Source organism: Arachis ipaensis, chromosome B10, assembly GCF_059453495.1.
Source record: "Arachis ipaensis isolate K30076 ecotype BB chromosome B10, ASM5945349v1, whole genome shotgun sequence".
NCBI classification, from domain to species: Eukaryota; Viridiplantae; Streptophyta; class Magnoliopsida; order Fabales; family Fabaceae; genus Arachis; species Arachis ipaensis.
Window position 1 is genome coordinate 61,274,972 of NC_142435.1, and position 72,089 is coordinate 61,347,060.

At 37.3% G+C, this 72,089-nt stretch overlaps 2 protein-coding genes and 1 non-coding gene across 3 annotated transcripts; 1 reads left to right on the forward strand and 2 right to left on the reverse strand.

The window, feature by feature from the left end:
• Positions 1-26,312: 26,312 nt before the first annotated feature.
• On the reverse strand, positions 26,313-34,133 carry LOC148580248 (uncharacterized). Its single transcript, XM_088486558.1, has 5 exons — positions 33,870-34,133; positions 33,613-33,738; positions 31,667-31,730; positions 26,879-27,735; positions 26,313-26,445 (listed from the first exon to the last, which is right to left on the reverse strand). The coding sequence occupies exons 3-5, from the start codon at positions 31,672-31,674 to the stop codon at positions 26,423-26,425; spliced, it is 888 nt and encodes a 295-aa protein (XP_088342684.1). The 5' UTR covers positions 31,675-31,730; positions 33,613-33,738; positions 33,870-34,133; the 3' UTR covers positions 26,313-26,422.
• On the reverse strand, positions 27,898-31,311 carry LOC148580249 (uncharacterized). Its single transcript, XM_088501529.1, has 2 exons — positions 28,763-31,311; positions 27,898-28,678 (listed from the first exon to the last, which is right to left on the reverse strand). The coding sequence occupies exons 1-2, from the start codon at positions 31,303-31,305 to the stop codon at positions 27,898-27,900; spliced, it is 3,324 nt and encodes a 1,107-aa protein (XP_088357655.1). The 5' UTR covers positions 31,306-31,311.
• Positions 34,134-46,490: 12,357 nt separating the features above from the next.
• Positions 46,491-46,598, forward strand: LOC148580250 (small nucleolar RNA R71). The gene has a single exon (XR_015894717.1). It is a non-coding gene; the product is annotated as a small nucleolar RNA R71 (small nucleolar RNA).
• Positions 46,599-72,089: the final 25,491 nt, after the last annotated feature.

A 72,089-nucleotide genomic window follows, 5' to 3' on the forward strand; every position in this document is an offset into this window, starting at 1 on the left:
TGTCAAGCTATTGACATTAAAGAAGCACTTGTTGGGAGGCAACCCAATTTTATTTAATCATATCTATTTATTTCCCATTGTTATTTTATGTTTTCTGTAGGTTGATGATCATGTGAATCCACAAAAACAACTAAAAAAGGAAAAACAGAATGAAAAATAGTATTAAAAATAGCACACCTTGGAGGAGAAGCTTAATGGCGTTTAAACGCGAGTAAGGGTAGCAGAATGGGCGTTAAACACCCAGTCTGACACCATTATGGGCGTTTAATGCCAGAAAAGGGCACCAAACTGGTGTTTAACGCCAGAAATGGGCATAGAACTGGCGTTTAAACGCCAGAAAGGGGAGAAAAGCTGGCGTTAAACGCCAGAAATAGGCAGAAACCTGGCGTTTAACGCCAGGATTGGCAATCAAGGGGGCGTTTACACGCCAACATGGTATAGGGATGAGAAATTCTTGACACCTCAGGATCTGTGGACCCTACAGAATCCCCACCTACCTCATCTCTCTCTCTCTTCTTTACACCTTCCCATAACACCCTTCCCTAAATATCCTTCACCAATCACCTCAATACCTCTTCCCCAAAAATCCTCACCTATCTAATCCTACACTCTTCTCCATAGTGTCTTCACCAATCCACATCCATCCACCATAGATCCCACTTACCTCCCCATTCAAATTCAAACCACTTTCCCTCCCAAACCCACCCATACATGGCCGAACCTACCCCTCTCTCCACTCCTATATAAACCCATCTTCCCTCATTCATTTTCATACATCATACACACTACTTCTCCCCCTTGTCCGAACCACAAAACCGCCTCTATCTCCTCCATTTTCTTCTTCTACTCTTTTCTTTCTTCTTTTGCTCGAGGACGAGCAAACCTTCTAAGTTTGGTGTGGTAAGAGCTAAAGCTTTTTGTTTTTCCATAACCATTTATCGCACCTAAGGCCGGATAAACCTCTAGAAAGAGGAAAGGGAAGGCAAAAGCTTCCGCCTCCGAGTCATGGGAGATGGAGAGATTCATCTCAAAGATCCATCAAGACCACTTCTATGAAGTTGTGGCCAAGAAGAAGGTGATCCCCGAGGTCCCTTTCAAACTCAAAAAGGGTGAATATCCGGAGATCCGACATGAGATTCGAAGAAGAGGTTGGGAATTTCTCACCAATCCCATTCAACAAGTCGGGATCTTAATGGTTCAAGAGTTCTATGCTAATGCATGGATCACCAAGAACCATGATCAAAGTGTGAACCCAGACCCAAGGAATTGGCTTACAATGATCCAGGGGAAATACTTAGATTTCAGTCTGGAAAATGTAAGGTTGGCATTTAACTTGCCAATGATACAAGAAGATGCACGCCCCTACACTAGAAGGGTCAACTTTGATCAAAGGTTGGACCAAGTCCTCATAGACATTTGTGAAGAGGACGCTCAATGGAAGAGAGATTCAAGAGGGAAGCCGGTTCAACTAAGAAGACATGACCTCAAGCCCGTGGCTAGGGGATTGTTGGAGTTCATCCAACGCTCAATCATTCCCACTAGCAACCGGTCTGAAGTTACTATAGACCGGGCTATCATGATCCATAGCATCATGATTGGAGAGGAAGTAGAAGTTCATGAGGTTATATCCCGAGAACTCTACAAGGTGGCAGACAAGTCCTCTACTTTGGCAAGGATAGCTTTCCCTCATCTCATTTGTCACCTCTATAATTCAGCTGGAATTGACATAGAGGAAGACATCCTTATTGATGAGGACAAGCCCATCACTAAGAAAAGGATGGAGCAAACAAGAGAGCCCACTCATGAACCTCACCAAGAGCATAAGGAAATTCCTCATCATGAAATCCCTGAGATGCATCAAGGAATGCAATTTCCTCCACAAAACTATTGGGAGAAAATCAACACCTCCCTAGGAGAATTAAGTTCAAACATGGGACAACTAAGGGTGGAGCACCAAGAGCATTCCATCCTCCTCCATGAAATTAGAGAAGACCAAAGAGTCATGAGAGAGGAGCAACAAAGGCAAGGAAGAGACATTGAGGAGCTCAAACACTCCATAAAATCTTCAAGAGGAAGAACAAGCCGCCATCACTAAAGTGGACCCGTTCTTTAATCTCCTAGTTCTTATTTTTCTGTTCTTCGAAATTATACTTTATGTTTTATTTATGTTTGTGTCTTATTACATGATCACTAGTGTCTTAGTGTCTATGCCTTAAAGCTATGAATGTCCTATGAATCCATCACCTTTATTAAATGAAAACTATTTTTAATTGCAAAAAGAAAAAGAAGTACATGAATTTTGAATTTTAAAATAGTTTAATTATTTTGATGTGGTGGCAATACTTTCTGTTTTCTGAATGAATGCTTGAACAGTGCATATTTTTTATATTGTTGTTTATGAATGTTAAAATTATTGGCACTTGAAAGAATAATGAAAAAGGAAAAATGTTGTTGATGATCTGAAAAATCATAAAATTGATTCTTGAAGCAAGAAAAAGCAGTGAAAAGCTTGCGGAAAAAAATGGCAAAAAAAAAAGAAAAAAAATTAAAAGAAAACGAAAAAGCAAGCAGAAAAAGCCAATAGCCTTTTAAACCAAAAGGCAAGGGTAAAATAAAAAGGATCCAAGGCTTTGAGCATCAGTGGATAGGAGGGCCCGCAGGAATAAAATCCTGGCTTAAACGGCTAAACCAAGCTGTCCCTAACCATGTGCTTGTGGCGTGAAGGTGTCAAGTGAAAACTTGGGACTGAGCGATTAAAGTCGTGGTCCAAAGCAAAAAGAGTGTGCTTAAGCGCTCTAGACACCTCTAATTGGGGACTCTAGCAAAGCTGAGTCACAATCTCAAAAAGGTTCACCTAGTTATGTGTCTGTGGCATTTATGTATCCGGTGGTAATACTGGAAAATAAAATGCTTAGGGTCACGGCCAAGACTCATAAAGTAACTGTGTTCAAGAATCAACATACTGAACTAGGAGAATCAATAACACTATCTGAATTCTGAGTTCCTATAGATGCCAATCATTCTGATCTTCAAAGGATAAAGTGAAATGCCAAAACTGTTCAGAAGCAAAAAGCTAATAGCCACGCTCATCTAATTAAAACTGATATTCATAGATGTTTTTGGAATTCATTGTATATTCTCTTCTTTTTTTTAAATAAAAATCATATTTCTAGACTTTACTATGAGTTTATGTGTTTTTTTGTGATTTCATGTATTTTCTAGCTGAAATTGAGGGACCTAAGTAAAAATCTGTATCAGAGGATGAAAAAGAACTGCAGATGCGGTTGATTTTGACCTCCCTGCACTCGAAGTGGATTTGCTGGAGCTACAGAAACCCAATTGGCGAGCTTCTAATTGCGTTGGAAAGTAGACATCCTGGGCTTTCCAGCAATATATCATAATCCATACTTTGCCCGAGATTTGTTGGCATGAACCGTCGTTTCAAGTTAGCATCAAAATTCTGGCGTCAAAACGCTAGAACTGGCATAAAAGCTGGAGTTAAACACCCAAATTGGCACAAAAGCTGGCATTTAACTCCAAGAAAAGTCTCTACACATGAAAGCTTCAATGCTCAGCCCAAGCACACACCAAGTGGGCCCGAAAATGGATTTCTGCATTAATTACTTATTTCTGTAACCCTAGGCTACTAGTTCTCTATAAATAGGATCTTTTGCTATTGTATTTTCATCTTTCAATCAATCTTTTAATCATGCTTTGATGATTGAACCCTCTTTGGGAGGCTAGCCATTCGGCTATGCCTAGACCTTCTTTTATTTATGTATTTTCAATGGTGGAGTTTCTATACACCATAGATTATTGTGTGGAGCTCTGCTGTTCTTCATGAATTAATGCAAAGTACTATTGTTTTTCTATTCAACTCAAGCCTATTTATTCTCTAAGATATTCATTCACAATCAAGAACATGATGAATGTGATGATTATGTGACACTCATCATCATTCTCACCTATGAACGCGTGCCTGACAACCACTCCCGTTCTACATGCAAACAAGCTTGAATGTGTATCTCTTTGGTTTCTAATCTCAGATTAAAACCTTCGTGGTATAGGCCAGAATTATTGGCGGCCATTCCTGAGATCCGGAACGTCTAAACCTTGTCTGTGGTATTCCGAGTAGTGTAACAACCCTAATTTTTGAGTACGCGAGATCTTTTCTGAATACACGGATTTCTCCGAAAGATCAGTAAAGGGAATACCTCTTCTATATCATCAAGCATCTCAATCCTCATTGTCATTATATTATCTTTAACTCAGGACCTTAGTTGAGACAAGCTCGATAACGCGGTCACGAAGAACCTAGTTTTTGAACCGTATCGGTTAGGGGTTTTGATTCGATTTTTCGTAAATAGTCTCAATTTGATGAATCGGACTCGATTCATGAGAGAAGAGATATAATATGATAATATCATCATTATATGAGTATTAGAAGCTTCCTGAATGATATTATAAGGTTACCTGGTCAGTTTTAGTTAATAAGAGAAAATCGGTTTAACCGGGTTTACGGTTTACTGGTGCAGCTTAGCACCAGCACTCTCTGATGACTTTAGCAATGCTAAGGCCTCATTATACATGTTTTATTCTCATAATAAATATGTTACTAGTGTCATTTATGCTAGTAGCTCAGAAAATAATTTTTAGAGATGTTTTTACAAGTGTTCCGATACATCTAGTTTTAGTAGTTGTACACCTGAGATATTTTAATATTATTTTAACCCACCTCCAAGCCAACCAATCACAACTCACCTTACACCCCCAAGACCTCCAAGACTGTCTCATTTCATCATTTTGGCCGAAAATAACAAGAGATAAAAGAGAGAAAATTTCATGAACACTTAATCTTCAAAGCTTGATTTCTTCTGAACCAAAACTCAAATCAAAACTCCGATTTCACCAAAATGATCCTCTCTTCTTCCTCTACATAACCATGTAACTTATGAAGGATGGAAATAAGGTGAGATGGCTTTCTCCCTCCCATTTCAATTCGGTTTTTAAGGAAAACCATGCAAAACATGTGTTTTCTTGATGTTCTTCCTTAGGAATCATGCTTAACTTGACTTGAGGGCCAAGAAACATTAATTTTCAGCAAGTCTAAGGTGAGATATCTCTTCCTAACGTGCTGAGGGAGATTTGGTCAGTTGAGAGTTTGTGGATTTAAAGTTGTTCTTGATGTGTTTTAGGAGGAAAAAGTGCTTAAGGACCACCTGAAAGTCTAACCAAATTTGGAGCAGCAAATCAATGTAGGGTATAACGAAATTAATCTTGATTATTTGTGTTTGAGTTGTGTGAATTTTGTATGATTTTTCTGTGCTAAAAATTGGTTGCATATATGATTGATTCTTGGTGAAAATTTGGTGAAATTTTGATGAAATTTGATGAAATTCAAGCTATGAATGTGTGTTCTTGTGGCTGCTGGAAAAACGAAACCTAGAGCTTAAATTGAGGTTCAATTTGTGTTAAAATCATGTAGAACAGATGGGGTTTTAGTGGCTGCAATTTTATTTTGAATTATGGTAAAAATCGGTTGCTGAAAAGACTGAAAAACGGGTAAAAACAGAGAAAGAATATGAAGAATTTATGAATAACATGAAGAACACTTTGACTGTGGTGAAGAACATTGAAGAACACCTTTTAGATCTTAGAAAGGGCAAGGAAGTAAATATTTTGGTGTTTGAGGGGTTATTTTGTAATTTTTGAAAGTTAGGGTGGTTAAAGTAGAAATGTTAAAAGTTACGGGTAGTAAAAAGTAATTTTTTTAAGGGTTAAAAGTTAAAAAGGGGTAATTTTCGAAAAATTAATGATAGAATAATAAATAATAATAAAATATTAAATAATAATATTTAATTAAAAATAATATTTTAATAAAAATAATAAAATAATGCGGAAAAGGCAGTTTTCTGTAAAAGCTTTAGAAAGACAACTTTAAGCACAGAATCTCATAATTACCTTCATAAAACACTTAGGGAGTGGTAAGAACATATTAGTGAGGCAAAGATAAATGAAAGATAAAAAGTTAAAGAAAAGATAAAAAAAACCAAAGAAAAGTCTGTAAAGTTTTAATGACAGAAAAACAGACAGAGACTAGTGAACGAACTAGGGCAACATAGTTAGTCCTGGAATTGCGAATAGGGTTAGGTATTATATGAAAGGTTAAACTGTTTCAGTATAGACTTAATGAACCTATACTTGGGACAGACTAACTATTCATACCGAAATTTACATAAGCTTTAAATACATACGTTAAACAGAGAAATCAGGACAGAGTAAAGAAACACAGAGAACAGAGAAGCCAGAGAAGAATAAAGGGATACAGAGAAAAGAGTAACCAGAGCAAAGTAAAAAGACAAAGAGAAAAGAGTAATGTGATAAAGAGAAATGGTTTGAGTACGATGTTATAAAAGTAAAAGCTGTAAAGTTTGTATAGCATGATTGAACAGAGAAAGAAAGAGGTACTGCATAAGAATGTGAAAGTGATGATGATAATGAGAATGATTATGTGATGATCTGCTGCGTGAAGACAGTCAGATAGATGGTGGAACAACCACTGAGAGTGCTTTCCTGGGATACTTAGCTATAATGCTATTCTGTAAGTCAGAGGACTCTTACAGAGGTATCGAGAACACACGACTAGCATATACTCATGTAAGTCAAAGGATTCTTACAGTGAGAGTGTGTGTGTATGCTCCTGTAAGTCAAAGGACTCTTATAGTGAGAGTGTGTGTATGCTCTTGTAAGTCAAAGGACTCTTACAGAGAGTGTGTTGGGCAGATATAAGTTAACTAGCTCCGCCATGCAAGTCAAAGGACTCTTGCAGTGGTTTGCCTCGCAAGTCAAAGGACTCTTGCGAGGGACATTGCCAACAGAAAAGCCTTACCTGGTCAGAGGACTCCACGTAACGTCGGGAGCGGGTATGTAACCGACAAATGAGCTCATTACCTGCGCTAGGGCTAGACATGCATCATATTTGGTTGCGCATTTTCTCTGTTATGATTGTTGTTTGAATGTATGCCTTCTTTGTTTTCATTCTATTCTCTGTGTCTGTGTTTTGTTTTCTTGTATTCTTTTGTTTGTGTTTTGCTTTTTGTTTTCTTTATTTTCTCTATTTATCTGTTTCTTCTGTCTACTGCTTCTCGGTATTCTGCTATTTATCTGCTAAACAACACGGAATTAATGAACGTAACTAATAACCCCGACCCTACTAAGAACTCTCCAGTTTTTACCCCTTCTCTCTCCCTTCCACCTTCAGATGGAAGCCTGAGTACCCTTCCGTAGTTCGCTGACGATCGTTCACAAAAAGGATTCCACTCTAAATAGTCTTCTGAGTCTAGAGTGAACTCCGTTACCTGTTTATATGTATATACTATGAGGCCAGCCAACGTCTGCACCCCACTTTTCTACAAACTTTAGCCTAAGTCCTCCGTACGATGTTGCTGTTATGTGGCCACTCGATGAAGTACTTGAGAGACGCTCTTTGATGACATATGATCGTGCAGAGGAGTAGCAGATGATGTTCTACCTTTTAGTGACGTTCCACCTTACTTGAGTTTTGAAGACTTAGAGCGTACTTTCCCTCGCTTTAGTAGTATAGAGGGAATAGGTGAGTATAGAGTCTAGACTAGCCTGGGTGCCAGCTTAGGGACTTCTTGAACAGGTCAGGGCCTGGGATGTTGTATGTATATACATGTATATAGTTATTATCTAGCTATATCTAGGGGTGTTCTAACTAAAAGTCTATACTCTAATAAAGGCTGGATCACTAAATGTTGTTAGCTGCTTGTGATGTATTTATGTGTGGTTGCTTATAACTGTTTTATCTGTTATTATTTGTGAATTGATTATAAATGATTATGCTTTTTAATTCAAACGTTTTAAAAAAAAAGTACCTCGCTAACTAACTACGCTTTTAACAATGAATTAGGCTCATATAATAAATAATAGATAATAATTAGGATGACAAATTGGTAGCACTCAGTTTCTGGTATGTCCTAGGCGTACTGAAAATTGGGTCGTTACAAGTAGGATCTAGGAAGGGATGACTGTGACGAGCTTCAAAATCGTGAGTGTTGGGCGTAGTGACAGACGTAAAAGGATCACTGGATCCTATTCCAACATGATCAAGAACTGACAGATATTTAGCCGTGCGGTGACAGCGCATTTGGACCATTTTCACTGACAGGACGGAAGGTAGCCATTGACAACGGTAAAACCCAACATACAGCTTGCCATGGAAAGGTGTATGAATGATTGGATGAAGACAATAGGAAAGCAGAAGTTCAGGAGGAACAAAGCATCTTCATACGCTTATCTGAAATTCTCACCAATGAATTACATAAGTATCTCTATGCTATTTTATATTTTATTCATCTTTTAATTATCAATTCTCCATAACCATTTGAATCCGCCTGACTGAGGTTTACAAGATGACCATAGCTTACTTCAAGCCGACAATCTCCGTGGGATCGACCCTTACTCACGTAAGGTTTATTACTTGGACGACCCAGTGCACTTGCTGGTTAGTTGTGCGGAGTTGTGACAAAGAGTTGAGATTACAATTGTGCATACCAAGTTGTTGGCGCCATTGAAGATCATAATTTCGTGCACCATGGAACAAGGGGAATTGACCCTGAGAGTGCATGATGAAAGCATTACTCTAAATATCTTTCCAGAAACACAGCACTCTGATGAAAAGAAAGACTGCATGGAGATCAACAAAGAAGACTTGCAGTGGAAGGAAGAAACCAACAAGACAATCATTAATTCCCTTCCAAAGCAAGAAATAAGCAACGAAGCAGGACAGAAGGAGAATGAAACTGTGCAGAGTGATAAAGGAAAGCAAGAAGGAAATGAAATGCAGCCCACTGTCAAAGGAGAAGGATCACCAAAAAGGAGGAAGAAAAGCAAGAAAAAAACTCAAAAAGGGTGGAAAAACAAAAAGATCCCAACTGAGGGATTTTCAAAGGGAGATAAAGTACAATTAATCTACCAACAGTTGGGGACAAACCAACAAGCTGATGACTACTACACTGTCAGCAGGATACTCTCACTGAAGCATGCAGAAATTGAACATCAAGGCACTGTAATAAAGCTCACAGTGAGGGGAGACAAGCTAAGACACTACAGTTATCAACCACCCTAATGAAGGCCTAATGTCAAGCTAATGACAATAAACGAGCGTTCCATGGGAAGCAACCCATGATTTAAGATGTTTGCTTTGATTTTAATTCCAATAATCAATGGTCCTTCTAGCATGAATTAGAGTACTCATGAATATATTTGACACCTGCATACATGATCTTTAAGCATATGCTAGACTTCTAAGTTTGGTGTGCCTGCATGCACTCCAAGATAGCTTTTATAGCTTTCTTAGACTATATGCTCGTTCATTTTGATGGAGAATATAGCCAAACATTAAGTTTGGTGTCTGCATACACAATGAATTACAGAGAAATCAATTTTGTTTATAAAATTAAATTTATGAACAGAAGGATCATACATTGTTTCATTTTATGAGTTTATGATAGAAAATAAAATGTTCCGTATGATGAATGTACCAATTGTGATGAATTATTTGCATTTTACATTGATCCCTTAGCAAGAAACAAGTTTGGTGTCCACCGAATTTTGGTTCACTATCTAAGGAGCACAATTGGTTATTTATGAATAAGGAACATGTCGAATTGTGTAAATTTTATTCTCCACACCACCATGCCACTTTTAATTCTTAAGGCTCGCTATTGCTTTGATTTAATTGAATACGAAAAAGAAGGTTGAGAAGAGGACAAAAGGAGAAGGAAGACACGGCTATGACAAGCCAAGGGAGGAGGGTCACATGTGCTTAGAGAAGCGTGCTCCCTTGGAAAACAAAATCTGCATGTTTCACACCCTTGGAGGCCGAACCTCAAGCATCCAATAGGGAAAGAATCCTTGTCAACCTTCAACTATGCATGCAAGCCATTCATCTCATGAGCTTCCTGCAACATTTTGCTCAATCTTCACCCTCCATATGCTTAACCAAAATGCTCTCCTCAATTGTGTTTTTGTTCAAGGACTTAATGCCTTATCTATAAATAGCTTGTGACATTCCATATGCTACACATCCATACAAGCTTTCCGCACACCTGTAAGCCTTTGCTCCATCCTTTACATATCCAAAAACACGTTCCCGTCCTTACTCAACAGCAACATTGCCTTTTCCACTTCCCATTCCCTCCATAGTTAAACCGTGGCCTAAACACAACCCACCTTTCCTTACTTCTCTCTCCCAACTCATGGCCCCTTAAAGTTCTAGTAGAAGAAAGGGAAAAGAACCAATGGTGGCCAAACCCCCAACCTATGATACAAAGAAATTTAAATCTCAGTTTTATGAAGCAAGATATCATAGGCTCATGAAATCAAAGCATGTCATTCCTGAGATGGGCTTCAGACTGAGGGTGGGGGAGTATTCCATCATGAGGCAAATTACTAAGGAAAGGAGGTGGGAACTTCTATGCGATCCTTTCACTAACATCAGTGCAGTCATGATAAGAGAATTCTATGCAAATATTGTGAAAGAAAGCAAGGACAGCCTCCCTTATAAGAGTTATGTCAGAGGTGTTGAGGTGGATTTTAGTCCATCATCAGTTATGAGGGTCTTACAGTTGAGGAGAATAACCTATGGAGAGCTTAGCTTTGAGGATAGACTGCAGGGAGAGAATGACCCTTATGAGATATTACAGGGGATATGTTTGGAAGGCGCAGACTGGAAAAGAGACTCAAAGGGTGCCCCAAGCCACTTGAAAAGACTAGATTTCACTCCTGAGGCCAAGGGGTGGTATGAGATAGTAAGGAGATCTATACTCCCTACTGGAAATACCTCAGCGGTCACAGTCAAGCGAGCCCTCTTAACATACTGCATCTTACATGGAGAAGAAATCAACCTCTCATAACTCATAGCCGATAGTATTCAGGAGGTGGCTGAAAACACAAGCAAATTGGGTAGGCTTGGTCATCCAAGCACCATTCTAAGACTATGCAACAGGGCTGGGGTGCTCTTTGAAGACGAAGACACAGAGAAAGTAAAAGGAGGAAAGGGAATCACAAAGAGAAGCATGAAAGGCATTACTGAAGATAATGATCAAGAGGAAAGACCCCAAAGAAGAAGAAGACCACAAGTGGAGGAAGAGCAAGCTCCTGGTGCTATAGACATGAGCCAATTGCAAAGAGCTCTTGAGAAAATATCTCAACAAAACATGAGTGCACAGGAGGAGTATTAAAGGCAGCAAGAGCTATATTTGCAACAACAAGAGCAGTACATAAAGGACAGAGAGGGAAGAGAGAGTTGGCAGTGCCAAATGGAGGAGCGACAAGAGAAATGGCAGCAACAAATGATGGCTCAACAACAAGAATTCCAAACAAAGATTCTTGAGGGACAAAGGGAACAATCAGCAGATTTTTTAGAGTCATACAATAGATTGTCCCTTGATGTGCGGAAAACGATCCGACACAAAACTCACCGGCAAGTGCACCGGGTCGCATCAAGTAATAATAACTCACGGGAGTGAGGTCGATCCCACAGGGATTGAAGGATTGAGCAATTTTAGTTTAGTGGTTGATTTAGTCAAGCGAATCAAGATTTGGTTGAGAGATTTGTGATTTGCAGAATTTAAATCGCATGTAAAGTAAAGGGAATGGGGAATTGGCATGAAATTTAAGAGAACAGGAATTAAAGTGCTGAATCTTAAAGAACAAGAAATTAAATGGCAGAAACTTAGAACGCAAGAAATGTAAATTGCAGAATCTTAAAGTGAAAGAAATGTAAATGGCTTGAATTGTAAAGGGAATTGGGAATTGGATTTGCAGAAATTAAACAAGGAAAAGTAAAATTCAACAAACAGAGAAATAGAAAATGACTTGGATTGAACCGGATCTTAAAACAGAAATGTAAATCAGATTGAAAAATATTAAACAGAGGATGTAAAATTGGAATTCAGATCTCAGGACCCAAGAGACTAGATAACCAAGTCTAGATCTCAATGCCTTCCTAGATCCAACAAGAACAATTGCAAAGGAAATGTAAATTGCAAAAAAAGTAGATGAAGAAGCAATTAACTGAAACTGAAATTTAATTAAGCAGAGAATTAAACAAGATCCCAAGGTGAGATTGAAACAGAAGTTCTTCAATTCTCCACCCAAGATCCGAAGCAAGAAAATTAAAGAGTGCTGGGCAAGAACAAGGAAGAAGAGAGATCAATTCTCCTCCCCAATTCTCTTGAATTAAAACAACAATGCTAGAATGTAAAATGAGCTCTCTACTAAGTGCACTAATCAAACCGAAAAGAAAGCTCTTCGAAAACTCCCTACGAAAACTAAAGGAAAGCTCTCTGAAAAACAAAAAGGAAAAACTACCTGAAAAACTTAAATCCTATGCTATTTATACACTTTCTTCAAATGGTCTTCAAGCCTTCAATTGGGCCTTTGCTCTTGATGGAATTGGGTTGATAGAGGCCTTGGTTGATTGCTCTTGGAGTTTGGAGAAGAACCGAATTGAACCAGGTTTGGAATCATGAAAGCTTGAGTAAAAGTTTGAGTAAAAGTTTGAGGCAAACTTTTACTCAAACTTTTCACATCAGCCACCCTCTTTTGCTGATACCAACATTTGGGCAAAAGTTTGGGGTCAAACTTTTGCTCAAACGTTGGCCTCCCCTTGCACACTCATGGCGCCAATGTTTGCAAAAAGTTAGAGGCAAACGTTGGCGCAAACTTTTTCTCTCCAGGGTGTGTTGTTCATGCGCCAACGTTTGCCAAAAAGTTTGAGGCAAACGTTGGCGCAAACTTTTGCTCTCCAGGGTGTTGATTTGTGATGCCAAAAGTTTGCCAAAAAGTTTGAGGTAAACTTTTGCTCAAGCTTTTCGCCCAAAAGTTTGCACAAAAGTTTGAGGCAAACTTTTGCTCCAGCTTTTTGCCCAAAAGTTTGCACAAAAGTTTGAGGCAAACTTTTGGTCTAGCTTTTTGCTCCCTGGTTCATTTTCACTTATTCCAAAAGTTTGAGCTAAAGTTTGAGGCAAAATTTTGCTCAAACCTTTTGTCCTCTCTTCCTCCTAGCCATTCCTCCTTGCTTCAACCTTTCTCCAAGCTTCCTTCACCTATCATTAATCAACTAAACACATCAAAGCTATGCTCAAAATCATGAGATATTCATTCTTTCATAATATGTGACAATTATAGCATAAAACCTCATGAAATTGCATTAATTCATCTATGGTTGATTAAATCGAAGGAAGCATGAAAATCTACCCAATTGGCTTGCTTATGGCTCAAGAAAGTGCATAATTCAATTGAAAACAAAAGAAAAAGGCTAGTGAAACTAGGCTAAGATGACTTATCATCACAACACCAAACTTAAAGCTTGCTTGTCCCCAAGCAAGAAATGATTTATTGAGAAGAAAGAATGAAATGGAAGAGGATGTTCATGCTAGTAGAGTGTTATTGGTAGAGTATGGGGTTTTATGTGGATATGTAAACACTCACCTCTTATTGACTCTTAAGCCTAGAAAGTCTCCTTCAAGCTTCAAGTAACATACTGCTATGACCTCTCATTATTTCTTTATCCTTGGCTATTATTTTGTTCATAAGCTTTATTTGAGTGTCATGTGTAGCAAGTTCATTTCCTTTTCTTTATACTTGACACATTATTCACTATAGACACTTGGCTCACATTCCTTCTTAGAACATTGATGCCCAACACCTCTTTGGGCTACTAAATGCCTTGTAGTTAGGTTGCTCTTGATAGTGGACTTTCAGCTGATGATCCCGGGTTAGTTAACCCAAGTCATCAAGTGTTGATGCACTCCAAAGAGCTTAATAATCCAAGCAGATCCTAATACAAAGACATCACAGGCATATATTCTAAGGTTCAAGCTATTGGTGTCCAGCTTTGTTTCTTTTTGTTTTTCTTTTGTTCTGCCACTCTTTGGCTATTCCTTTTTCTCCCCTTTTTTTTTCTGTCTTTTTGTTTTTCTGTCTAACCAAGGACTTTTATTTGATTGAGATTCATAGACAGTAGGCCACTTTATACTTAGAAGGAGATATCCTAGTTCTTTTATTCACTAAAGTGAGCTATTATACAATCACACACACACACCACCACTTACTTTTATTGTACTTCTATCTAACAGAGAACTATCTCACTTCACATTCAAACATTTCTTTTATTGAATTGAAAATGCAGGGGACAAAGCATGCTTTTTGTTCAGTGAAAGCAAACACACAAGCACACACATAGACTATCTTACTTATTCGAAGAGTGATTCTACTTGTATTAGATGAACACTTTAACAAAACACAAGTCAAAACATTTTTCAACAGTAAGAGTTAAGTGTAAATACAACCTAGTGGTTTGCAGTTCCTTTGTCCTTCCTTCTGTTGTGCCCTTTTGAGTTATGATGCATAGTGTCTTCAAATGGTGGTGAATTCCCTGCATAATTCTCAAAAGTTGCTTGCTTCTCAAGCCCTTAGATGACCAGTTAGTATGCATGAATTGATTGTGGCTTGTGGATTCAATTTGGTGTGGGAACACCAAACTTAATTTCTTGCCACTTTTCTGGATACAGCAGGTTAACTCTAGGCAAAATTTTGTGTCTTTGCTAAAGGTTATAAAGTTTAAGACAAAAAAAAAAGTTAAGTGGTTGAATAATCTGTTTGATTGCTTGGAACTAGCAATGTGCAGGAAGTTAAAATGTGCTTTTGAATGAGGTTTTGGTGGAATACCAAACTTGGAATCCTCCATTCTCCCTTAAGTTGTTTTTGGTGTGCAACACCAAACTTAGCTCCTTGCAATACATATCAATTATTCAACATTTTTATTGAAAAAGCTATGAAAAGAAAACTACCTCAGGTTGGGTTGCCTCCCAACAAGCGCTCTTTTATTGTCACTAGCTTGACATTGGGGCTTTCTTTTATGGAGGTTGGTGCTTGTAGTGCCTCAACTTGTCTCCCTTGACTGTGATCCTCCTTTTTGTTCTCTGGTGTTCAATTTCAGCGTGCTCTAATGAGAGTATGTTGCTGACAGTGTAATAGTCATCAGTCTGTTGGCTTGTTCCCAGCGGTTGATATATCAGTTGCACTTTGTCACCTTTGGAAAGCCCCTCTATTGGAATCTTCCTGTTCTTCCAAGCCCTTTTTGTTTTGTTTCTGCGTTTCATCCTTTCTTTTGCTGATCTTTCTTCTTTGGCCGTAGGCTTACCTTGGGGATCTCTCTTCTCAGTGGCTAATACTCCAATATTCTCTTGAACTTCTTCATCAGTCTGCACAATCTTTTGCCTTGGGATGTTGCTGTGAATCACCTTGTCACTGTCTTCCTTTAACTGTGATTCTCCCTTGTCAATTTCCATATAGTCTTTCTTCTCATTACTAAACTGTGCTTCTGGTAATACCTTCAGAGTGACACTCTTATCATGCATTTTGAGAGTTAATTCTCCTTGCTCTATGTCTATGATAGCTCTAGCAGTGGCCAAGAATGGCCTTCCCAGTATAATAGAGTCACCATCATCCCCATCTGAATCTAGAACCACAAAATCTGCAGGGTATATAAAATTATCCACCTTGACCAGAAGGTTTTCAATCATACCCCTAGGGTATACCGTTGACTTATCTACTAGCTCTAGAGATATCTGTACTGGTTTAACTTCCTCTATATGCAACTTTTTTACCAATGAGGATGGTATTAAGTTGATACTTGCTCCTAGATCGCACATTGCTTTAGTGATGGTTAATTCCCCAATAGTGCAAGGTAGCAAGAAGCTCCCTGGGTCCTCAAGCTTCGGAAGAAGCCCTTTTTGAATCAAGGCCCTGCATTCCTCAGTAAGCAGTATGGTTTCTTTCTCATCCCAACTTCTTTTCTTATTGATAAGTTCCTTCAAAAACTTGGCATACAGAGGCATTTGCTCAAGTGCTTCAGCCAAAGGAATATTGATCTCCAGCTTCTTGAAAATCTCAAGGAACTTATGAAAATGTTGGTCCTTAGCCTCTTTGTTGAATCTCTGGGGATATGGCAATGGAGGTACAAAGGCCTTCTCTGCTTGTTGCTTTTGATTCTTTGTTGGCTCTTCAATTGCTTCATTCCCCTTTTTTGGAATTTTTGATTGTTCCTCCTTTTCTTGAATTTGCTTTGAAGCTTGCTTGCTTGCCATTGCATCATCATCATTGGCTTCTTCTGTGTGTGTAGACTGTTCCTCTTCTAGTGGTCTCTTGCTGCTCTTCAATGTTCTCCCACTCCTTAATTGTATTGCCTTGCATTCTTCCTTAGGATTTGGGATTGTGTCACTCGGCAGTGAGCTTGAAGGTCTCTCAACAGAAATCTGTTTGGAGATTCGCCCAATTTGCCTCTCTAGGCTCTTTATGGAGGCTTCATGGTTCTTGGTTGTCATTTCCTGGTGTTTCAACATTTTATCCATCAAGGTCTCCAAGTTAGTGAGTCTTTGAGATTCAGGTGATACTTGAGGTGGGTTATGAGATGTGGGTGGTGGATGGTATGCATTTTGGTTGGTGGGTTGGTTATTGGATTGGTACTGGTTGGGGTTGGGGTAGTTGTTTTGAGGTTTTCTGTAGGGATTCTGGTTAGTTTGCTGCTGGTTGTGGTTTTGGTTGCTTCTTGGGTTGTTTTGGTTTGAGTTCCTCTGCCATGGTTGTTGGTTTTGGGTGTGATTATCTCCCCATCTGAGGTTTGGGTGGTTCTTCCAGGATGGATTGTATGTATCACCATACACTTCATTTGGTCCTTGGTTGTGCATATACTGTACTTGCTCTTGTTGTTGTTCTTCTTGAGTTTCTTCATTTTGCCCCCATGTGGATGATGGTTGGCTTGTGTTAACTGCTGCAACTTGGAGGCTATCAATCCTCTTGGCCATTTGCTCAAATTGTTGTTGAATTTGCTGCTGCATTATCTTATTTTGAGCCAAGATTGAGTCCACTCCTTCTAGCTCCATTACTCCTCTCCTTTGTGATGGTTGGCAATTTCTTTGGTGAGCAAAGAAATATTGATTGTTGGCCACCATGTCAATAAGATTTTGAGCTTCTTCTACTGTTTTCATCAGTTGCAATGATCCTCCAGCTGAGTGGTCAAGTGATTCTTGAGCCTTTAGAGTGAGTCCTTCATAGAAGTTCTGTAGCTTGTCCCACTCAGTGAACATTTCTGGTGGACATTTCCTCAGCAGAGCCTTGTATCTCTCCCATGCTTCATACAGATTTTCAGCATCCAATTGTGTGAATGTTTGCACCTCAGTTTTCAGCCTGATGACTCTTTGAGGTGGATAGAATTTGGCTAGAAATTTAGTCACCAAATCATCCCAGCTAGTGATGCTTCCTTGAGGAAAAGTTTCAAGCCATTGTGCGGCCTTGTCCCTTAATGAGAACGGGAACAGCAGAAGCTTGTAGGTCTCAGGATTCACGCCATTGGACTTGACAGTGTCACAAATCCTTAAGAAGGTAGATAGATGTTGATTTGGATCCTCCAATGGTCCTCCCCCAAACGAGCAGTTGTTTTGGACCAATGTAATGAGTTGTGGCTTCAATTCAAAGTTATTTGCATTGACATTAGGGGTGAGAATGCTGCTTCCACAATGTCTAGCATTTGCAAAGGTATAGGAGGCCAAAACTCTCCTCTGGGGTGGGTTGTTATTGTTATTGTCTGCTCCACCAGGTGGATTGGTTGAATGTTCCTCCATATCTTGGAATTCTTCTTCTGATTCCTCTTCTCCAACAATATTTTTCCCTCTTTCAGCTCTTCTTAACCTCCTGAGAGTTCTTTCGTCTTGTTCATGAAAAGTGGGTGTGGTTCTTCTTGTACCTGACATACAAGCAGAACATAAGAAACACACAAACCAGTGACACTTCAATCTACTACTAGAATGAAGTTTTAGTTAGCTTAAGCAAAAATTCAAACAGTTAGTGGGTTAGTCAAAATTAGAGAAAAATAAAGAAAAAGTGCTTGATCTAGATCACCACCTCACTTAATCATTATCAATCTAATCAATCCCCGGCAACGGCGCCAAAAGCTTGATGTAGCGGAAAACGGTCCGACACAAAACTCACCGACAAGTGCACCGGGTCGCATCAAGTAATAATAACTCACGGGAGTGAGGTCGATCCCACAGGGATTGAAGGATTGAGCAATTTTAGTTTAGTGGTTGATTTAGTCAAGCGAATCAAGATTTGGTTGAGAGATTTGTGATTTGCAGAATTTAAATCGCATGGAAAGTAAAGGGAATGGGGAATTGACATGAAATTTAAGAGAACAGGAATTAAAGCTCTGAATCTTAAAGAACAAGAAATTAAATGGCAGAAACTTAGAACGCAAGAAATGTAAATTGTAGAATCTTAAAGTGCAAGAAATGTAAATGGCTTGAATTGTAAAGGGAATTGGGAATTGGATTTGCAGAAATTAAACAAGGAAAAGTAAAATTCAACAAACAGAGAAATAGAAAATGACTTGGATTGAACCGGATCTTAAAACAGAAATGTAAATGAGATTGAAAAACATTAAACAGAGGATGTAAAATTGGAATTCAGATCTCAGGACCCAAGAGACTAGATAACCAAGTCTAGATCTCAATGCCTTCCTAGATCCAACAAGAACAATTGCAAAGAAAATGTAAATTGCAAAGAAAGTAGATGAAGAAGCAATTAACCGAAACTGAAATTTAATTAAGCAGAGAATTAAACAAGATCCCAAGGTGAGATTGAAACAGAAGTTCTTCAATTCTCCACCCAAGATCCGAACCAAGAAAATTAAAGTGTACTGGGCAAGAACAAGGAAGAAGAGAGATCAATTCTCCTCCCCAATTCTCTTGAATTAAAACAACAATGCTAGAATGTAAAATGAGCTCTCTACTAAGTGCACTAATCAAACCGAAAAGAAAGCTCTTCGAAAACTCCCTACGAAAACTAAAGGAAAGCTCTCTGAAAAACTTAAAGGAAAAACTCCCTGAAAAACTTAAATCCTATGCTATTTATACACTTTCTTCAAATGGTCTTCAAGCCTTCAATTGGGCCTTTGCTCTTGATGGAATTGGATTGATAGAGGCCTTGGTTGATTGCTCTTGGAGTTTGGAGAAGAACCGAATTGAACCGGGTTTGGAATCATGAAAGCTTGAGTAAAAGTTTGAGTAAAAGTTTGAGGCAAACTTTTACTCAAACTTTTCACATCAGCCACCTTCTTTTGCTGATACCAACGTTTGGGCAAAAGTTTGGGGTCAAACTTTTGCTCAAACGTTGGCCTCCCCTTGCACACTCATGGCGCCAACGTTTGCCAAAAAGTTAGAGGCAAATGTTGGCGCAAACTTTTGCTCTCCAGGGTGTGTTGTTCATGCGCCAACGTTTGCCAAAGAGTTTGAGGCAAACGTTGGCGCGAACGTTTGCTCTCCAGGGTGTTGATTTGTGATGCCAAAAGTTTGCCAAAAAGTTTGAGGCAAACTTTTGCTCAAGCTTTCTGCCCAAAAGTTTGCACAAAAGTTTGAGGCAAACTTTTGCTCCAGCTTTTTGCCCAAAAGTTTGAGGCAAACTTTTGCTCCAGCTTTTTGCCCAAAAGTTTGCACAAAAGTTTGAGGCAAACTTTTGGTCCAGCTTTTTGCTCCCTGATTCATTTTCACTTATTCCAAAAGTTTGAGCTAAAGTTTGAGGCGAACTTTTGCTCAAACTTTTTATCCTCTCTTCCTCCTAGCCATTCTTCCTTGCTTCAACCTTTCTCCAAGCTTTCTTCACCTATCATTAATCAACCAAACACATCAAAGCTATGCTCAAAATCATGAGATATTCATTCTTTCATAATATGTGACAATTATAGCATAAAACCTCATGAAATTGCATTAATTCATCTATGGTTGATTAAATCGAAGGAAGCATGAAAATCTACCCAATTGGCTTGCTTATGGCTCAAGAAAGTGCATAATTCAATTGAAAACAAAAGAAAAAGGCTAGTGAAACTAGGCTAAGATGACTTGTCATCATCCCTGAGTCAAGCCTAGTATGGGAAGTACACTCACAATTTGTATCAGTGGAAGAACGTATATCATACCATTGGAAAGAATAGGCACGTAGATAGAATAGAGTATGATGAAGACACTCAAGCAAAGTTGGATTATCTGACCCATAGCATGCCAGCATTAGATCCACAGATCAAGCCATTTGAGTAATGCCAAGAGTTAGTGAACCATCAGAGAGCAAGAACCCAGAAGAACTCAGCACGTATGCGGCATAGATTAGAGGAGGCTAGACTCTCAGGTCTGACAGACTCTATCTGGGATAGGAGGTGCCCTGGCGAAGAACCTCAAGACTACACCAAGAAAAGTAAAAAGAAGGGGGAATCAAGGAAGAGCAAGGAACATGACAATTAGAAGGTGGTGGAGTTTCTTTCATGTTTTCTTTTCAAAATTTAATAAAGAAGATGCATATCTGATACATCAGATGTCTCCAAATGCCTTATATTTTGCAATTTTATATTCTGAGTAGTTTTTTTACAAGTGAATTGCATCATGTTTGTCATCCATCATTAATTTGAATTTTGTTTTGTTCCCTTCTGCAATAAATAAAAGAGAAATGTTTGATTTAGAAAAGCAAATGCCCAATGTTGTAGAAATTAGAATGAAATTCAGTGGTGGTAGTTGTTTGATTTAATGGTTAGCTCAAATAACAAAAGCTGAATAATAACATGTTCTTTGAAGTGTAAATTAGCTTGCTACTATAAGGTCTGTTATCAATGAAATTCCCTTGAGAAGGAAGTAAAACAAAAAGAAAAAGAAAAAGAAAAGCCAAGAATTGGCAAAGAAACAAACAATAAGGCTAGACACCAATAGCTTGGACCCTAGGACATATGCCTGTGGTGTTTTTGTACTAGGATATGCTTGGACAAGTAGGTTCTGAGGAGTATTTTGAAACTTGGCCACTTAGATCAAATGATTTGGGATTGCCAACCAAAAGTCCACTATCAAGAGCAACCTAAGAAGAAATTGTGAGCCATGTGTCTGTGGTGAAGAAATGTTGAGCGAAAATTAAGCCAAGAGGCTGCTGCAACATTTGCCACCAAGCCTTCATAAAGTAATAAGCTTTCTAAGCAAAATAAAGAAGGAAAAACTAGCAAGGGATCAAGCAAAAGTAAGACAGTATAGCAGCAACTCTAGTGAACCTTTAAGGAACCATTTCTTATCTGTCAACAAGTAATAAATGAGCTACAATTGTTTGCATAAAACCCCATGAACCAAGTTCAATTATCTACTAAATAAAGACATGCATACCTCTCTGTTTTATTTCATTTTCTCTTATGTTTAGCGCTTGCTTGGGGACAAGCAAGGTTTAAGTTTGGTGTTGTGATGACAAGTCATCTTATGCTAGCTTTTCAAGCATTTTTTTCACTTGTTTCATTAGGTTTTATGCACTTTCTTGCATTATAAGTAAGTGATTTGGAGTGGAATTGAATGGTTTTGTTGAATCAATCAACCATCCTTTACTTGACACTAAATCATAAGGTTTAAGCTAAAATTAGTTGGTTTTTGAATGATTTATAAACCTTTTGAATTTGGTGATACTTTGATTGGTTGTGTTGATTACTTGTAGGTGAAGAAAAGAAAGAAACAAGGAAAGCATGGCTTAAGGAAGAAGAAAAGCGTGGCGCATCAAGAAACCAAAGAGCAGCGCTCTCTTAGTGAGCACAGCGCTCTCTATTTGAACGCTACTCAAATCCAAGAAAGCAAAGGACAAGGAATGCTGCGCTCTCTCACTAAACCGAGCACCACAAGGATCCAAGGAAACCAGGAAAAAAGCATAGCGCTCGGTTAACTCAGTTATCCTTTTCGGGCTCCTCCTAAAAGAAAAACAAAGTGCAAAACCAAGGAGTGGAGGCCCCAAGTTTCGAACCCAGCACTTGAGGGCAATGGAAGCGCTACTACAAGGCCTGGGCAAAGAAAAATAAGCCAAAATGGCTCAGCAAGGATTTGAACAAGGGAGCTTCATGAAGAGCAAGGAGGAGGTGCTACAAGGAATTGGGCATGAAATGGGAAAGCCAAGGTTCGAACTTGGAGCCCCTTCCATGCGAGCAAAAGGGGCGCTCAGTTAACTTACTTCACTGAGCGCTACCTTGTGCAACAAAGTTGGCCAATTTTGCTTCCCTCAAGGCTCGAACTTGAGGCTTGTCTCAAAACAAAGGGCACTGCACTCTCTCACACAACCGAGCACTATGAGGGTTGCCCAAGGAACTTGTGATGTAATAATTGAGCCAAGGGAGTGCTGCGCTCTCTTTTTCAACCGAGCACTTTACTGGGAGAAGCACCCATGGTCCAAAATTCAATTAAAAATCAAATTAGATCCAATTCTTCACCAATTTGAAAGGCCCACTCTAAATTCTAAAATTCAAAAATAGGAAGTGTATAAATAGAAGTTAGTTTGATTTAAAGAGGACGAGGAGAACTTTTTGACACTTTTACTTTTCATTTTTTTCATTTTTGAGCTCATTTTAGATTTTAGCTTTGGGTTTGGGAATTGGGATTGAGAGTTGAATTCTCTTCCTCTTTGTTCTTACTTCTACATTGTTCACTCTTTGTTCTGAATCTTGGATTGAGAATTGAAGGAATTCGGTTTCGTTCTTGATCTGAGATCTCTCTTTGTTTACTTTCTGCATAATTTCAAGGAATTGTGATTTGGATCTAAGTTTTCTTTACTACTTTCATCTCTATTTCTTCTGCAATTATTCTCTGTTGGATCAAGGAAGGAATTGAGATCTAGACTTGTTTTCTAGTCTCATTCAGCCCCTGAGATCTTCAACTTCTCTTTTAGATTTTACAATTGAGTTGAATTCACTTTCTGTATTGCTTCTTCAAGTAATTTTTCTTTTCTATTTGAGATCTGCTGCATTTCAATTCATTTTTTACTTCTCTTGATTGCTATTTACATTCTCTTTTTAATTTCTGAGATCCTAGCTCCCAAAGCCCTTTACTATTCAAGCAATTTACATTTCTTGCACTCTAAGCTTCAGCTATTTACATTTCTTGCAATCTAAGCTTCTGTCATTTACATTACTTGTACTTTAAGATTCAGCTCCTTTACTTCTTCTACCCTTTAAATTACTGTCAATTCTCCCTCTCCCTTTAAATTTCATGCAATTTAGCTTCTGTTGAATACAAATCACTCAACTCAACACTTGTTTGCTTGACTAAATCAACCACCTAACTAAAATTGCTCAATCCTTGAATCCATGTAGGATCGACCTCGCTCATGTGAGTTATTATTACTTGATGCGACTCGGTACACTTGCCGGTGAGTTTTGTGTTGGATCATTTTCCATACATCAAACACTCCGGTGGGGAGTGAGGGAAATTGCTTTGTATTGGAACAATCACTACAAGAAAAATACCCATTCAGGTACACTTGAAAAGTGTAGTCAAAAATGAAAAAAAGTGATGCCTTAGGCAAAGGCTACGCTTTTTAGGCTTCAGAGACGCTTTTGTAGGGGATGCCTATACCAGTGTTGCCTATTCTCAAAGGCTACGCTTTTCTGTATCAAAGGCTACGCTTCTGGCCTTTGAGAATAGGGTACGCTTTTTAAGTGATGCTGTTTAGGACCAAAGGCTACGCTTTTCAACACTAGTGGTTACCAGAGTTCAAAAGAATAGGCTACACTTTTCAGGACTACTGCATCACTTTATAAACGTAACAAGTAGTATACCTATAGCTACTCTATATAAGTGTAGCCTTTTGTCCCTCATTTTTTTTTAAATTTCTGTTTATATATATATAAACAGTAATTTCTAATAATATTTTTATTTAAATCTAATATTTGAGAATATATATAATTATATATATAATGCTATATTTTTAATTAAATTAGTTAATTATTATAAAATAAAAATAAACAGATACATATATATAATAATACTGTGCATACAATAATCTTTAAATAATAAAAATTATCCTGAAACAAAATATATTTATATAATGAATATATAATATTGAGATGATCGTAATTTTAAGTATTCATACATCTCACACTAGAATAAGTATACTCATATAAATCAAAATATGCATGAAACCGCACACTTAGAGTTTACTACTAATAAACTAATAGAAAAAACCAAAATATTATATCATTCAAATGTATCTTCTAATAAAAGGCATCATCATCAATCATACATCTTTCAATTTCTAACACTAGCTCCATCTTTGCTAATAAACCATCATGATAGCATCTCAATCTTCACTCACATCTTCAGAATTAGCCTGCATAATTATATAGAAAAATAATTATGTTTTGAAAAAGTACAAGAAAAAAAATAATTAGCATATTAAAAACTAAAAATTTTCAAATTATTGGAACATAGAAACTAAAAACTAAAAACTGTATACCCTTTTGCTTAAAACAACAATCACATTCAAGGGGATACTATAAGTTATCATAAGAGACATAAAAAACCGAATCATAACATAACTTCATACTAAATGAGAAGTAAAATCAGAAACTCAAGTGCATTGTGCAAGTGACAGCAATAACATTTTTCTTCCTTTTTGGTTTTAACATTATAAGAAGCTCAAACTTTGTCCTGGAGGCACCAAAACAGGGTATCCAATAGTATATTAACACAACAATGATCTTGGAGCAACACAAAAGCACAACAGAAGCCACAAATATTGGTCCACTCTAATAACAATAATAATAAAATAACATAATGAAAAAACAAAACCAGAGAAACCAAATCACAGCTCCTTAAATTTCAAATCAAATTAAAAAGATTTGGCAGCCTCCTATGTTCTAACAAATACAAATTTTAAACTCAACGGCAGATATTCAGAATCCTAATTAACAATTAACAATATATAAACAAATATTATGGAATAAGAAAGAACTGCTCATACCATATCTATGTTTGGAATATGAGTTGATCCATGAGCGCTATTTGCATCAATTGGAGAGTGTTGGGCATTTTGTAACAAAGCCTCAATTTCTTCCGGCCTCATTCCAGGTTCAGATCGCTGAACTAGTAACTTAATCATGTTTCGCAATCCATGAAGCTCAGCCTCTTGGTGTTGTTGTTTGGCATCTTGGTGCTGCTGTTTGGCGTTCATGTCTCCAAGTTCAGCTTTCAAAGATGTGACTTGCTCTTAGTGCTGTTGCTTGAGTTCAGAAATTTCTGCATGCTTTTTTAAATCACTTCGTGTAACAGATCTTCCATAGCACCTAACCCGACCTGGTAGGTCTTTTCCAAATAAAGACTCAAAAGCTTCCTCATCTGTTTCACCAGCAGCTTGCCGGTTTTGGAAGTCTTCCTGATTAGAAGAAAGATTTAAAATAGAATTAGTTACTATATCCCGAATTTGATTTATAATCATTAATAATTAAATGAACTCTCATACAATTGCATCTTGTGTTTCCTGATCAACTTCCTTCCTTTTCCGACTTGTTCGAGTAGCAATAAACATTTCAAACCTTTTTGGTTCGTCACTTGTTTCCTTTGTCGCACGCTACAAAATAAAGCCTTAAATAAGTAAGACTATAATAACATAACTAAAATTAACTAAACAAATGCCAGCACGAATATTAAATAAGTATACCAGAGCCACTCGTACTCTTCCAAAATTAATTGGCCCCATGCGATGTGGAAACTTTTGGTGTTCTTTGTGTTTCTTATTCTTTTCACTCATTGACTATAATTGAATAAAAAGTTAGCACATAGAAACAGAGAACAATATAATTAAATTTTGCATCAATAAACAAAATTACACCATACAAAATAGCAGTAGATATAATTGCACAAAATAAAATTCCAGAAAATAAAATTGCACAAAACAGAACAGAAAATAGAATTGCAGCAAATCAGAATCACAGCAAAAATAGAATAGCAGTCTAATTACACCCAACTTAATTACCTGCTGCTTCCAAGTCCAAAAAAAAATTTAATTCAGCAAAAATAGAATAGCAGTCTAAAGCTTTATACATTATAGAATTTCTTACAGGACGCAGCATCAATTACAGTGATAAGAGTTACTTCTTTCAGGTCACACCAAAGGAAATATATCCAAAGAAAATTCAATTCAGTTTAGGAACCTAGCAGCAATTGAAACAGTAATAATATATTTGCAATTTAGGGTAGAATATGTGTTTGTACAGCATGAGAGAGGACAGATTCCCACATTATCAATCCAATTTTCATTATTTTTCTTATGTCTTAACAAATAGTAATATATTTGCAATTATAGTACCAACTATTTTACCTGGATTGTAGGATGACTCCAATAATAGATCAATTTTATGAAATGACCTTCTGGTACTTGTGTCGGTCGATTTTTCACCATATCTTCGATAGTATCAAAGGGAACAAAGTGCTTCTGCTTAATCCTTCCCTTGAACCGCTTCCAAGCATCCCGAATTGCTTGGATCACCCACTTTTCTCCACTATCTGGGAGGATAAACTTGGTCTGCATATTAACATTGTTATATGCACCTTCCTATATTTAAAAAAAATTGACATTCAATAATAATAGAAAAGTCTTACGTTAACGTAGTTCCACATAAATTTCTTAGCTTTATGAGTTACAGCATGCCAGCTAGTGTATAAAAGACTAACAAATATTTTATTTCTACCAATTGTGCCAATGAAACTAGTTAAATTAGACACACTTTGATCGGTGGGTCCTACTGGCTGTCCAATATCAAAAATAACTTCTTCCCGCTGTTCCATAGTTTTTGCATAAATCTCTTTGCAAGTTGTTTTTCGCGGGTTTTCTTCTTCTTTGGCTCTCCTAGTTTCATGCATTAGGGAAAAATTAGGGAGTAATTAGTGATGCCAATTGAAAAATTAAGCATTATGATTTGCAAAAGAATATAAAAAATTTGATAGAAATTTCTTACCTTCGTCATCATCAATGTCCTCCATCACATGTGAATAATAATTTTCATCAAGTGGCAAGCTATCTCCCACATCATCACTTAGTTCAGAGCTTAGTCCGTCAATTTCTACAACTATCCCATTTTCTTTTAAGAATTCATCAATAGTTGTAGCCCTTACCCTTGGCTTGCTCTTTTCCTTTCTTGATCCATCTTGCTTCGACATTAAATCTTCAGCTTGTGGGGTAGTGTTTGAGCTAGGCAAAGTAGTGTCATCTTGCCTTTTTTGAGTCCTATCATGTGTGAATTGAATGATCTGCTGCTGCCCTTGGTTGACTGTAGGCTGAGTAGAATTTGCCCAACTCTGCTGTTGGCTTACACTTGTTGGCACGCTATTATTCATACTACGAATTGCATGGAGCTTCCTTTTAAGTTCATCTGCACCCACCTTTATAAGCTTAGAATTATTCAAGCCTTGTGTTGACGGTTCACGTTGCACTTCATGCTTTTTTTTCTCAGCCATAGTCACAGTCAAGTGATGCTTTCTTTTTTTATTTTCTGGCTGTTGCGCAGGAAGGCTCGGCTGTACTTCCAAGGTTTTAGGCTTGAAATCAGTCCTTTTTCTTATTGTATCGAGTGTGCTTTGTAAATGAATAAAATCCAGCTTCTTTGATGTAGAAGTCTTCACTCCTTTGGTTGCACTCAACTCTTTTTGACTTTTGACTACATCCAACCTTGGCATAGTTTCCTCCTTGTCATTAGGTGCTGCACCTTGCATCTCATATTGCTTGCGTTCATTTACAATCTTTTGTCTCTTGGCTTCAAATTGACGAAGCAAATTCTTACTTGATGTTGCTTTAAGATCAATAAATTCTTTATTCCTACACAAACAAATTAGTTAACTCGAGTTAATATAAGCAACAAAGTGATATATCCTATAAGAAACACTAACAACTTCAGAATTTAAAACAAAAGGATGACTTACAAATAAAAAGGTGGAGAAAAATTAGTTATACATATGTACATATTAAGCAATAAATTGCTTAGGCTGACCCATCAGAATCAGAATCTCCAATGAAATCTGCCTCATAGTCTTGGGCAGAAGTCACCTGAGGAACCGTTTCAATAACTGTAGGTCGTAGATCAATCCTTTCCAGAATAAGTTCACCATCATCAGCTGGTATGGCAGGGCTCGTTATATGCTCGTTTTGTTCATTATAGAAGGTTTGACGGGCCTCAGACTCAGATTCGTCACTTGTTTTAAATAAGTCTCTTGGGACAGTTTCTATAACATAATGTTTGTTATGTTCATATGGATCTTGCACATAAAAACATTGATGTGCTTGAGATGCTAGTATGAAGGGTTCATTCTGGTAGCATTTCTTATTGAAGTGAACAAATGTAAGACCATATTTATCTCTCCCAGCATCATACCACTCACACCGAAATAATACTACCTTAAAATGCCCAAAATAGTCTAACTCTACTATCTCAAACAGTCTGCCATAATAAGCTACAGTGTCTTGAATGGGACTTTTATCTTTAGCACTTGCAAAGCTTGAAGTTAAAGCAGTTAATGTGACACCACTATTTTGTGTTTTTCTCCTTGCCTCACGCTCCACAGTGTGAAACCTGTATCCATTAATTATATATCCAAAAAATTTTCTTGCAACAGAGCTTGGACCTCGTGATAATTCTTTTAGCCAAACAGGCACATCTGGATCCCTTGCCCGAGTTTCAAACCACTGCGAGAAGGTTTTACTGTGAACTTTTGCTTTTCTCCATTTCATTCCTCGCTGATTGTTAACCTCATCCTCATGCTCTCTGTAGTTAAAAATAGTTATGTTTGATCGACAAAAATCTAAATGCACTTGATTTAGTGAATAAACATAAGTTGTATTAAGTTACCTAACATAATCTGTGACTTCTTCACAGTTGTGTAATACATACACATGGGCTTGAGCACTTGAAATGTCATCGAGATTAATTGGTTCTCCATTTCCCATGCCTAACGAACGGCCTTTGTTAGAAAACAACTTTGATGGCACAACTTCGTCGTCATTAAGATCATCATCATTCCGAGGTCGCTTATTAAGTCTTGTTCGCACACCTTCATGCAAGTATCTTGAGCAGAAAGTTAAGCACTCTTCAGCCAGATATGCCTCCGCAATAGAACCTTCGGGGCGACTTTTGTTGCGTACATACGACTTTAATGTACACATGTACCTTTCTGGAGGATACATCCAACGAAACTGCACTGGACCACCCAATCTCACCTCATTTGCTAAATGAATTGGAAGATGAACCATTATGTCAAAAAAACTAGGGGGAAAGATCCTCTCAAGGTGGCATAATGTTTCCACAATCTCTAACTCCAGTCGATCTATCTCTTCTAGTGTGATGAACTTTTTGCACAAGCGACGAAAAAAGGACCTTAGTCGAATCAACGGAATGGCCACATGATCCGGAAGGATGCTTTTAATCGGTATTGGTAGTAAATAGTGTAGCAAAAAATGAGCATTGTGGGTCTTATACCCAGAAACTTTTCTTTCTCCTAGATGTACACACCGTGATATATTAGAAGCACTACCATCAGGTAGCTTTGTTGTCTTCAAAACGCCACAAAAAATCGACTTCTCAGCAGCAGTCATAGAAAAGCATGCCTTTGCCAACTTTGTTCTCTTGCCATTATTCACCTCCTTTGGTTGAAGATTTTTCCAGATCCCCAAATCTTTTAAGTCATATCGAGCATTCAAATGGTCCTTTGTCTTGCCTGGGATATCCAAGAGACTTCCAATTACACTATCAAGTATGTTCTTCTCTATGTGCATGACATCTAAGTTGTGACGCAGTGGGTTCTTGTGCCAGTAAGGCAATTCAAAGAAAATTGATCTTTTTTTCCAATTCCATGGGAAACTATTTGATGTAGTTTGCTTCTTTCCAAAAACATTCTCAACATTTTGTAGCATCTCAAAAATTTCCGTTCCTTCAATAACAGGTGGAGGGGGTCTTAATTCCTGTTTCCCATTAAAAGACCTTGTATTGGTTCTCCATGGATGATCCATGGGTAAAAAGACACGATGGTCCATATAAACTGTCTTCCGACTATGTTTTAGTTGTAGATAAGAGGTATTTTTGTTGCAACAAGGGCAAGCCAATTTTCCTTTTGTACTCCACCCAGACAACATAGCATATGCAGGAAAATCATTGATTGTCCACAAAAGAGCTGCCCGCATTTGAAAGGTCTCATTCTTTGATGCATCATAAGTTTCGACCCTTATTTCCCACAACAACTTCAAGTCTTCTATCAACGGTTGTAGATACACATCAATATCTTTACCAGGTGATTGTGGCCCAGGAATAAGCAAAGAAAGCATACAATATTCAGGTTTCATGGACATCCACGGAGGCAAGTTGTATACCATTAACATCACAGGCCACGTGCTCCATGAAATGTTCATGCTACGAAATGGGTTGAACCCATCACTTGACAAGCCTAGTCTAATATTGCGTGATTCTTTTGCAAAGTCTTCATCCATTTCATCAAAGTTCTTCCATGCCAGGCCATCAGCAGGATGCTTTAACGTCCCATCTTTAACGCGCTCCTCATCATGCCACCTCAGACTAGCTGCCGTCCTTGAGCACATAAATAATCTTTGAAGTCTTGGAATTATAGGAAAGTATCTCAGAGTCTTTGCAGGAATAGGACGACCTTTCTTGTGAGGTTGGTTCTCGCTATTATCACTAGAATTTTCGGTATATCGAGAAGTTCCACACACACGACATTGTTTTTCATCCTTTAGTTCTTTCCTATACAGGAGGCAATCATTTGGACAAGCATCGATTTTTTTATAATCTAGACCTAAATCTCTTATCATAGCCTTTGTCTTATGGAAAGATGAAGGTATGTTAATGTCAGGCATTGCCTCTTTCAATAGCTCAAGAAGGGAAGTGAAGGATGCATTGCTCCAACCGTGCAAACACTTTAATAAGTACAGACGGATGGTAAAAGATAATGTAAAAAATTTCTTGCAACCCGGGTATAACTCTTGACTTGCCCCATCTATTAAATTGTAAAACTTTTTAGCCTCCTCATTTTGGCCTACAGTAACACCCTCAGCATGAGGCACATCTCTAAATGCATCATTAAGCAGTCCTTCGATGTCATCGCATGCACCTTCTTCATCATCCGTGTCATCATCAACCACCATTGGGATTGTCCATTCCCCGTGATTAATCCATGTTCTATATCCCTTAACAAATCCATCAGCGACTAAATGGTCAAATACCACATCTCTTCTATACCACTCAATGTTACAACACCTCTTACAAAGACATTGAATTTGTTGTCCTTCTGGTTCTCCCTCAGAGTATGCAAAGTCTAAGAAACTAATAACACCATTGATATACTCTTCACTATACCTCGGTAGATCCATCCAATCCTTCGGCATATCACAAAACCTAACCGATAATTTATAAATTTTTTAGGAGGAAAATTTATAAGGGGTCGCAAAGTGAAGATAACAAGAATAGAGGAGGAAGGGTGTTATGAAATATAAGGGGAATGGGCAATGAAAAGGACTTTCATAGCCTTGTAGTTAGGTTGGGAAATAGTTCCTAATCTTAGAAGTAATTCTCTAAACATTTTACTAGAAACTCATTGAAGTAAAACAAATAAAGGAAAACAAAGAATTTATTGTGCATAAATATTAAGTTAAATTGCAACTTCAAAACTAACAAAACAATCGAGGTGGAGCTACACATGAATTAATAGTATAATCATAAAGTGAAAAGAAAAAGTATATATTGTACCTTGCCATGGCATGATCAATGTTTTGACAAAATCCACTTGGAAGCTTTAACCAAAAACTTCAATCTGTTTGCTACCAAATAAAATTCTAAGATATTAGAGTATAATCATATTTAGTCTTGATTTATTTTTATAAATTCTAAACTGATATATTTAAAATGTAAGGAAAAAAATTAAATAGTAAAAAGTGGTAGAGCAATCTGTTGTTGTTACCATAAATAAAATAAAATAAAATAATATAACAAGCTAATATATATTGCAATTGGTTATTACAGTAGTTGACAAATTAAAATGAGTAAGTAATGAGTGTGTGCGCTCAATTTATTGAGAGAGACAAAGTGACTCAGCTGGGTTGCCACCATTCTATTTTATTTGTTTTTTTATTTTAAATTTTTTAGTATTTATCCGCTCCTCATAACCAAGTATGATTATGCTGCTAAACTTATAAAATAATTCTTTTTTGGGTTAAACATTCCTGACTTTGCCTAAACAAGCAAGGTTTAATTCCAACTCTCACAAAAGATAGTATACTAGTTAATTTTTAAGTATACTTGGCGTTAATTAGTAAATGCATGACTACAAAAATATTATTTATATATTAAAATTAATTATTATTTATTTGTATATATATATATTATTTAATTTTTTTAATATATATTTTTATATTAATAATTAATTTTAATAGTAGATTTTAATGTTTTTTAAATATGGTTGACATGACTAATACGGCAAAATGTTACTATATATATATATATATATATATATATATATATATATATATATATTATTTAATTTTTTTAATATATATTTTTATATTAATAATTAATTTTAATAGTGGATTTTAATGTTTTTTAAACATGGTTGACATGACTAATACGGAAAAATGTTACTAGCTAGTAGATACGGTTAACAACCAATGCGGTTTTGGACTGGTCAGCAAAAGGTGCAGTATTGATGGAACCGTGTAAGTGATATAGTTACAACATGCATATTGTGATGAATTGATTATTACAGTAGTTGACAAATTTCATATATATACAGTTCCAACAAATGAATTTGCTATCTATATATATACATATGTATGAATCTTGAAAGGATAGAATTGAAAGAAAAAGAAACTATAAATTAGTACCAAGTCCATGAGGGAGACAAGGGGCATTATTACAATTGCTATCTATGATAACGATAGAATTTGCTATCTATGATTTGTGAATTCATGAAATAATTATAATTTGCTATCTATGATTTGTGAATTCATGAAATAATTATAATTTAGGAAATAAAGTCAAGTCACAAGGGGCATTATTACAATTGCATCCAAAAATTTCACCACTGCACCTCTGCTATAATTAAACTAAAAACCCTTGATTTTAACTCCTATTTTGCACTGATATGAAATCCCCAAATTCTACACCCTTATTATTATTACCAAAAATCCATCTTCCATCCATTGACTAAAGCCAAAATAAGAGGACCAAAAGCCACCATTTTACACTCATCTCTAAAGTGGTTATTGTTGGTACCACAGAAAAAGAATTCATATTCACCATAATGTTTTAACAGCTTTCACTACCTAATTCCCATATCAATTTAGAGTAACCATTTGTGTATTGGTATCTGTGGAACTAGTTACATGATTCTTTTAATTAGATATTTATGGAGCAATTAGTGTAAACATAATATATCCACCCAGATCCAGGCATCCATATATTTTAAAATTATTCATTATAAGATAAGATATAAGTTGAACAAATATGCATTGTTTTAGCAATTATTAGTGGTATTGTTCTTTTGGATCATAAGAATTATTATAATGTAGATTCAGGTAGGAACTTAGGAACTAAAATTGTAATAACAATGTGAAGTTGTTCTTGTGTTATACTGAAAGATAATGTATATCAACAAGGAATTAAAATAAAAGTTGGCTTATGAACTATACATCACTCACCTGCGTAAATGGAATGAAACCCCAATACCAAATTCACGAGTTCTCCTGCGCCGCAACAATCCCAAATTCACGAGTTCTGCTGCACCGCAACAATAACGGAATGAAACCCTCAAATTATGAGTTCTCCTGCGCTGCAACATTAGCATGCATGTTCATCAATTCATAAATTCACAGTATATCAAAACCCCAAATTGCAACCCTAAAATCGGAACCCTACCCTCTCAGATTTTAGAAACCAAAAGAAGGTGAATACATACCTCCTTGACGATGGTGAGCGAATAAAGACAGGCTTTCAGTCGAGCAAAGAGTCTTCCTGATGTCAACGCCCAGCGAAGAGAACCGGCATTGAAGATGAGTGGCGGCGTGGTGAGTGGTGAGTGGTGAGTGATGAAGGTGAGTGGTGGAGATGGTGACTCCGTGAACGGTGACGCCGTGAGTGGTCTTCTCTGATTTGGGGGCAGGGTGATGATGAAGGGAATCGTCGTAGCTAGATAGGGATCGCGCACGAGTGTTATGTTTTCAGTGGCCAAGTAATTTTTTTTATTTGCCTAATAAGTGTCTATACGCGTGAATGTATCATTTGGTGAAAGGTGAAAAAAATTTACTAAGTGTTAGATATAGATAGTGGACATTTGACTTGAAATATATTAGGCAACACTTTTAAAATGCACCTGAAACATGACAAATAGGCTACATTTTAAAAGTGCTCTCTTTGGTGTAAAAAGTGAACCCATAACTCTTAAGTTAAGGCTACGCTTTATAAGTGATCTTTATAATATCTAAGGCATCACTTTTCAAGTGATGCCACAAATGTGATTCCTATTCTCCTACAAAAAGGAAACATGGAGAAAAGCGTAGCCTATTCCTAGAATAGGCTACGCTTTTCAAATGTAGCTTAAAAAAAGTGTGGCTGAATGGGTGTTTTTCTTGTAGTGAATTGGAGGAAGCTACAATTGTTGAAGAAAAGGAAGAAGTGGTTGAAGACATAGGAGATGCGGAGCCTCCATGGGAACATAGAATTGAAGAAAACCCCTCCAAGATGATTGAACTTTATGCTAAGGAGGAATGTGTACAACCTCCAAGGCATATTCCACAAGAAGAATTGGACGGGATAGAGCAAGAATTTAGCTCCCTTGGTGATGAAGATCAAGCATCAAGTCTTAGTGGTGAAGAATCCTTTGAGCTTGAAGAACCTTCTCCCGGTGAATTTGAAGGCAATGTGGAGGTAAAATTCTCTCACTTCCCCATTTATGATTTGAGTAAGGGAAAAGGCTTAGATAGAATTGATGAACAAAGGATTACATTTAAGAAAACTTGTGATGAGGTGGAAGTCCCTAGAAATAGGAGGATGGGAATTGAATATGCTTTGTCAAGATCCTTGGATGCTTCTTTGCCTAGGTTGCCATCTACACCTTTATTTGAGTGGGTGAAATTTATTTCTATTAGCTTTATTATTCCACTTGAATATGGTTTGCTTGAAATGGATTGCCAGCTTAGGAAACTTTGTGGGATGAAGCGTAAGAGGATGATGTTTCGTGGTTGGCGGTGCAAATCAAGGTTTGTTTTGGTTGATACTTCAAGACTTGAATACAAAGGTTGGAATAGTGCTCACCTAGATGGGTCTAGGAGGATTGTTGGGCATTTCATTGATAATTCACCTTGCTTGCCACCCAGATGGACTAACAATGAGAGTCAACTTTAAGACGGTGTGAAAATAAAATATGGGATCCCGGATTACAAAAAGAGGATCCACTTTGGGAGCCTCAAGCTTGTGAAGAACTCCATCAACACTTGGTGCAACAAATGAGGAATCTTAGGGCACAATGGAGGACCAAGCATTGGTGGATGTTCAAAGATAGCTTCAAGCACAAGCCATCTTAATGAGGAGCTCTCCATAAGTCCAACTTAAGGACAATAAACAAAAGTGCTAGGTGGGAGACACCCCACCATGGTAACTTCTTTCCTTTTTCTCTTTTTGTACATATTAGTAGAATTAGTTTAATTTCATGTTTTGTTTTGTTTGTTGAGTTTATTTGGTAGTTTAGTAGGTTAAATAAGGTTTTAAGGTGTTTTGGTAGCTGTTTGGAGGTTTGGAATGCTTTGATTGGTGCAAAAACATAGAAATTTTTTGAAAAACAGAGCACCATCCACGCGTACGCGCACTGCACGCGTACGCGTGCATTAAGCTTTTCGCGCCTCCACGCGCACATGCCATGTGCGCGTATGTGTGGATTGCAAGATTTCATTCCTCCATACATTGACCCGAGAGTTGTGCCAACGTTATGCGCGCATATTCCCTTCGCACAAAACCACTCACGCGTACGCATACATGACGCGTACGCGCCACTCTCGAAATAAACCATCGACGCGGATGCGCCATGCACGCGTACGCGTCGCGTCCATTGCACCACCATCCGCGCGCGCGCCTTGCACGCGTACGCGTGTATGTCCTTCCTTCACTACACTTCCTTTCTTCTTCTCTTTCCATTCCTTTCCTTTCCCTTTCTTTTTCCCTTCTCCTCTCCTCCTCCAACACTTCAAACACCATCCATACCACTTCTTTTAGTTAGTTAGGTTAGTTAGTTAGTTGCTCAATTTAATTTCATTTAATTTTCTATTTTTCATTATAAGTGTTGGATTATTACTTTTGTTGATATATATTGCTGCCTATTCCTAATTGCATGCTATCTTAGCATAATTGTTTTTGATATTCATTGTTGGACTCTATTGTTGAGGTTATCATTTGCTACTTGGTTTTAAGTTTTTAATGCTTACTGATAAACCCATATTTTATGATATATATTGTGCTCAATTTAAGTGATTTATTCAACCCTTCACCCACTTATTCATGTAAATTCCATGGTTTTACTTTCCCTTCCTTATTATGTGATATATGTGAAAACATGTTTCCTATGCTTTAAAAATAATTATTTTAATTACCCTTTATTACCATTCGATGCCATGATTTGTGTGTTGAGTAGTTTCAGATCTTTTAAGGTAGGAATTGCTTAAAGGATGGAAAGGAAACATACAAAAATGGAAAGAAAGCACAAAATAGAGTTTTTGAAGAAACTGGTAGCAACGCGAATGCATGGACGACGCAACCGCATGCCTAGCGCGAAAAGGCAGTGACGCGAACGCGTGACTGACGCGGATGCGCGCCTTAAGTAGAACACAGATGACGCAGACGCATGACCGAAGCGAACGCGTGATAAGGAAAACTCTAGATGACGCGACCGCGTGACCCACACGGACGCGTGACAGATGCCACGCACCAGAAATGACAAAAAACACTCTCAGCAATTTCTAAATTCCTTTTTGGCCCAGATCCAAGTCCAGAAGGCACAGATTAGAGGTTATAAAGTGGGGGAATGCATCCATTTATTAGGAGGTCTCCAATTATGCACTTTTGATGATTTAGATGTAGTTTTTAGAGAGAGGTTCTCTCCTCTCTCTCTTAGGATTAGAAATTAGGATTTTTCTCGCCTTCATGATTGTCTCTTTTTATCAGGTTCAATGTTCCTTTTTAATTATTTTCTCAAATTAATTTATTAACTTTTCCATGTTACATATAATTCTCTCAATTAATGCTATTTGAGGTATTTCAGTTTATGATTGCTTTCTTTTATTTATGTTACCGTTGCTTCCAATCTGAAGACATTTTTATTCGAGTAAGTTTACTTTTCCCCTTTTGGTCTTGGTTAAGTAATTGGTAACTCATGAGTTATCAAACTCAATGTGATTGATAATTGTTGTCTTTGCTAATTGAATTGAACTTCAATAACTCCAGTCCTTTCTTAGGAGTTGACTAGGACCTGAGGATCAAACTAATTGGTCCACTTGACCTACCTTTGCTTTAGTAAAGGTTAACTAAGTGGGATTAAAACTCAATTCTCATCACCATTGATAAGGATAACTAGGATAGGACTTCCAAATTCTCATACCTTGCCAAGAGTTTATTTTATAGTTATTTATTTATTTTATTTGTCATTTAAATTATTTGTTCCTTACTTTCAAAACCCCAATTTACAAAACTCACAACCAATAATAAGAACACACCTCCCTGCAGTTCCTTGAGAAGACGACCCGAGGTTTAAATACTTCGGTTATCAATTTTAAAGGGGTTTGTTACTTGTGACAACCAAAACATTTGCAAGAAAGGACTTTTGTTGGTTTAGAAGCTATACATGCAACGAGGATTTATCTGCGAATTTCTAGACCATGCAAAAGTTCTCTCTTCACTTACCTTTTGAGAATACCAAGTGATGAGAATTGCCTTCGAGCTTGTAACTCTTCATGAATTGCATGATTTGGCCACCATGTAATTGGAATCCTTTTTCCTCTATTAGGAAACTTCTCGTTGGATGTTATGCATTTACCTTAATGCATTGTATTTCATGATCATATGCATCCATATGCTTTTAGCTTGAATGCTCTCATGCTTCTTTAATGCTTGTTTTACCTTACAAGTTTACTTAAAGCATCTCAAGCATACTAGAATAAGTGAAGTGCATGCTTCTTTTGTGACATCGCTTTTCATGCTAATGTGTGTTCTAAAAGGCACAATTTAGAATTCACACACCTATTTGTCATTAATGTCACACTAATTCACTCACTCAATTCTAGTGATTTACCTCATCCCAACAATGTATGGTGTTATTTTCTATTTTTCATGCGTGATACACCATAAGCAAAAATGGAAGCGGAAGCAAAGAACACGCAGCACCGGTTGATCTACCAACTGAAGGTGGCAATTCAAAAAGTCGCCATACCCCCTTACTCATCTTTGAGTGCACCGAGGATGGTGCAAACTTTTAAGTGTGGGGAGGTCATCCGACCGATCGGTGATTAGGGTGACTAATTTCTAATCCCAATACTTTTGCATTTCATTTTAGGTTTTAGGATTTACTTGTATTTTCTTAATTTTGCATATATATACATAACAAGCTTAGTCAATAGAATAAAATTTTTCAAGATTTCTATCCATAGGGCGCCTCAATTAATTTGAGTGAAAACTTTTCATAGAACTTGCTTGAATTATATATATTATGGAACATGTTTTGAGCTAAGAAGACAAGCAAGTGAGATTTAAGCTTAATGGTGTGGTTACATCTTATAACCACTTATTTTCCTTCTTGTGTGTAATTGTTCTCTTTCTATGATTGTAATCTTTGATTTGTTTGATTCTTTATGTCCATTATTTCGTGTATTCATGCATTTATATGATTGAGGCCATCATTTCATTTAGCTCACTTACCCAAATAGCCTCACTTTCTATCTTCCATTGTTAGCCGAATTTGAGCTTACGATTAACCCACTTGTTCTTAATTTAGCACATTACAAGCCTTAAAGCAAAAAACAATAAATTTTCTTTATTTGGATCTTTGATTAGCTTAGGCTAGTGTGTGTGTATCATTCAAGTGTGGGAACCTTGGGACATTGGGTGAATAAAAGGGTAGTTTTATTTTTTTTATTGCAAATATCGAAAATTGGGTACATGCTCATGTGTAATAAATGTAAAACCATATGCATTGATGCTTTTGTATATATTTTATTGCAAAGCAAAAAGAAAAGAAAAAAATGAGAAAAACAAAAAAGAAAGAAAGAAAGAAAAATAATAATATATCAAAAAAGAAAAGAAAAAAATTAGAAAAAGAAAAGAAAAGTAATAAAAAAGGGACAAAATGCCCCAAGGCAAAATGAAGCTCAATAAAGTCAATGCATATGAGTTATGATCAAGGAAAGAATGCAAGAGTATGTGAAAAAAAGTGAAAAATGGGTAGTTAGGTTAGCTTTGAATTGTATAGGTTGTCATAGGTTAGGTGGGAAGTCTAGGCTTATCAAAGATTCAAATTTTAAGCTCACTCGACCAAATATGCATCCTACCTTAACCCTAGCCCCATTACAACCCATGAAAAAGACCTCATGATATGTGTATGCATACATGAAATATATGTTGATTGTTAGAAGAAAAACAAATCTTAGAAAGCATGAAATAGGGGAGAATTGAGTGAATCAACCCTAAACACTTGAGCAAATAGAGTGCAAACACATCCGGTGAGGGTTCGATTGCCTAATTACATGTTATCACCTTTGATCATCTCTTCTTGCAAATTTGTAAAAATATTTAATAACGCAATTCAATTGTGGATTAGACTTGCTAGTCCTTAGCCCTTGTGCATATGTGTTTCTTGGGAATTGATTTATTTTGGCCAAGCAATTGCATTAGTTAGTTTACATTGAATAAATGTTGATACCCTTTGCTCTCTCTTGGTTTAAGCATGAGGACATGCTTGGTTTAAGTGTGGGGAGGTGGTGCACGAAATTGTGATCATCAATGGCGCCAACAACTTGGTACACACAATTGTAATCTCAACTCTTTATCACAACATCGCACAACTAACCAGCAAGTTTACTGGGTCGTCCAAGTAATAAACCTTACGTGAGTAAGGGTCGATCCCACGGAGATTGTCGGCCTGAAGCAAGCTATGGTCACCTTGTAAATCTCAGTTAGGCAGATTCAATTGGTTATGGTAAATTGATAATTAAAATATAATTAAAATATAAACTAGGATAGAGATACTTATGTAATTCATTGATGAGAATTTCAGATAAGCGTATAGAGATGCTTTCATTCCTCTGAACCTCTGCTTTCCTGCTGTCTTCATCCAATCATTCCTACTCATTTCCATGGCAAGCTGTATGTAGGGCATCACCGTTGTCAATGGCTACATCCCATCTTCTCTGTGAAAATGGTCCAATGCGCTGTCACTGCATGGCTAATCATCTGTCGGTTCTCGATCATACTGGAATAGAATTTACTATCCTTTTGCGTCTGTCACTACGCCCAGCACTCGCAAGTTTGAAGCTCGTCACAGCCATCCCTTCCTAGATCCTACTCGGAATACCACAGACAAGGTTTAGACTTTCCAGATCTCAAGAATGGCCATCCATGGGTTCTAACTTATACCACGAAGATTCTAATATCTCGGACTCGGTCCTCTGTATTAGATATCTAAGAGATACTCATTCTAGCTTGTTTGCATGTAGAATGGAAGTGTTTGTCAGGCACGCGTTCATAGGTAAGAATGATGATGAGCGTCACATAATCATCATTCATCATGTTCTTGTGTGTGAATGGATATCTTAGAATAGGAATAAGCTTGAATTGAATAGAAAAACAATAGTACTTTGCATTAATCTGTGAGGAACAGTAGAGCTCTACACCTTAATTTATGGTGTGTAGAAACTCTACCATTGAAAATACATAAGTGATGAAGGTTCAGGCATGGCCGAATGGCCAGCCCCCAAACATGATCAAAGGATCAAAAGACAATCCAAAGATGTAAATACAATAGTAAAAAGTCCTATTTATACTAAACTAGTTACTAGGGTTTACAGAATGAGTAATTGATGCAGAAATTCACTTCTGGGGCCCACTTGGGGTGTGCTTAGGCTGAGCATTGAGCTTTACACGTGTAGAGGCTTCTCTTGGAATTGAACGCCAGTTTGTAACCTGCTTCTGGCGTTTAACTCCACTTTGCAACCTGTTTCTGGCGTTTAACTCCAGAATGCAGCATGGAACTGGCATTGAACGCCAGTTTGTGTCATCTAAACTCGGGCAAAGTATGGACTATTATATATTGCTGGAAAAACCTGGATGTCTATTTTCCAACGCAATTGAGACTGCGCCATTTGGAGTCTTGTAGCTCCAGAAAATCCACTTTGAGTGCAGGGAGGTCAGAATCCAACAGCATCTGTAGTCCTTCTTCAACCTCTGAATCTGATTTTTGCTCAAGTCCCTCAATTTCAGCCAGAAAATACCTGAAATCACAGAAAAATACACAAACTCATAGTAAAGTCCAGAAATGTGAATTTTAATTAAAAACTAATAAAAATATACTAAAAACTAACTAAATTATACTGAAAACTATGTAAATACAATGCCAAAAAGCATATAAATTATCCGCTCATCACAACCCCAACAACTGAAAATTAAATAGGATAAAAAGAAGAGAATATACGAATAAATTCCAAAATATCCATGAAACTTAGCTCCAATCAGATGAGCGGGACTTGTAGCTTTTTGCCTCTTGAATAGTTTTGGCATCTCACTTTATCCATTGAAGTTCAGAATGATTGGCATCTATAGGAACTCAGAGTTCAGATAGTGTTATTGATTCTCATAGTTCAGTATGTTGATTCTTGAACACAGCTACTTTATGAGTCTTGGCCGTGGCCCTAAGCACTTTGTTTTCCAGTATTACCACCGGATACATAAATGCCACAGACACATAACTGGGTGAACCTTTTCAGATTATGACTCAGCTTTGCTAAAGTTCCCAATTAGAGGTGTCCAGGGTTCTTAAGCACACTCTTTTTTTTTTTTTTGCTTTGGACCTTGACTTTAACCGCTCAATCTCAAGTTTTCACTTGACACCTTCACGCCACAAGCACATGGTTAGGGACAGCTTGGTTCAGCCGCTTAGGCCAGGATTTTGTTCCTTTAGGCCCTCCTATCCACTGAAGCTCAAAGCCTTGGATCCTTTTTATTTACCCTTGCCTTTTGGTTTTAAGGGCTATTGGCTTTTTGCTCTTGCCTTTTGGTTTAAAGAGCTTTTGGCTTTTTCTGCTTGCTTTTTCTTTTTCTTTTTCTCTCTTTTTTTTTTGCATTTTTTTTTTCACTATTATATTTTTTTTCTGCAAGCTTTTGTATTCGCTGTTTTTTCTTGCTTCAAGAATCATTTTTATGATTTTTCAGATTATCAAATAACGTTTCTCCTTTTCATCATTCTTTCAAGAGCCAACATATTTAACATTCATAAACCATAATATCAAAAGACATATGCACTGTTCAAGCATTCATTCAGAAAACAAAAAGTATTGTCACCACATCAAAATAATTAAACTAGTTTCAAGGATAAATTTGAAACCATGTACTTCTTGTTCTTTTGTAATTAAAATATTTTTCATTCAAGAGAGGTCATGGATTCATATTCATAACTTTAAGGCATAGACACTTAGACAATGATCATGTAGTAAAGGCACAAACATAAATAACATATATGGCTCAAAAACTGAAAAACAGAAAATAAATAGACAAGGAGATTAAGGAATGAGTCCACCTTAGTGAGGGTGGCGTCTTCCTCTCCTTGAAGAACCAATGGTGCTCTTGAGCTCCTCTATGTCTCTTCCTTGTCTTTCTTGCTCCTCCCTCACAGCTCTTTGATCTTCTCTAATTTCATGGAGGATGATGGAGTGCTCTTGGTGCTCCACCCTTAGTTGTCCTATGTTGGAACTTAATTCTCCTAGGGAAGTGTTGATTTGCTCCCAATAATTCTGTGGAGGAAAGTCCATCCCCTGAGGCATCTCAGGGATTTCATGGTGAGGAATTTCCTCATGCTCATGTTGAGGTCCATGATCTCTTATTTGCTCCATCCTTTTCTTAGTGATGGACTTGTCCTCTTCAATGAGGATGTCTCCCTCTATGTCAATTCCAGCCGAATTGTAGAGGTGGCAAATGAGGTGAGGAAAGGCTAACCTTGCCCAAGTGGAGGACTTGTCAGCCACCTTGTAGAGTTCGTGAGGTATAATCTCATGAACTTCCACCTCTTCTCCAATCATGATACTATGGATCTTGATGGCTCGGTCTATAGTAACTTCAGACCGGTTACTAGTAGGAATGATTGAGCGTTGAATAAACTCTAGCCATTCCCTAGCCACTGGTTTGAGGTCATGCCTTCTTAATTGAACCGGCTTGCCTCTTGAGTCAATTTTTCACTGAGCTCCTTCTTCACATATGTCTATGAGGACTTGGTCCAACCTTTGATCAAAGTTGACCCTTCTTGTGTAGGGGCGTGCGTTCTCTTCCATCATTGGTAAGTTGAACACCAGCCTTACATTTTCTGGACTGAAATTTAAGTATTTCCCCCGAACCATGGTAAGCCAATGCTTTGGATTCAGGTTCACACTTTGATCATGGTTTCCGATGATTCATGCATTTGCATAGAACTCTTGAACCATCAGGATCCTGACTTGTTGAATGGGGTTGGTGAGAACTTTCCAACCTCTCCTTTGGATCTCAAGTCAGATCTCCCAATACTCATTCTTTTTTAGCTTGAAAGGAACCTCAAGGATCACTTTCTTCTTGGCTACAACTTCATAAAAGTGGTCTTGGTGGACCTTGAGATGAATCTCTCCATCTCCCATGACTCAAAAGTGGAAGTAATTGCCTTCCCTTTCCTCTTTCTAGGGGTTTCTCTGGTCTTAGGTGCCAAAAATGGTTATGGAAAAACAAAAAGCTATGCTTTTACCACACCAAACTTAAAATGTTTGCTCGTTCCCGAGCAAAAGAAGAAAGAAAGAAAGAGAAGAAGAAGAGAAATGGAGGTGAGGGAGAGAGAGGTGTTTTCGGCCAAGGGGTGAAGATATGGTTGTGTTGTGTGAAAATGAAGAAGGAATGAGTGGTTTATATAGGAGTGGGGGGAGGGTTAAGTTTCGGCCATTAGGGTTGGGTTTGGGAGGGAGAATATTTTGAATTTTGAAGGTAGGTGGGGTTTTTGGGGAAGAGGAGATGGATGTGAGTGGTGAAGAGGTGATGGGGAAGAGTGATTGAGTTGATTGGTGAAGGGTATTTGGGGAAGAGAGTTATGAAAAGCTGTGAAGAGGAGAGAGAAGAAAATGTGGGGACCCTGTGGGGTCCACAGGTTCCGAGGGGATCCTGTGGGGTCCACAGATTAAGTGGGGTCAAGGACTTAACATCCCTGTTCAAATTAGGTGTATAAAATGCCATTGCTGTGCAATCCTGGCGTTTAACGCCAGACTGCTGCCTGTTTCTGGCGTTAAACGCCCAAATTAGCTTGTTTCTGGCGTTTAACGCCAGGTAGATGCTTGTTTTTGGTGTTAAACGCCAGCTTGGTGCCTGTTTCTGGCGTTAAATGCCAGACAGATGCTTGGTTCTGGCGTTTAAACGCCAGACTGCTCTCCTCCAGGGTGTGCTGTTCTTAATGCTATTTTTCATTTTGTTTTTTATTTTTCAGTAGTTTTTGTGGCTCCACATGATCATCAACCTAAAGAAAACATAAAATAACAATAGAAAATAAATAAATATAATTAGATAACATTGGGTTGCCTCCCAACAAGTGCTTCTTTAATGTCAATAGCTTGACAGTGGGCTCTCATGGAGCCTCACAGATAATCAGAGCAAGGTTGGAACCTCCCAACACTAAACTTAGAGTTTGAATGTGGGGATTCAACACCAAACTTAGAGTTTGGTTGTGGCATCCCAACACCAAACTTAGAGTTTAACTGTGGGGGATTTGGTTGACTCTGCAGTGAGAGAAGCTTTTCATGCTTCCTCTCCATGGTTACAGAAGGAGATCCTTGAGTTTTAAACACAAGGTGGTCCTCATTCAGTTGAAGGATCAATTCTCCTCTGTCCACATCAATCACAGCTCTTGCTGTGGCTAGGAAGGGTCTTCCAAGGATGATGGATTCATCCTCATTCTTCCCAGTGTCTAGGATTATGAAATCAGCAGGGATGTAAAGGCCTTCAACCTTTACTAACACGTCCTCTACTAGTCCATAAGCCTATTTTCTTAAGTTGTCTGCCATCTCTAATGAGATTCTGGCAGCTTGCACCTCAAAGATCCCAAGTTTCTCCATTACAGAGAGTGGCATTAAGTTTATTCCTAACCCCAGGTCACACAGAGCCTTCTCAAAGGTCATGGTGCCTATGGTACAGGGTATTAAGAATTTTCCAGGATCCTATTTCTTTTGAGGTAATTTCTGCCTATCCAATGCATTTAGTTCATTGGTGAGCAAGGGAGGTTCATCTTCCCAAGTCTCATTACCAAATAATTTGGCATTTAGCTTCATGATTGCACCAAGGTATTTAGCAACTTGCTCTTTAGTAATGTCTTCATTCTCTTCAGAAGAAGAGTACTCATCAGAGCTCATAAAGGCAGAAGAAGGTTTAATGGAATCTCTATTGTCTCTAGGTGAGCCTCAGATTCCTTTGGTTCCTCATTGAGGAACTCCTTATTGGTCACTGGACGTCCCAGGAGGTCTTCCTCACTGGGATTCACGTCCTCTCCCTCCCTTGTAGGTTCGGCCATGATGGTTAAATCAATGGCCTTGCACTCTCTTTTTGGGTTCTCTTCTGTATTGCTTGGGAGAGTACTATGAGGGGTTTTAGTGACTCTTTTACTCAGCTGGCCCACTTGTGCCTCCAAATTTCTAATGGAGGACCTTGTTTCATTCATGAAACTTAAAGTGGCCTTAGATAGACCAGAGAATATATTTGCTAAGCTAGATGGATTCTGCTCAGAATTCTCTGTCTGTTGCTGAGTGGATGATGGAAAAGGTTTGCTATTGCTAAACCTATTTCTTCCACCATTGTTAAAGCCTTGTTGAGGCTTTTTTTGATCCTTCCATGAGAAATTTAGATGATTTCTCCATGAGGGATTATAGGTGTTTCCATAGGGTTCACCCATGTAATTCACCTCTGCTATTGCAGGGTTCTCAGGATCATAAGCTTCTTCTTCAGAAGATGCCTCTTTAGTACTATTGGATGATTCCTTCAATCCATTCAGACTCTGAGAGATCATATTGGCTTGCTGAGTCAATATTTTATTCTGAGCCAATATGGCATTCAGAGTATCAATTTCAAGAACTCCCTTCCTCTCAGGCGTCCCATTATTCACAGGATTCCTTTCAAAAGTGTACATGAACTGGTTATTTGCAACCATGTCAATGAGTTCTTGAGCTTCTGCAGGCGTTTTCTTTAGGTGAATGGATCCACCTGGAGAATGGTCCAATGACATCTTTGATAATTCAGACAGACCATCATAGAATATATCCAGGATGGTCCATTCTGAAAGCGTGTTAGAAGGACACTTTTTGGTCAGTTCCTTGTATCTCTCCCAAGCTTCATAGAGGGATTCACCTTCCTTTTATCTGAAGGTTTGAACATCCACTCTAAGCTTACTAAGCTTTTGAGGAGGAAAGAACTTGGCTAAGAAATCCGTGACCAGCTTATCCCAAGTGTTCAGGCTGTCTTTAGGTTGAGAGTCTAACCATATTCTAGCTCTGTCTCTTACAGAAAATGGGAAAAGCATAAGTCTATAGACCTCGGGATCAACCCCATTGGTCTTAACAGTATCACAGATCTGCAAGAATTCAGTTAAGAACTGAAAAGGATCTTCGGATGGAAGTCCATGAAACTTGCAATTCTATTGCATCAGAGAAACTAATTGAGGTTTCAGCTCAAAATTGTTTGCTCCAATGGCAGGGATTGAGATGCTTCTTCCATGTAAATTGGAATTTGGTGTAGTAAAGTCACCAAGCATTTTCCTTGCATTGTTATTATTTCCGACCATGTCTCATTCTTTTTCAAAAATTTCTGTCAGATTTTCACCAGAGAGTTGTGCTTTAGCTTCCCTTAGCTTCCTCTTCAGAGTCCTTTCAGGTTCAGGATCAGCCTCAACAAGAATGTTCTTATCCTTGTTCCTGCTCATATGAAAAAGAAGAAAACACAAAAGAAAATATAGAATCCTCTATGTCACAGTATAGAGATTCCTTTATGTGAGTAGAAGAAGATATGAATAGAAGAAGGAGAATTCAAACACAAGGGTGAGGGAGAAGAATTTTCGAAAATTAGATAAAATAAAATAAAAGTCTTTTTGTTTTAAAATTACAATTGTAATTAAAATTCGAAAACAAAAAAAATTAAATTAAATTAAAAGTTAAAACAATTAGTTAATTAAAAAGGAATTTTGAAAAAGAGGAAGGTGATTTTTGAAAATTAGAGGGAGAATTAGTTAGGTAGTTTGAAAAAGATATGATTGAAACAAAAAGATAGGATTAGTTTGAAGAAGATTTGAAAATCAATTTTAAAAAGATAAGAAGTTAGAAAAGATTTTGAAATTGATTTTGAAAAATATGTGATTGAAATTTATTTTGAAAAAGATTTGGAAGAGAAATTTGAAAAGATTTGATTTTTGAAATCAAAGTTGATTACTTGACTAACAAGAAACTAAAAAGATATGATTCTAGAGTTTAAAGATTGAACCTTTCTTATTAGGCAAGTAACAAACTTAAAAATTTTTGAATCAATCACATTAATTGTTAGCATTAATTTCAAAAATATGAAATAAAAATAAGAAAAAGATTTTGAAAATAATTTTGAAAATTTCGAAATTCATAAAAGAAAAATGAAAAAGATTTGATTTTTGAAAAAGATTTGAAAAAGATAGAATTTTTAAATTGAAAATTTGATTTGACTCATAAGAAACAACTAGATTTTAAAAATTTTTTAAAAAGTCAACTCAAATTTTCGAATTTGATGAGAAGAAAAAGGGAAAGATATTTTTTTATTTTTGAATTTTTAATGATGAAAGAGAAAAATAAAAAATTGACACAAAACATAGAAATTATGAATCAAAACAACTAATGCATGCAAGAACACTTTGAATGTCAAGATGAACACCAAGAACACCTTGAAGATGATGATGAACATCAAGTATGTATTTTTTAAAATTTTTCAATAAAAGAAAACATGCAAGACACCAAACTTAGAAATTTTTAATTTTTTAGACACCATAAATTCAAAAATGCATATGAAAAACAACAAAAGACACAAAACAAGAAAATATGAAGATCAAACAAGAAGACTTATCAAGAACACCTTGAAGATCATGAAGAACACCATGCATGAATTTTTCGAAAAAAATGTATAAATTTTAAAAACATGCAATTGACACCAAACTTAAAAATTGACTTTAGACTCAAACAAGAAATACAAAATATTTTTGGTTTTTTATGATTTTATAATTTTTTTTCTATTTTTCGAAAATAAGAAATAAAAAGCTTAAATTTAAAATAAAATTACCTAATCTGAGAAACAAGATGAATCGTCAGTTGTCCAAACTCGAACAATCCCCGCAACAGCGCCAAAAACTTGGTGCACGAAATTGTGATCATCAATGGCGCCAACAACTTGGTACGCACAATTGTAATCTCAACTCTTTATCACAACTTCGCACAACTAACCAGCAAGAACACTGGGTCGTCCAAGTAATAAATCTTACGTGAGTAAGGGTCGATCCCACGGAGATTGTCAGCCTGAAGCAAGCTATGGTCACCTTGTAAATCTCAGTCAGGCGGATGCAATTGGTTATGGTAAATTGATAATTAAAATATAATTAAAATATAAACTAGGATAGAGATACTTATGTAATTCATTGATGAGAATTTCAGATAAGCGTATAGAGATGCTTTCGTTCCTCTGAACCTTTGCTTTCTTGCTGTCTTCATCCAATCATTCCTACTCCTTTCCATGGCAAGTTGTATGTAGGGCATCACCGTTGTCAATGGCTACATCCCATCCTCTCTATGAAAATGGTCCAATGCGTTGTCGCTGCATGGCTAATCATCTGTCGGTTCTCAATCATACTGGAATAGGATTTACTATCCTTTTGCGTCTGTCACTACGCCCAGCACTCACGAGTTTGAATGCTACTCGGAATACCACAGACAAGGTTTAGACTTTCTGGATCTCAAGAATGGCCATCCATGGGTTCTAACTTATACTAAGATACTCATTCTAGCATGTTTGCATGTAGAACGGAAGTGTTTGTCAGGCAAGCGTTCATAGGTGAGAATGATGATGAGCGTCACATAATCATCACATTCATCATGTTCTTGTGTGCGAATGGATATCTTAGAATAGGAATAAGCTTGAATTGAATAGAAAAATAATAGTACTTTGCATTAATCTGTGAGGAACAGCAGAGCTCCACACCTTAATCTATGATGTATAGAAACTCTACCGTTGAAAATACATAAGTGATGAAGGTTCAGGCATGGCCGAATGGCCAGCCCCCAAACGTGATCAAAGGATCAAAAGACAATCCAAAGATATAAATACAATAGTAAAAAGTCCTATTTATACTAAACTAGTTACTAGGGTTTACAGAATGAGTAATTGATGCAGAAATCCACTTCTGGGACCCATTTGGTGTGTGCTTGGGCTGAGCATTGAGCTTTACACGTGTAGTGGCTTCTCTTGGAGTTGAACGCCAGTTTGTAACCTATTTCTGGCGTTTAACTCCAGAATGCAGAATGGAACTGGCGTTGAACGCCAGTTTGCGTCATCTAAAATCCGGCAAAGAATGGACTACTATATATTTCTGGAAAGCCCTGGATGTCTACTTTTCAACGCAATTGAGAGTGCACTATTTGGAGTTCTGTAGCTCCAGAAAATTCACTTTGAGTGCAGGGAGGTCAGAATCCAACAGCATCTGCAGTCCTTCTTCAACCTCTGAATCTGATTTTTGCTCAAGTCCGTCAATTTCAGCCCGAAAATACCTGAAATCATAGAAAAACACACAAACTCATAGTATAGTCCAGCAATGTGAATTTTAATTAAAAACTAATAAAAATATACTAAAAACTAACTAAATTATACTGAAAACTATGTAAAAATAATGCCAAAAAGCATATAAATTATCCGCTCATCAGGAGGTTGATAAACCCCATTTGGAGGGTTTATCTTGTGCTTGATTTAGGAGATTTTATAATCTTTTACCCACATTTATTCAATGAAATAGCATGGTTTCATGATTGACTCCTAATTTGTGCTTAAATGTGACAACGTGCTTTTTAGGCCCTTAAATGTTTAATCTTGATTCACCTTCGATTCTCCTAGATGCCTTGATTTGTTTGTTAAGTGATTTCGGGTTGAAAACTCTAGGAATAGATCAAAGGAATGGAGAGAAAAGCATGCAAAGTGGAGAAATCATGAAAAGCCAAAGATTTGGAAAAAAGCCCATGGGTGCGTGCGCGCACTATGCGCCTACGTGCGGATCGCGTAATGTTCCAGGAGCGTGTACGCGCATTGTACACGTACGCGCCGATGCCGCACGTGACTTTTTGAGTGAAAACGTGCCTGGCGATTTCTGAGGAGGCTCTGGCCCAATTTGGAACTGACTTTGGCGCCAAAAGTGCTTTAAAAGACCAAGGATTGAAGGGAATTTGGAACTTTTCATTCTTTTGTTCATTCATTCACATTAGGATTAGTTTAGAGTTAGTTTTAGAGAGAGAAGCTCTCACTTCTCTCTAGAATTAGGATTAGGATTAGGTTTAGTTCTTAGATCTAGGATTTAATTCATGCTCTCTTCTACTTTTGCTTCTCAATTCCTTGTTGTTGCAATCATTACTCTTCTATTCTTTTGTTGTAATTCCCTTTATGTTGTTCCTATACTTTGTTGTAGATCTACATTTATTCTTCAATGCAATTGGTAAGTTCTTTATTGTTTCATAATTATTTTCCTTTTCTATTGTTGATCTCTTGCTATTCTAGTTAGATCTCTCTCTAATTCTTGAAATTAATAATGTTTGCCTTTATTGCCTTCTATGTGTTTGTTAAAATGCTTCTTTTTGTCGTGAGTTAGATTTTTGTTCCTCTTGGCTTAGGAAGGTAACTTAGGAACTCTTGAGTCACTAATGTCCAAGTGATTGGCGATTAGGAGCCATTAACTCTAGATCTCACTAATTGATTTGGTGGAGAACTAGGACTTATGGACTTAGATTGATATAGCTCGTTTAACTTTCCTTTACCTAGTTAGAGGATGACTTAATGGGATTGATCCATGCCAATTCTCATGTTGTGGTTAGTGATAGGGATGGAGATCCTTTACCACCAACCTTTGCCAAGACCTTTGTAGTTCTTAGTTTATTTCCTTTGCCATTTACCTTTCTTGTCTCTTAATTTAAAAACCCCAAAACACACCTCTAACCAATAACAAGAACACTTTATTGCAATTCCTAGGGAGAACGGCCTGAGGTTCAATACTTCGGTTTATAAATTTAGGGGTTTGTACTAGTGACAAAAAAATTTTTGTATGAAAGGATTAATGTTGGTTTAGAAACTATACTTGCAACGAAATTTCATTTGAGAAAGTCTAAACCGTCAAGAGTCCTCTCATCAAAGGCACACTACCAATTCGAAAAATCTTTTGTGTTAATCTTCCTTGGAGAATGTATTTTGGAACATGGTTTGGAGCTAAGAACACAAGCATGTGAGACTTGAGCCTAAATGTGTGGTTACATCTTATAACCACTTATTTCCATTCTTGTGTGCATTGTTCTCTTTCTATGAGTATGATCTTTGATTTGTTTGATTCTTTATGTCCACTATTCCTTGTATGAATACATATTGATGAGAAGTCATCCTAGCCTATTTTAACTAGTCTTTTTCTTTTGTTTTCACTAGAATTATGCACTTTCTTGAGCTACAAGCAAGCTAATTGAGTAGATTTTCATGTTTCCCTTGATTGAACCAACCATATATGAATTCATGCCATTTCATGAGGTTTTATGCTATATTTGTTGCATATTATGAAAGAATGAATATCTCATGATTTTGAGCATAGCTTTGATGAGTTTGGTTGATTAATGATAGGTGAAGAAAGCTTGGAGAAAGGTTGAAGCAAGAAGGAATGGCTAGGAGTGAAGAGAGGACAATGGAATAAGTGAAATTGAACCAGGAAGCAAAAAGCTGGACCTAAAGTTAGCATCAAACTTTTGCACAAACTTTTGGTTGAAAAGTTAGCCCCAACGTTAGCCCCCTAACTTGGAGGCTAACGTTGGAACTTGAAAATTCTCCCCTGGGCACCAAAAGTTTGCGCCAACGTTAGCCCCCTAACTTTGAGGCTAACGTTGGCACATGAATTCCTCCCTGGCCATCCAACGTTTGCGCCAACGTTAGCCCCTAACTTGGAGGCTAACGTTGGCACATGAAAATTCAATAGGGAAGGAGCAAAAGTTTGCGCCAACGTTAGCCCCATAACTTGGTGGCTAACGTTGGCCCCACAAGCACACTAGGCAAGGCCAACGTTAGGGTCAAAGTTAGACCCCTAACGTTGGCACCAACGTTCATACCAGCAAGTTTTGTGGGCTGCTATGAAAAGTTGGAGCCAAAGTTAGACCCCTAACTTTAGCTCCAACTTTTGGTCCAAATTTTACAAAACTCAAATCCGGTTCAATTGGTTCACTTTGGTTCTTCTTCAAACTTCAAGAGCAATCAACCAAGGCCTCTTTCAACCCAATTCCACCAAGAAGCAAAGGCCCAACTCAAGGCTTGAAGATCATTGGAAGAAAGTGTATAAATAGGATAGAATTCAAGTTCTCTGAGAGCTTTCCTTTTTGGAATTTTCATAAGAGTTTTCAGAGAGTTTTTGTTATTGAGTGAACTTTAATTTCTTTGTCTTAGGAAGGAGAATTCACTTCTCTTTCTCTCAGTTTTATTGCTTTCAATTTCAATTACAATTGTCTTGGATTTTGGGTTGGAGAATTGAAGAAATTCTGTTTCAATCTCAACCTTGGATCTCTCTGTTTATTTACTGAATTTGAATTTCTGTTTCCATCACTTGCTTCTCATCTAATTTCTTTGCAATTTACAATTTCCTTGCAACTGTTCTTGTTGGATCTAGGAAGGCATTGAGATCTAGACTTGGTTTTCTAGTCTCTGGGTCCTGAGATCCAAATCTCCAATTTACATTCTGTTTCTTGCTTTCCATGTTCATTTACTTTTCTGCTATAAGATCCGATCCAATCCCAATTCCCTTTTACTCTTTTGTTTGATGCAAGTTACTTTTCTTTGTTTAATTTCTGCAAATCCACTTCCCAATCCCCTTTACATTCCGAGTCATTTACATTTCTTGCACTTTAAGATTCCGCAATTTACATTTCTTGCACTCTAAGTTTCTGCCAGTTAATTTCTTGTCCTTTACGTTTCAGCAATTTATTTCTTGTTCTCTTTACTTCAATGCAATTAAATTCTGCAAGTCACTAAACCATCAACCAAATCTTTATTCGCTTGACTAAATCAACCACTAAGCTAAAATTGCTCAATCCTTCAATCCCTGTGGGATCGACCTCACTCCCGTGAGTTTTTATTACTTGATATGACCCGGTACACTTGCCGGTTAGATTTGTGTGTTTTGGGAGAGATTTATTTTTCCTCCAAAATATCTCATCAAGTTTTTGGCGCCGTTGCCGGGGATTGATTAGATTGACAATGATTAAGTGAGGTGGTGATCTAGATCAAGCACTTTTTCTTTATTTTTCTCTAATTTTGACTAACCCACTAACTGTTTGAAGTTTTGTCTCAACCGGCTACACTCAATTTTCAAGAGAATCACTATGTTTTCTATTGATTGATTCATATGTCACAGGAAAGAAGAACATCCCAACATGAAGCCGCAACTCATTACACTAATAGAGAACAATTGTTCTTATGGTGGAAATCCCTTGGAAGATTCTGAACAGCATCTATCTATTTTTCTGAGGATCTGTGATGTTGTCAATCATGATGTCTACAAGCTCTTGCTATTCCCTTTCTCACTAAAGGATGAGGCAGCACAATGGCTTGAAGCTCTTCCCCAAGGAAGTATCACTAGTTGGGATGGTCTGGTTGCCAAATTTCTAGCCAAATTCTCTACATCCCGACAAAACATCAAGATGAAAGAGGGAACACATCCATTCATGCAAGGAGAGGAAGAACCATTGCTCAAAGCATGGGAAAAATACAAGAAAGCAAATGACAAAGTGGCTTTCCAAGCATTTTATGAAGGATTAACCCCAGAAATGAGAAGAGCAGTAGATCACTCCTCAAATGATTTACTCAGAGCAACAACAACTAGTCAAGGAACTGCAAGGTTCAACGACAAGAGAACCAACAACCAACACTCATTTGAGACACCACAGAATGCAACTTTGGAGGAAGATACAATGAATTTTGAAGGAGTGAAGGCAGTCATGAATCAAAGCAAACAGCTACATCAGCAAACTCAGCAACAATTGGAGTCAATGGCCAGACAAATTGATTTTCTCCACTCCACCACAGTGAATGAACAATTTCCACCATGGAAGCCACACTCTTATTTCAGAATGAGAAAACCTCAATATCAGGAACCAAGGAACTTCAACTCCAACAACCAACTCACTAACCAAAATGCCTGCCACCCACCACCCACATCTCACAACCCACCACAAGCACCACCTGAACCTCAAAGACTCACCAACTTGGAGACCTTGATAGAAAAAATGATGAAACACCAAGAAATAACAAACAAAAACCATGAAGCCTCATTAAAGATCCTGGAGAGGCAGATTGGGCAGCTCTCCAAGCAAATTTCTATTGAGAGACCTTCAAGCTCACTGCCCAGTGACACAATCCCAAATTTGCAACAACATCACCACACAATCTCACAGAATTCTCAAAGGATCTCCAATCTAGAAAGTGGAGTAGAGAGAATGATGACACATCTAAAGAGGATGAACAAACATTATGAGGACCTACTCGGGGGAATTGGGAAGCAAATAGAACAATTAGCCAAAAACCCCACAGAAACAAGTAAGAAGGAAGCAAAGCCTCACTTAGATGGACAATGGGACAAGGAGAAGAAAGCTCAGAATCTGAAATAAGCAAGCACAGAGGATGTCAAGCTAGTGACAATAAAAGAGCGCTTGTTGGGAGGCAACCCAACCTGAGGTAGTTTTCCTTTCATAACTATTTTAATAAAAAGGTTAATTAGTTTATCTACATTGCAAGAAGCTAAGTTTGGTGTTGCACACCAAAACAATCTAAGGGAGAATGAATGATTCTAAGTTTGGTGTCCACCAAAACCCCATTAAAACACACATTCTCACTTTCTGCATAATGTAAGCTTCAAGCATACTGGATGAACTAGTTAGCCATTTTACTGTTTTTCTTAGTTTCCAGTTCTTTTACTTTTGAAAAAGAAAAAGAAATTATCACAAATGGTTAACCATTGGCAAGGTACTAAGTTTGGTGTTCCACACCAAAGTAAGTTCAAAAAGCCCGCAAATAAATCATGAAAATTAACCATTGTTTCCAAGTGCTTGGGGAACAAGCAACTTTCAATATCATTGCAGAATGACATACAAGCTTTTGGAGGTTTGAACATCATCAAAAAGGAGAAAGATGAACATGAAGGTCAGCAACAATGATGATGAGAAAAAGGAAAGCAATTGAACTCCAACAGGTTGTATTGTTAAGTGATTATTCTACATCAATTATTGCTGTGATTTAAAGTTGGATTGTATCCTTAATTGCCCTGCCTGCATGCATAGTATAATTTCTTTCTTTATAATTCAATAAGCAAGATGTTTGATCATTCACAACATTCTCATCTTCAAAACTTGTTTGCACTCAATTTCCAAGAAATGCATCACATGAAAGTTCTTTGAAAAGAAGGATTGAGGAATCAATCAGTTTTGGGGCAAGTAAAAGATTAGGAGAGGTGGTGGTTTTAGTTGTGTGTTTTTGTATTGAGGTTGCATGCTTGTGAAAACTTGCATGGGAGCTCATAGGCAGGACATGAAGTTCAAAGAAGTATTGTGGAGATTCTCGAAAATCTATTGATCCAAGAAGCAGCAAACAAAACAAAAGAAAGAAAAGAAAATACAAAAGCAAAAAAAAAAACATGGCCCAAGGCTCTGAGCATCAATTACTAGGCAGAAAAAGAAAGAATGAAACAAAAACTCAAAGAGTTGTTATCCTAGTAAATGCTTGTGGTTGAAGTGTGTCAAGGAAAGAGGCTTGAGCAAGTAAATCCTTAGGGGTGCTTTAACACCTAATACCTTAAAACCAACTGGTTTAGGAGTATTGATTGAAAGCTTATCTAAAGAGCCGCTTTGAGACATGATACTTAGAGTCGAGGCCAAAGCACAGAAACTATAAGCTGCTTCAAGGTGATTACATATAAAGAGATCTCCATGATACCATTTGGATGAAAATCCTAAGACCTACGACTCCCAATATGTAAGGACTAGTGAGCACTGAAGCCCTTGCATGAGCATATGATTTAGAGTTCACCCCACTGATACTTGATCACTTCACTCACTGCACTTTACAAGTGTTCCTCAATCCATCTTGACTGAAAGAATCTCTGAGCATAATTCATTTCTTGCTTGGGGACAAGCAAGCTTTAAGTTTGGTGTTGTGATGACAAGTCATCCTAGCCTATTTTAACTAGTCTTTTTCTTTTGTTTTCACTAGAATTATGCACTTTCTTGAGCTACAAGCAAGCTAATTGAGTAGATTTTCATGTTTCCCTTGATTGAACCAACCATATATGAATTCATGCCATTTCATGAGGTTTTATGCTATATTTGTTGCATATTATGAAAGAATGAATATCTCATGATTTTGAGCATAGCTTTGATGAGTTTGGTTGATTAATGATAGGTGAAGAAAGCTTGGAGAAAGGTTGAAGCAAGAAGGAATGGCTAGGAGTGAAGAGAGGACAATGGAATAAGTGAAATTGAACCAGGAAGCAAAAAGCTGGACCTAAAGTTAGCATCAAACTTTTGCACAAACTTTTGGTTGAAAAGTTAGCCCCAACGTTAGCCCCCTAACTTGGAGGCTAACATTGGAACTTGAAAATTCTCCCTTGGGCACCAAAAGTTTGCGCCAACGTTAGCCCCCTAACTTTGAGGCTAACGTTGGCACATGAATTCCTCCCTGACCATCCAACGTTTGCGCCAACGTTAGCCCCCTAACTTGGAGGCTAACGTTGGCACATGAAAATTCAATGGGGAAGGAGCAAAAGTTTGCGCCAACGTTAGGCCCCTAACTTGGTGGCTAACGTTGGCGCCGCAAGCACACTAGGCAAGGCCAACGTTAGGGTCAAAGTTAGACCCCTAACGTTGGCACCAACGTTCATACCAGCAAGTTTTGTGGACCCCTAACTTTAGCTCCAAATTTTGGTCCAAATTTTGCAAAACTCAAACCCGGTTCAATTGGTTCACTTTGGTTCTTCTTCAAACTTCAAGAGCAATCAACCAAGGCCTCTTTCAACCCAATTCCACCAAGAAGCAAAGGCCCAACTCAAGGCTTGAAGATCATTGGAAGAAAGTGTAGAAATAGGATAGAATTCAAGTTCTCTGAGAGCTTTCCTTTTTGGAATTTTCATAAGAGTTTTCAGAGAGTTTTTGTTATTGAGTGAACTTTAATTTCTTTGTCTTAGGAAGGAGAATTCACTTCTCTTTCTCTCAGTTTTATTGCTTTCAATTTCAATTACAATTGTCTTGGATTTTGGGTTGGAGAATTGAAGAAATTCTGTTTCAATCTCAACCTTGGATCTCTCTGTTTATTTACTGAATTTGAATTTCTGTTTCCATCACTTGCTTCTCATCTAATTTCTTTGCAATTTACAGTTTCCTTGCAACTGTTCTTGTTGGATCTAGGAAGGCATTGAGATCTAGACTTGGTTTTCTAGTCTCTGGGTCCTGAGATCCAAATCTCCAATTTACATTCTGTTTCTTGCTTTCCATGTTCATTTACTTTTCTGCTATAAGATCCGATCCAATCCCAATTCCCTTTTACTCTTTTGTTTGATGCAAGTTACTTTTCTTTGTTTAATTTCTGCAAATCCACTTCCCAATCCCCTTTACATTCCGAGTCATTTACATTTCTTGCACTTTAAGATTCCGCAATTTACATTTCTTGCACTCTAAGTTTCTGCCAGTTAATTTCTTGTCCTTTACGTTTCAGCAATTTATTTCTTGTTCTCTTTACTTCAATGCAATTAAATTTTGCAAGTCACAAAACCATCAACCAAATCTTGATTCGCTTGACTAAATCAACCACTAAGCTAAAATTGCTCAATCCTTCAATCCCTGTGGGATCGACCTCACTCCCGTGAGTTTTTTTTACTTGATACGACCCGGTACACTTGCCGGTTAGATTTGTGTGTTTTGGGAGAGATTTATTTTTCCTACAAAATATCTCATCACATATATATGATTGAGGCCATCATTTCGCTTAGCTCACTTACCCAAAAAGCCTATCTTTTGTCAACTATTTTTAGCTAACCTTGAGCTTATTTTAATCCCCTTTGTTCTCAATGTTAGCATATTACAAGCCGTAAAGCAAAAAACAATGAATTTCCTTAATCTGGATCTTTGATTAGCTTAGGCTAGTGAGTGTGTGTGTCATTCAAGTGTGGGGAAATTTGGGACACTGGTTGGGAGAAGGTGTATGTTGTATTTTTTGTTGAAAATATTGGGAATTGGTTACATGCTCATGTGTTAATTAAATGTAAAATCATATGCATTGATGCTTTTGTATACGCTATATTGCAAAGAGAAAAGAAAAAAATGAAATGAGAAAAAAAAGAATTTTATATCAAAAGAAAAAATATGGAAAAAGAAAGAGAAAGAAAAAGAAAAGAAATAAAAAGGGGACAAAAGGCCCCAAGGTAAAGTCCATTAACAATCAATGCATATGTGTTGTGATGAAAAGAAAGAATACATGAGTATGTGAAGGAGTGAAGAATAGGTAGTTAGGCCTATTTTAGATTGTCATAGGTTGTTGTATAGGTTAGGTGGGGAGCTTATGCTGATCAAAGATTCAAATCTTGAGCTCACTTATCCATATATATAACCTTACCTTGACCCTAGCCCCATTACAACCTAAGTAAGGACCTCATGATATGTGTATGCATGCATTGAATAAGTGTTGATTGTTAGATGAAAAACAAATCTTAGAAAGCATGATTAGAGGAGGATTGAGTGAATCAACCTTAAACACTTGAGCGACTGAGAGTGCAAATACTTCCGGTGAGGGTTTGATGCTCAATTCCTTGTTTCCAGCTTTCACGAGCTTTCTTCATGCATGTACATACACCCCAGTTTGATGCTTGAATTGGTAGGACTATGAATCGTTTGTCATTTTAGCCCTATGTGCTCTTATATACATATTCTTGGAAGTTAGTTCACCCTTAGCCAAGTAGGTAGATACATTTGCATTAGTGCATGTATTTAGGTATATTGTATATCAATAAACCCCTTCTCCTATGTTCTTTGGTCTTTCAATCTTCAGCATGAGGACATGCTTGGTTTAAGTGTGGAGAGATTTGATGCACCGCTATTTAGTGATACATTTTGTGCATGATTTGAGTCGTTTTATCAGTATTCCATCACACTTATCCATATAAAATGCATGGTTTTGTGTTTCCTTCCCAATTCCGCTTATTGGTTGAAAACATGCTTTTTAAGCCCTAAATAAGCTATATTTTTATCTTCTTTTATTATCATTCGATGCCGTAATCTGTTTGTTAAGTGATTTCAGAGCTTATAGAGGTAAGAATGGTCTAGAACAGGGAAAGGAAGCATGCATAAGTGGAAGGAACATAAAAATGAAACTTTGGAGTATTGGAATCGACACGCACGCGTAGCTGACGCGCACACGTGAAAGCTGATTTCTGGAATTGGTGCGCAAGCATGGACGCATACGCGTGGCTTGGAAAAATCTCCATCGACTTGTACGCACGTCTGACGTGCACGCATGGGTTGCAAAACCCAGATGATGCGTACACGTGACCCACGCATACGCGTGACCCGCGCACGTGACCTCTTTAGTGAAAACGTGCCTAGCGATTTCAGAGGGTTTCAAGGGCCAATTATGAGGGGAATTCTGGTGGGAAAAGCTTAAAAGAACCAAGGATTGAAGGAGAACACATCTTTTACTCATTTTCTAGTTAGTTTTGGGTAGTTACATGTTTTTAGAGAGAGAGAAACTCCAACTTCTCTCTAGGTTTTTGGCTATCTCAACTCTAATTGTACTTGGATTCTTTGGTGAGATTTGAATTTGACTCAATTCTACATTGTTCTAGTTGTAGATCTTCCTCTTCTACTCTCAATTTAGTGTTTTTGTTGTTCTAGCATTGTAGATCTTGGATCTAGACTTTGTTACTTTCATTTTCATTAATAAATTGAGGAATTTCATGAATCATTATTGCTAATTATTTGATTGATGTTAATTGTTTTCCATAGATAGCTTTAATTCACATTCTCTTCTCAATTTCATGATGTCTTCCATTATTGCTCACCAATTGCATGATAAAATGTCAACTATAGCTATGGAGTAGTTCTTCACTCTTGGCTTAGGGGTTGGGTAATTGGAGACAATTATCAAGGTCTTTTGTTGATTGACAATTGGAAATTGCTAATTGATTTGAATGACACTAACTATAGTCTCTCATTAGGATTAGACTAGAACTTGTGGTTTCAAATTGATTATCTTCACTTGACTTTCCTTTATAGTTAGAGGTTAACCAATTGGAGCAATAACCAATTGATGTCACAATTGATGGAGATAATAACGATAGGACTTCTAATTCTCAACCCTAGCCAAGGTCTTTATATTGATTAATTGTTATTCACTCTTGCTTGATTTCAATTTCTTGTGTCCCTTAGTTCCATTATTATTTTTTTATTACTTTTATGCAAGCTTGTTTACATTTCTCGCATTCAACCTCAAACACCAAGAGACTCCTAGCCAATGATGTGCACCATAGGGCAACTCCTAGGGAGAACGACTCAAAATAAATACTCTCGGTTAATGATTTGAATTGTGGACACACTTTCTTTGTTTGATGCGTTATAGTTTGTTGGTCTAGGCTATACTCACGACACAATTCTATTGGAAAATCTATACCAACAAAATTTAGATCATCAGGGCTGGAACACTAGGTGTTTCACAACTGTCACACTTTTTTCAGAGGGAGAGATGGGTAGGTATCTTGAATAAGATGTGATCCTCCCAAAATTGTAGAATTATCTCTCCCTTTGCTACATCAATGATGGCATTCGCAGTGGCTAGGAAGGGTCTTTCAAGGATGATTGATTCATCCTCTTCCACCCTAATATCCAGGATTATAAAGTCCGTAGGGATGTAAAGGTTCTCAACCTTTACTAGGACATCCTTTACTAGACCATATGCCTTTTTTATTGACTTGTCTGCCATCTCTAGTGAGATTCTTACAGCTTGCACCTCAAAGATTCCCAGTCTCTCCATTATAGAGAGTGGCATAAGGTTTATACTTGAGCCTAGGTCACACAGAGCCTTCTCAAAGGTAATGGTGCCTATGGTGCAAAGAATTAGGAAGCGTCTGGGATCCGAAAGCTTCTGAGGTAGTTTCTGTTGAACCAAGGCATTGAGTTCCTTAGTGAGCACTGGAAGTTCTTCCTCCAATGGCTCTGTTCCAAATAGCTTGGCATTTAGCTTCATGAGGACTCCTAGGTACCGAGCAACTTGCTCTTTGAAAATAAGGATCACGATGGTTTAGAAATTTAGCAAAACAATTTCTTCATTGATAGCATAGTCCCAACCAACAAATAACCCTCTTAATCAAAGTTTAAATTTCTAATTTAAATATAAACCGAGAGTAATTCAACCTCAGGTTGTTCTTCTTAGGAATACAATTGAAATGTTACACTTTCGGTTGTGAGGATACGAGTTTTGAAATCAAAGAACAAAAGATTATAAGAACTAAGAAATAAAAGAACTAAGAGATGATCAAAATTGGGAATTAATGTAATTAAAAGGGAAATAAGGTCAAAACTAGTGAAAATGCCATAAATGCATAAAAGAGCCTTGACTTGGGAATGAGATTTAAGGAATCCTATCAGCGTCATAACCACAACTATGACAATTATGATGAGTCAATCTCGCTTTGTCTACCCCTAACATTGAGGAGTAAGTCAAGCAAGCATAATTGACCTTAATCCATAAGTCCTAGCTAACTTACTAATTGCTTAGTAAGAAGCTAGTGTCAATGAAAACGAGAATCAACTAACTACCCAATAATTACCACTAAATGTTAAATATTATGACTCTAGTATCCTAGGATCTTGTTTCCCAAGACATGGTGTGAAAAGCTACTCAAAATTACCAAGTGGCATTTTCACAAACACTTGGTGGGCATAAAACCAAAACATGTAAAATTGCAAAGAAAAGTGAAAACTATAACCAAACTATTAACAATATCAACAATAGAAACTCAAGCAAGCATATATAAAGCATAAAGCATTAAATTCATCAATCAAAACTTCAAGAAACCAAAATTGCCTATATTAACAAAGAAACTTGAGCCATAAGACAATAAAATTAAAAGTGATGGAATTAAAGAGAAATTAAAAAGTACTTATAATGAAATAGCAAAATCCAAGATGAAAACTTGAAACTATAAAATAATACAATGGAAATTCAGAAACCCTAAGAGAGAAATTCTACACTACTCCTATTCGTACCCCTAATAATGCTTTCTATCAAATCTAACCTAATGCAACCTAATAAAACCTAATGCCTTTATATGGCATGAAGTTCCCTTCATATAGTACTTTAATTTAGCTTCAGCACACTAAAAATTGGGCCAAGAAAGCCCCAAATTCACGAGCCACGTGACATTTTAATGAAGTCACGCATAGGGACTTGTGCGTACGCACAGGTGTGTGCGTACACACACTTGCTGATTTTCATCCTGTACGTACGCATAGAAAGTGTGCATCGGCACACTCAGAAATACTTTTCTCCTTTGTTTTCTTCATGTGTTCTCCCTTTTTGCATGCTTTCTTCCACTTCTACCAAACTATTCTTGCCTCTAGGACCTGAAATCACTCAAAAAATATATCATGGCATCGAATGGAATAAAAGTAGAAGTAAAATGATCAATTTAATCACAAAAATGCATATTTTCACATTTAGGTTCAATTTAGGTATCAAACACAAGAGTATGCTATTGTAGTGATTAAGTGTGAGTTTATGTGATGCAATCCACTCAAATCAATACAAAATTTATCATCAATTATGGACTCATCACTCTTCCCTAGTTTCCTCTTCCTCATTAGAGGAGGAGTGATCTTCATAGTCCATGATATACAACAAGGCATTCAATGGAACTTCTATAGTCTCCTCATGAGCCTTAGTTGCCTTCAGTTCTTCAATGGGGGAGTTTTTTGTGGGCGTTCAACGCCCAGCTGCCCTATTACTGGCGTTCAATGCCAGTTTTTGTGCCACTTTGGGCGTTGAACGCCAGTAAGGACTCCCTTACTACCGTTCAACGCTAGGAATGGTTCCTCTTTGGGCGTTGAACGCCCAGTAAAGACTTCCTTACTAGCGTTCAATGCCAGATCATCCCTTTCAAATTTGGCCTCAACTTCTACAATGATAGCCTTGCGCTCTTCCCTTGTGTTAACTTCAGTGTTACTAGGAAGAGTGTTTGGAGGGGTCTCAGGGATTCTCTTACTCAGCTGACCAACTTGTACCTCCAGATTTTTGATGGAAGACCTAGTTTCTATTATGAAACTGTGAGTGATCTTGGAGAGTTCAGAGACTATGGTTGCTAAGTCAGAAAAGCTCTACTTAGAAGTCTCCATGTTTTGCTGAGAAGAAGGGAATAGTTTATTATTAAACCTATTCTGGTTTCTTCTACCTTGATTATTGTTGAAGCCTTACTGAGGCTTCTGTTGATCTCTCCATGAATGGTTAGGATGATTTCTCCATGAGGAGTTGTAGGTGTTTCCATAGGATTCTCCCATGTAATTCACCTCTTCCATAATAGGTTGATCTGGATCATAAGCATCTCCATCATAGGAGGTGTCTTGAGTGTTGTCAGCTGCAGCTTGCATTCCAGTCAAATGCTGAGAGATCATATTGACCTGTTGGGTTAAGATCTTGTTCTGAGCCAGTATGACATTTAGAGTGTCAACCTCCATGACTCCTTTCTTCTAAGCTACCCCATTGTTCGCAGGGTTTCTCTCAGAAGTATACATGGATTGGTTGTTCGCAACCATTTCAATGAGTTCCTGTGCCTCTGTAGGCGTTTTCTTCAAGTGGAGTGATCCACCAGCAGAATGGTCCAAAGACATCTTAGACATCTCAGATAGACCATCATAGAAAATTCCTAGGATTGTCCATTCTGAGAGCATGTCAGGAGGACATATCATGATCAGTTGCTTGTATCTTTCCCAAGCTTCATAGAGGGATTCACCTTCTTTTTGTCTGAAGGTTTGAACTTGCACCCTAAGCTTGCTCATCTTTTGAGGTGGAAAGAACTTGGCCAGGAAAGCATTGACCAACTTTTCCTAAGAGTCTATACTTTTCTTATGTTGAGAATTCAACCACATCCTAGCTCTATCTCTAACAGCAAAAGGGAAAAGCATAAGCTTATAGACCTCATGATCTACTCTATTGGTCTTAACAGTATCACAGATTTGCAAGAATTCAGAGAGGAATTGATGTGGATCTTCCAGTGGAAGTCGATGGAATTTGCAATTCAGTTGCATTAGAGAGACTAACTGAGGCTTAAGCTTAAAGTTATTTGCTCTAATGGCAGTTATGGAGATACTTCTTCAATAGAAGTGGATGCAGTGAAGCCACCAAGAACCTTCCTTGCATCTCTTCCATCATTCGGATTGGCTGCCATGTTTGTACTTTTAGCTTCTTGTTTGAAAAGTTCTGTGAGGTCTCTTCCAGAATGTTGTGCTTTAACTTGTTGTAAACACTTCCTTAGGGTCCTCTCAGGTTCAGGATCAGGATCAAAGAGAGGTTCTTTATCTCTATTTCTGCTCATAAACAAGGAAAAGAAGAACAAGAAAGAAACAGAATGGGAGTTTCTATGTCAAAAGATAGAGAACTCCCCGTGAGATTTGAAGAAGAAAGAAGAATGAGTGTAGGGGAATGAGAAGAAGAATTCAAATAAAAGGGTAAAAGAATTAAAAAATTTAAGAAGTAAAAAAGAGAAACTAGAATTAAAATATTTTTGTTTTTATTTTATTTATTTGTTAAATTAGAAAAGCCAGAAGGAAATTAAAAGCTAATTAACTAACAAGATTTAAAAATTGAAAGGTGGTTTTCGAAAAAGAAAAAAGAGAAAGAGGTAAAAATTTTTCGAAAATAGAAGAGAGATGAATTAGTTAGGAATTTTTGAAAAAGAGGGAAGAGAAAATAGGTAACTAATTAAGAAAGATTTGAAATTAAGATAAGATAGGAGATTTGAAAAAGATTTGATTTTAAAAATTTTGAAATTTAAAATTGGATAGGAAAAGTCAACAAGATAAGATAAGAATTGAAAAGAATTGAAAAAGATTTTATTTTGAATTTTGAAATTGAGATAAAATAAGATAAAGATTTGAAAATAAGTTGAAAAGATAAGATATGGTAAAGATTTGAGAAAGATTTGAATTTGAATTTTAAAATTAAGATAAGATAAGATAATGATTTGAAATTTAAAGAAAGATAAACTAGAGGATACCAGCAACAGCGCCAAAAACTTGGTGCACGAAATTGACTCCGCAAGTTTCGCATAGATAGACCGGAAAGTATACCGGGTCGTCCAAGTAATACCTCAAGTGAGTAAGGGTCGATCCCATGGAGATTGTTGGTTTTAGCAAGCAATGGCTACCTTGTAGATCTTAGTCAGTCAGATAGAAATTATGATAGTTATTGTGAAAAATGCATAAAACAGATAAATAAATAAAACGTTACTAGATAGGTGTGAAATCAGTGATGAGAGAACGGTTGAGGCTTCGGAGATGCTTCTTCCTTCTGGATCAAAGTTTCTCACCATCTACTCCAATTTCTGATTGACTCATTCCATGGCAGGCTGTAACGATTAACGCCGAGTCAGTGGTCATTAATCTCCTCTGCTTCAAATCCAACGCTGGGTCAGGGGTCATCCAATTTGATCGGGGTGATGCTCTAGCAATCTATTCCCCTGGTGATCTTACTCAAAATGCCACAGAAAAGGTCGGATCTTCTGGATCAGAGAACACTGCTCCTTTGGTTCTAGCCTATACCACAAAGGCCCTAATCACCCCGTACCTCGGCTGCACTGATGTCTCCAAGTACCCAATGAAGTCGTGGATTAGCCGTCTAAGAGATGAATAACCAAGCTTGTGGTTTAGTACTATCCCGTCATGGGCTTACACGAACCCATGTGAAATACGGATGATGGTCAAGTTACACTCCCAATTCATTAGGATGAAGAACGAAGATACATCTTAGAATGGAATCAAGCATAGATTAAAATAGAATAGTGATATTATTAATCCATAAGAATCAGCAGAGCTCCTAACCTTAACCTAGGAGGTTTAGTTGCTCATAGCTTACAGAAACGTAATGTAAAACGTGTAGAGTGGCTAAGGGGTGAGGTAGAAGATCCTAAACATGGGTGATCTTCTCCGATATATACTAATCTAGTAACTAAGGATTACCGAAATAAGATAAACTAGTTTTGTAGTGCAAAAATCCACTTTTTGGGCGCACTTGGTGAGTGTTTGGGCTGAGCTTGAGTGAAGTCACGAGTTGGTACTCCCCCTGGGGCATTGGATGCCCGCTTTGGGCTCCTGAATGGGTGTTGCACGCTAGCTACTCCCTTTTGGGTGTTGGACTCCAGGAATGGGGTTGCTGGCCGGCGTTGAACGCCAGTTTTGGGCCTTTATTTCCAAAGCAAAGCATGGACTATTATATATTTCTGGAAAGCCCTGGATGGTAGCTTTCTATAGCTGTTGAGAGCATGCCATTTGAATTTCTATAGCTCTATAAATGCTCCTTCCAGTGTATGGAAGTCAAAATCTAACAGCATCTGCAGTCCTTTCTCTGTCTTTGAATCAGACGTTGCGAAAACTCCTAAATTTCAGCCAGAAAATACCTGAAATCATCATAAAACACAACAACTCAAAGTAGAATTAAAAAATATGAATTTTGTGCTAAAACCTGTGAAAATATAATAAAACTTAAATAAAACATAACAAAAACTATATGAAAATGATGCCAAAAAGCGTATAAAATATCCGCTCATCAGTTTCTTTTGGGGTTTTGAGATGATGAGAAAGCAACGTAAATAACAAGAAAATAAGCTAACAACAAAGAAATGTCTTGGCAAGGAGTGAGAATTGGAATTCCTATCCTCATTATCATCATTAATTTTGATGGCAAGTGGAAATTGCTCTCATTTAGTTAACCTCTAACAAATGAAGGAATGTCAAGTGAATATAATTAACTTGAGTTCACAAGTCCTAGTCAACTCATAGTGAAAGACAAAATTTAGTGAAATTCAAGCTAACTAGCAACCTTCAATTACCAATCAACAAGAGATTTAGACAACTCAAGAGTTTCCAATACTCAACTAATGAGTGGATTTTTGATGGTATAGAATTTCACAATTGAAATCTCGTTGCAAGTATAGTTTCTAAACCAACAAATAATCCTCTCATGCAAAAAATTATTTGTCACAAGTACAAACCCCAATAAAAATAACCGAAGTATTCAAACCTCGGGTCGTCTCTCAAAGGAATAGCAGGGAAGTGTTCTTGTTATTGGTTATGAGATGTATATTTTGGGGTTTTGGATAAGGGACATGAATAGTAAATGGCAAGAATTAAACTAATAGCTAAGAAAGCTCTTCGCAAGGTATGGGAATTAGAAGTCCTATCCTCATTATCATCATCAATTGAGACAATAATTGTCCATTGCTCCCACTTAGTCAACCTCTAACTATGAAGGAAAGTCAAGTGGATAAATCAACTTGAGTCCACAAGTCCTAGTCAAATCCTAAGGAAAGACTAGAGTTTGATAACTGATGCGGCACTATTTCGTGGTACATTTTATGCTTAATTGAGTGGATTTTATCCACTAAACTCACACTTATCCATATAATTCGCATGTTTTACATTTTCCTTCCTAATTTTGTGCTATGACTGAAAACATGCTTCTTTGGCCTTAAATTTGCTAAGTTAAATGCTCTCTTATTACCATCCGATGCCGTGATATGTGTGTTAAGTGATTTCAGGGTTTACAGGGTAGGAATGGCTTAGAGGATGGAAAGGAAGCATGCAAAAGTCGAAGGAATACAAGAAATTGAAGGAATTGCTAAGCTGTCCAGCCTGACCTCTTCGTACTTAACTGACCATAACTTGAGCTTCAGAGGTCCAAATGAGGTGATTTTAGTTGCGTTGGAAAGCTAACATCCGAGGCTTCGAAATTATATATAATTTGCCATAGTTTCCATGCTGTTAGGTGATGCACACGCATGGATCACGCGTATGTGTCACCTGGCGAAAGTTCAATCCACGCGTACGCATGGACGACGCGTACGCGTGACAGAGCCACGTGCTGGACGTATCAGAAAATGCTGGGGGCAATTTCTGGGCTACTTTTGACCCAGTTTTTGGCCCATAAAACACATATTAGAGGCTACAGAGAGGGGGAATCACAACATTCATTCAATAACATATAATTTTAGGTTTTAGATGTAGTTTCTAGAGAGAAAGGCTCTCTCCTCTCTCTAGGTTTTAGCATTTAGGATTTTCTTCTTTCAATTTCCCCTTTGGTTCAGGTTCAATGTTCCTTTAATTTAGTTTTCTTCTACTTTTTATTTATTCTATTATTTTAGTTTATCTTCTTCTATTATTAATTTATTAATGCAAAGAGTATTTTTCCATTTAATTTCTTGTTTGCTTGCTTATCTCAATTCAATTTTAATTATCATGTCTTCTTTCTACTCCCTTTACATGTATGCGAAATTGGCATCCATGTCAATGGAGTAGGCTTCCAACTTGAATTTGGAGTTGATTAATATTTGGAGACCTTGAGTTGGAATACTCAAGAGTTAAATTGTAATTGGAAGTTGTTGGCTAGCTCTCTGGCCACTAATGCTAATCCTTCCCAAGGGAGAGGATTAGGACTTGTGAATAGAAGTTGGCTCCCTACTTAACTTTCCTTTATTTGGTAAGGGCAACCAAGTAGAAACAACAACCTATTACTATTAATCTTGGAAAATCCAACAAGGATAGAACTTCCAATTAATCTTCTCCCAGTCAAGGATTTTTATTTTAATTACATAAAACCTCTTGTTAATTTTCATTGCTTTAATTTATAATCATTTATTTTTCCATTCCTCATTCAAAAATTACTCAGAAAATTCCATAACCAATAATAACTACACCCCTCCCTACAATTCCTTGAGAGACGACCCGAGGTTTAAATACTTTGGTTTATTTTTATTGGGTTTTCTTAAGTGACAACCAAAACTTTTGTATGAAAGGATTATTGTTAGTTTAAAAACTATACTTAGAACGAGGATTTATTGTGAATTCTTTACTAGCAAAAATCCGTTCATGAATAACTCAAGAGACTCCAATTACTCAACCAAAGCCAAAAGAAGAAAAATCTACTCTAGTATCCTTCCAAGCATTTTTTCAAATACTTGGAAAGCATAAAAGGAAAGCAAAGTTAAATTGCAAGAGAAATAAATCTACAACTACTCAATTGCAAGGGAATTAACAACAACAAATCAATTCAACAATAAAAGAACATGAAACATAAATTGCATTAAGGAAAAAATAGAAGAAACAAGAGTTCAACAACAAAGTGAAGAATTACAAGAATTAAATGCTAAACTAGAGAGAGTAAAGGTAGAAGAACAAGAAATTGTAAAGGCAAAGTAAATCAAAGCAAGAATTTAACCTAGATCTAAGAAATCCTAATCTACCTCTAACCTAATTCTAGAGAGAAGAGAGAGCTTCTCTCTCTAGAAACTAACTCTAAACAAAAATATGTGTTCTCCCCTTTTGACTTCTCTTGATTTCTGCATGTAATAGGCCCAGAAGTGAGTTGGATTTGGGCTTGGGAACCCAGAAATCACCCCCAGCGTTTTCACTTTAATGAAGCCACGTGCAAGCATCGCCGTGTACGTGTGGGTCACGCATACGCGTTTGAAAGAACTGAAGATTGATGGTTTAGAAGTTATAATAAACTCTCGTTGTAAGTATAGTTACTAAACCAAGTAATCAACCGTTCTTAAAAACATTTTTGGGTGTCACAAGTAACAAACCCCTTTAAAAATTGTTAACCGAGTATTCAAACCTCGGGTCGTCTTCTCAAGGAACTGCAAGGAAGTATGTTCTTATTATTGGCTATAAAGGTGGTAATCGGGGTTTAGAAGGTGAGAAGCAAGTGATTTAAATGACAGGTGAAGTAGATGGCAATTAAAGTAAATAAATACTGTAAAGCAATCTTTTGGCAAGGTAAAAGAAATTGGAAATCCAACTTAGTTATCTCTCTCAACAATAATGAAAGTTGAATCTATATTCCACTTAGTTAACCTTTACTAAAGTAAAGGAAAGTCAAGGGACTAATTAGTTTGACCTTCAAATCCTATTTATTTCCTAAGAAAAAGTTGGGATTATTGAAGTTCAGTTCAATTAGCAAGATAACGATTATCAATTATGCTGATTTTAATAATGTTGAGTTACTGATTTCTTAACCAAGACCAAAAGGGAAAAAGTAAAAGTGTTGGAATAAAAATGTCCTTAGATAGAAAGCAATGGTAACACAAATTAAGGAGAAAGCAATCAATAACTGAAATACCTCAAATAATCATTAATTCAAATCATAACATGGAAAGGATTCATAAGTCAAGTTGGCAACATTTATAGGTACGAATAAAATATTGAAGTAAATATTAAACCTGGATCGAGAGTCACTCTTACAAACTAAGAGAAGTCCTAAATCCTAATCCTAATCCTAAAAGAGAGAGGAGAGAACCTCTCTCAAACTAAATCTAAATCATGGAAAGTGAAAATTGGCGAGCTCCCTTTGAATGGATGCGTTCCCCCACTTTGTAAACTCTGGTCTATGCCTTCTGGACTTGGATTTGGGCCAAAAAGGGCTTCAGAATTCGCTATGAGTATTTTCTGCAATTTCTGGTGCGTGGTCTCTGTCACGCGTCCGCATGGGTCACGCGGTAGCATCATTCGGAGCATTTCTTTGCCACGCGGTCGCGTCAGTCATGCGACCGCGTCATGTGCGTTCTGCTTAAGGTGCGCGATTGCGTCAGTCATGCGGCCGCGTCGCTGCTGATTCGCGCTTGGCGCGCGATCGCTTCGTCCATGCGATCGCGTGGATGCCAGTTTCTTTAGAAGCTCCGTTTTGTGCTTTCCTTCCATTTTTGTATGTTTCCTTTTCCATCCCTTAAGTCATTCTGCCTTAGAAAATCTGAAACTACTCAACATACTAATCACGGCATCGAATGGAAATAAAGGTAATTAAAATAATTAATTTTAAAGGTTAGGAAACATGTTTTTCACATGCATCACATAATAAGGAAGGGAAAGTAAAACCATGCAATTAATATGAATAAGTGGGTGATGGATTGAATAAATCACTCAAATTAAGCACAAAATATATCATAAAATATGGGTTTATCAACCTCCCCACACTTAAACAATAGCATGTCCTCATGCTAAATCCAAGGTAAAGAGTAAGGTTAAAGTGGTGGAATGTTATGCAATGCAATCTATTCTAAATGCATCTACCTAAATGAGTCATGCAATTCCGATTTATCCACTCATATATAAAGCTTACATGTAGTCAAATTAATTCACATTCTCAAGGAGTCATATATATATATATATATATATATATATATATATATATATATATATATATATATATATATATATATAGCTAACCCTTAAATAATAAAGCATTTTAGCAAATGAGATGGAAAATAAAAATATTGTAAAAACTTGCAAAACAATTAGTAAATTAAGCACAGATATATGTTGATGAGTTATTGAACCCTCACTGGATTTTGTGTTTA

Coding starts and splice junctions, on each gene's coding strand:
- LOC148580249 (XM_088501529.1), bottom strand. CDS start 31,305: ATGCCGAAGGATTGGATGGATCTACCGAGGTATAGTGAAGAGTATATC. Junction 28,679..28,762: donor GAAGTCACAGATTATGTTAG/GTAACTTAATAC, acceptor TTTTAACTACAG/AGAGCATGAGGATGAGGTTA.
- LOC148580248 (XM_088486558.1), bottom strand. Junction 26,446..26,878: donor GGACATTGATGATGACGAAG/GTAAGAAATTTC, acceptor GTTAATATGCAG/ACCAAGTTTATCCTCCCAGA.